We start from the raw sequence: 72,089 nt of genomic DNA on the forward strand, positions 1-72,089 counted from the left end.
CGTTTGTAAGCATAAGTCCCAAAAGGACATGTAAAAGTGGTCTTTTCTTGATCCTCAGGAGCTATATGAATCTGGAAATAACCTGTGTAACCATCTAAGAAGCAATAATGTGATTTACCTGACAGGCGATCCATCATTTGATCAATAAATGAAAGTGGGTAGTGATCCTTACGAGTTGCTTGGTTGAGACGCCTATAATCAATGCAGACTCTCCAAGCATTCTGAACTCTGGTTGCTATGAGCTTTCCATGCTCATTCTTCACTGTAGTGACTCCAGACTTCTTGGGCACCACTTGTACTGGGCTAACCCATTCACTGTCTGAAATGGGATAGATGATGCCTGCTTCCAATAGTCTAGTCACTTCCTTTTTGACAACTTCCAAGATAGTGGGATTCAATCTTCTTTGGGGTTGACGGACAGGTCTTGTTCCCTCTTCTAAAAATATCCTGTGCTCACACACTTGAGGGTCGATGCCTACTATGTCTGCCAAACTCCATCCAATTGCTTTCTTGTGCCTCCTCAGTACATCAAGTAACTGTTCTTCTTGTTGGGAAGTGAGTTCCCTTGCAATGATAACTGGAAGCTTCTGCTCATCTTCAAGATAAGCATATTTGAGATGTGGAGGGAGGGGTTTCAATTCTAACTTTTGATCATGGGCAGGCTCTGGATTGTCTGGAGCTTGTGAAAATGCCGAAGTGCCCTCATTGTCAGTTAAGAGGGTCCCCACACTTGGACCTTGTCCAGTGTGCCTCTCTTCTAACTCTTCCTTGTGAACTTCAGCTACACTTTCATCTATGACATCACACTAGAAGATAGAATGATCTTCTGGAGGGTTGTTTATGACTCCATTCAGAATGAAGCTTACTATTCGGCCATCTATTTCAAAAGAGTATGTTCCTGAAAAAGCATCCAATTTGAATTTTGATGTCTTCAGGAATGGTCTTCCAAGTAGGATTGACGATGGCTTATCTGAGTCATTATAAGGCATCTCCAAGATATAAAAATCAGTGAGAAATGTAAGTCCTTTAATGTTCATTGAAACATCTTCAGCAACTCCAGCCACTGTAATAATGCTTTTATCTGCTAACACAAAACGAGCTGCCGACCTTTTTAAAGGAGGGAGCCTCAAAATATCATATATGGACAAAGGCATTATACTAACACACGCTCCTAAATCACACATGCAATCATAAATTACTACTCCACCAATAGTACAACTAACTATACAAGGACCTGGGTCACTACACTTTTCAGGTAATCCTCCCATTAAAGCAGATATGGAACTACCTAAAGGAATAGTTTCTAATTCATTAATTTTGTCTTTATGTATACATAAATCTTTTAGAAACTTTGCATATTTAGGTACTTCTTGAATAATATAAAAAAGAGGAACGGTTACCTCAACCTTTTTGAATATTTCTACTATTTTGTGATCGGGTTCCAGCTGCTTCCTGGGCTTCCTTGCAAGTTGTGAAAATGGAATAGGAGTATTATTTTCTGCAGTGTCTGCGCCTCTTGGTGCTTCCTCCTGTGGTTGGACTTCTTCTTTTTTAGCTATGTCCTGTATGTCCTCTTCCTCTTCAACATCTTCTATTTCTACTACCTCTTCAGCTGAGGCGTGTTCTGGTGAGCTTGGCTCCTCCTGATTCCTCTCCTGCAGTGTGGTTCCGGACCTCAGGGTGATGGCATTAATGCCTCCCTTTGGATTGGGTAATGGTTGAGAGGGGATTCCAGTGGAGCTTGAAGGTTGGTTACTGGAATTTTGCATTGATCCAATTTGTGAAACAAGAGCTTGCAAAGTAGAGGTCAGACCATTCAGACTGGCATTAATGTTATTCATAATGTTATTTTCTATGGTCTGTTGTCTCCGCTCAAAAGATTGTAGTAACTCTTCATTAGGAGATAAAGAAGAATGAGTAAATTGAGAGGTCTGCTGTTGGGTATTCTGTGGTCCTTGGGATTGCCTCAGGTGAGGTGCTCTGTAAGGTTGGTTCTGCTGCCTGTTGTTATTATTATTCCACCTCTGATTTCCCTGATTATCTCTGCCTCCTCTGTTATTGTTGTCCCTCCAATTCTGGTTAGAATTGTCCTGCCATCCATGGTTATAATTTCCACCTTGATTGTACCCTTGGTTGGGGCGGTCATAGAAGTTATGAGTGGATGCCACCATGTTGTCTTCCTGTTGGAGTTGCGGGCATTCATCAGTATAATGGCTATAATCAGCATAAATTCCGCAAATTCTCTGTGGGACTAACTGTTGGTTTTGCTATGGTGAAGGAGTTTGAGCTTGCTGAACTTGTTGTTGATTCAATTACATTTGCTTCAGTAAGTTGGTCATTTCACAGATACTCTGAGTTAGAGCAGTAGTCTCTCTGCTAGAGGATACCTCTGCAACGGCTTTTGAACGGTCTTGCTTCTGTCTGTGGTTCCTAGTAGATTCAGCTAAGTCGCTGATCAATTGCCATGCCTTATCAGTGGTTTTGTACTTCTTCATGGACCCATTGCTAGCACTTTCCAATGTGGTCTTATCTTGGGGCCTCATGCCCTGTGTGACATAACTGAGTAACACTATCTTGTCAATCATGTGGTGGAGGCATGCTTCCAGAAGATTATTGAAGCGCTTCCAGTATTCAAAGAGAGTCTCGTTGTCATCTTGAACAATCATGGAAATGTCTTTCCTTAGTTTATCAGTAACTTCAGATGGAAAGAATTTCTCTAAAAACTCTTTTCTGAGCGTATCCCAGTTGGATACATTTGCTAGGAGTTGAGTGTAGTACCACTCTCTTGCTTTTTCCTCAAGAGAAAACAGGAAAGCTTTCAGCAGAATTGAAGTTTCATCTGTACCATCTCGCCTGATAGTAGAAGAGGCTGCCTGGAAATCTCTCAGGTGCTTGATAGGCTCTTGAGTAGGTAAGCCATGAAACTTGGGCATCAAATTGAGCAGTGCGGTCTTTATTTCGAAATCTGTAGCCACTGCTGGGTGATGCGCTTGAAACGGTTGCATTGTAAAATTAGGGGCTCCTTCCTCCTGGATGGTAACTCTCCTAGGTTCTACCACATTTTCTGAACGTGAATCAACCGAATCAGTAGAACGGGGGCTGGTTTCTTCCTCAACTGACGTTTCAGATCCGTCCTCAGGGCGGACTAACCGACGCCGAGCTCGCCTTATTCATGAAATAGTTCTTTCAATTTCAGGATCGAATATTAGCAAGCGCAGATCAGGAAGTGAACGCGTCATTTGACGAAAGAAACATGCAGCTCATAGTAGCAAAATAAAATAAAATGCAAATAAATAAATTCTAATTAATAACTTTAGCACTCTATTGCAACTCCCCGGCAACAGCGCCAAAAATTGATGCAGGCAGAAATTGGCGAATTAAAAATTGTTAAAATATATACGTTGCAAGTATAGTTCTTAACTCACCAGAAATCTGCCTATCAATTTAAAAAGGTGTCACAGAAAATTGAAATTTAAAATACTGGGAGTATGAATCCCAAGTCGTCTCCCAACGAGTTGCAGAAAAGTGTGCTATTTTATTAATCAGAGATTTTCAAAAAGGTTTGAGTTGAGTAAGCAGGAAATTAAATTGATGAATTTGAATAATGCAAGTAAAAGCCTTGACTGGGAATTGATTAGTTGGAATCCCTATTATTGTTGGAATACTCTCAGGATTAATTGACAATTGAAGGTTGTCCTATTTAGTTATCCTTTGCTAGGTGAAGGAAAGTCAAACAAGTTGGAATGCTACGTCCGTTCACAAGTTGCAATCCACTTAATTAAAAGGGATTGGTTTTAGTGATTAGGAGGCAATCCAACCATAAACCCAATTACAATTTTTCTTTCAAGCCTTCCAACTCAAGGGTTCCTTTCAATCAATTCCCCATCAAGTTAGGGAACTACTCGCTCAATGTGAATGTAAAATTCATAGCATATAAAAAGGAATTAAAGGAAGACATTGTAAATAAAAATCGAAATAGTCAATTAAAAATAAAGGTGATTCTTGTATTAAATAATCCTAAAAATATTCCAATGGTAAAATTAAACAAAGCAAAGAACATGGAAGAGTAAGACCAAGTAAAGAAAACGAACTAGAATGACGAAGTCTTGATGAGGTAATAACTCTTCTCAATATCCCAATGCCAAAAAGTAAAATAATAATCCTAAAAGCTATGAATGTCTAGAGAGAAAACCTAGGGGAGGAGTAAAACTAGATCTAAAACTAAAACTGTGTAGAATGAATGTTCTCTTTGGTTTCTGCATATTCTTTGGCTCTAGTCTGCTGTTCCGGGCTGAAAACTGGGTCAAAATAGGGCCCGAAATCGCCCCCAGCGAATCTGCAAATTATGCAGATCGCGCACATCACGCGATCGCGTCGCTCATGCGGACGCGTCATTCGCGTTTCTGCTTTGCCACGCGGACACGTCGTCCATGCGGCTGCGTCACTCGTGCTGTTCCATGCCGCGCGGTCGCGTCATCCATGCGGCCGCGTCGCTTCAAATTGCTCTCTTCCGCGCGGTCGCGTTATCCATGCGGCCGCATCGCTTCTCGCTGGTCATCTCTTCAATTTCTTGTGTTCCTTCCATTTTTGCAGGCTTCCCTTCCAATCTCCAACTCATTCATGCCCTATAAAGCCTGAAACACTAAACACACAGATCACGGCATCGAATGGAATAAGGGAGAAATAAAATACATAATTAAAAGTCTCTAGGAAGCAAGTTTTCAACCATAAAACATCTTTAGGAAGGAAATATAAATGCATGCTTATTTAATGAATAAGCGGGCAAAGATCATGATAAAACCACACAATTAAACACAATATAAACCATGAAATAGTGGTTTATCAAGCTCCCGATCAACTAATCCCTCAACAACAAAATGACCCAGAGCACTCTACATCACATGATTCAATTCAATTCACAGGATCCCTGCAATCAATTCCTGCTACTCGTTCACCTCTTCTTCACACAACACAAGTGATTGATTTGACAGAAAATCCTCTGCAGCATTCTCCAGAAGAGACCCATAGACTTGAATCAACTTCACCAAACAATCAAGATGCCCTAATTGAGGAGAACAAAGCGGTCCCAGACTCCGATTCTGCTTCTAAGGCCACTGACACCACTAATTCAGATTCCTTTTGATCCAAGGTTTTTGAGACCCCTCCAGAATTACAACATGATCCTTCACTCCAGACCCCTCCGGGACCAAGACCAGGGACATCGAATGTTCCTACCACTCCAACTAGTGCTACCTTGGATGACCTGATTTCTGTTTTGAATAAAGTTATCCAAGAAAACAAAGTGCCAGTTCCTGTACCAGCAATCTCAAGCCCTGCCACATAAAGGCCTCCAATCGAATTAGAACCTGACACTCGGGAACAACTTCGATCACTTATTAAACTTTTGGATCATCCACCTACCACATGGGTTAATGATCCAATTCTCAATAAAATCTTAGAAGTTTGAATTCTTCTTTTGAATTCCCAACCAACACACCATATTCTGCTTCAATCTAAGAATTCAGATAACTTCTCAATGATAGCGTTGCATCTCAGTTTCAACTTCAAAAAACTGAAAATGAAGAAGCCACAGCCAAATCTAAAATAGAAAATTGTCTTGCAACTGCTCAACCAATCCAATCCTCTCATGAGGAGTTTGATGTGATAATCTCCCATGTTATTTCTATTCAGGCTTTTCATGATAAAGAAGAAGCGAGACTCGAAGCAGAATTGGCTCAACTTCAAAAATAACTTGCCACCATACGCCAAAATCGAGCCACCCTAGCCAAACCTCTGGCTGTAGCCCAACAAGAGCAACATCTCCTTATCCAGAAACTTGTCTCAATTGACACCGAGCAGGGAGAATATGAAAAACAACTCGAAAAAATCCAAGCTGACAAGTTCAAGCAGATTGAAATGCTTACGATTCTGGAAAACAAAAGGACAAAGCTGCGCCCTGATTTGGCAAAACTATTGGCATCTTGAACTCCTTTTTATTTCTTATTTTACTCTTGTACTGATTTCTACCTTTTCTGAACTTATGCCTGCTAAATTTCTATATTTTCCAGCAATAGAAATATTTCAGATATTTCCCATTAATCAAATTAATCACTTTCTCTGACTCGATATCTTTAATCTGATAGGTATTCCCAGAAAATACCCTTATCACTTGAAAGGGACCTTCCCAATTATGGGACCATTTACCAAAAAAATTTCGATTTCTTTTCCATTGGTAAAATAACTTTCAAACTAACTCACCTATCTTGAAGGATTTCTCCTTAATTCGACAATCATAACTTCGAACAATACTTTCTTTTTGTCGAATTACATTATCAAGTACTAGGATTCGCTCTGAATCTAACTCATTTAATTCATCAAACATTGCATTCCAATAATAATCGACTGGCAACTCACTCTATTTCGATACTCTTAGGGTATTCAAATTAATTTTCAATGGTAATACTGCATCATGACCATACACCAACTTATAAGGTGAGGTTCCTGTCGAACCTCTTGGTGAATTCTGATAAGCCCATAATACTTGACTTAAACTCTCATGCCATGTTCGAGGCCTATTCTCGATATGCTTTTTAATCAAGCTTATCAATATCTTATTTGCTACCTCTACTTGCCCATTAGCCTGTGCATAATAAGGAGTTGAAGTAACCATACTAATGTTCCTTGAAGCTACAAAATTTTTAATTCGCTGGCCAGTAAACATAGTTCCTTGGTAAGTACTTAACGTCTGAGGAATTCCAAATCGATGGATAATATTTTCCTCGAAAAAGTCAATTATCTCACTTTGACCAACTTCTACCAAAGGAACTGCTTCAACCCATTTCGTGAAATAATTAATAGCCACTAAAATAAATTTGTGCTGCTTCGATGAAGGGGGTGAATCAATCCAATTAGATCTAAAGCCCAACCTCTAAATGGCCATGGCTTTATTATCGAATGCAGTTTAGCCGCTGGAATCTGTTGTATCGAACCATGTTTCTAACATTCTTGACATGCCTTTGCATAATCGATACAATCTTTTATCATAAATGGCCAAAATACATGATTGCAATATAACACCCATCTCATTTTATTTCCTGCCTGATGAGCACCACATATTCCATTATGAACTTCACCCAAAGCAATATTTTGATCCTCTCGACTCAAACATCTCAACAAACTTCCATCGATCCCTTTTTTATATAACTCATCGACCAATAAAATGAAGTTCATTTCTCGTAACTTTACTTTTCTATCAACTACAATATTGGGATCTTTCAAATATCGAGCAATAGGTTTTTTCTAATCAGAATCCTCCCATTCATCCATGCATAACACTTCTCTCTCATTTGTTGGCACTAAAATTTGATGGATACTAGATAATTTCTTAATAGTTTCCGGACCAATCCGATACCTCAAAGCAATTTGGGCTAACTCATTAGCAATCTCATTATGAATTCTAGGGATATGCACCAAAGAAACTTTTCGAAAAGACGTCAATAACTCCCAAGCAGTTACTAAATATTTTTGTAACGTCTCATTATTACACTTGAACTCCTTTGACAACTGCTTTAAAACTAACTGTGAATCCCCTAGAATTTGAACTTCTAAAGTTCCTTTGTCGATTAAAATTTCTAGACCCAAAATCAAAGCCTCATATTCGGCTACATTATTGGAACAAGGATACTTTAATTCGAACAAGAATTCTGATGGAATACCCTCTGGTGAGATAATGAGGATTCCAACCCCCCGTACCATCTTTATGTTTGGATTCATCAAAATACAATTTCCAATAACTGACTTCTACATCGATTATATTTGCCCCCTGGTCATTCAGATCTTTCGAATTGTCCACAAGAAAATCTGCAATGACATGTCCTTTCACAGCCTTAGCTGGGACATATTGTAAATCAAATTCGGTTAATGCCAGCATCCATTTTCCCAAACGTCCTCTTAACATAGGGAAACTTAGCATATATTTAATAAGGTCGGTTTGTGCTATAACTTTCACCGATTTAGCCACCATGTAACATTTTAACTTCATACAAGCATGATATAATGACAAGCATAATTTTTCGATCGGGAAATACCTTGTCTCGATATTAGTTAGAACTCGACTAAGGTAATAAACTGTCCGTTCATGCCCATTTTCATCGTCTTGGGCTAACATACACCCTATAGTGTTTTCAGATGCTACAATATATAATTTTAAAGGTTCAGATGGACGAACATTCGCCATAATTGGAGCTTTTGATAAATATGACTTAATCGAATCAAACGCCGATTGATGTTCTGTAGTCCATTCGAATTTTGAACCATTTTTTAATTTCACCAAGGGCACGAATACCCTAGTTCGATCTAAAAGATTCGAGATGAATATCCGAAGGTAATTTACTTTTCCCAAAAACGATTGCACTTCTTTCTTCGATTTGGGTGCAGACAATGCTAATATCGCATCTGCTTTATTTTTATCAATAGCTATCCCCTTTTTATGAACAACAAAGCCTAAGAAGTTTCCAGCCGATACCCCAAAAGCACATTTCAAAGGATTCATTTTTAATCATTTCTTCCTCATAGTAAGGAATGCTTTTCTTAAATGGTCTATATGCTGACTCACAGAAATCGATTTTACCATCACATCATCGATATATACCTCCATAAACTTCCCAATAAACTCATGAAAAATGGCATTCATGGCACGTTGATATGTTGCCCCAGCATTCTTCAAACCGAAAGGCATAACCACCCACTCATACGTACCTAACGCCCCAGGACAACGGAAGGCAGTTTTAGCTACGTCATCTTCCGTAATAAAAATTTAGTTATATCTAGAATAACCGTCCATGAAACTAAGAATTTCATTCCCTACCGCAGAATCAATTAACGTATCTGCGATAGGCATAAAATATTCATCTTTTGGAGTAGCATTATTCAAATCTCGAAAATCGATGCATACTCTTAACTTCCCATTCTTCCACATAACAGGGACAATGTTTGATACCCACTCTACATACCGTGCAGTTTGAATAAATTTCGCTTTGATTAAGCGCTCTATTTCTTCTTTAATTTTAATATTGATTTTAGGAGCAAAATGCCTTGGAGTTTGTTTCATAGGTCGAGCATTGGGTTTCAATGCTAATCGATGTTCTACTAACAAACGATCGAGACCAGGCATCTCATGATAATCCCAAACAAAACAATCTTTAAACTCATATAAAAGATTAAAGAGTTTAGTTCGAAAAGGATCAACAAGACCTTTACAAATATATGTAATTCGAACATCATCAAGAGTCCCTAGATTAATTTCTTCCAAGGGATCTTGGAATTCAAACCCTTTATAATAATCATCCTCTTTGGTTGAATATTTTTCAAATCCCAAAGGTTCCAAATCATAAATGCAATCAAAAGTAAAATCAATAGAATCATGAGAAATAGAGGAAACTTGACTTTCGATTAAATCATTACTACTTTTATTTTATACACAATGAGCCTCTGCTATTAAATTGGCAGTCCGACTCACATCATTAGTTCCATTACAAATACTAGGGAAATCAAAACTAAATTCGACTGGAAGCGTCGAATCAAACATATTACAATTAGTAATTTTACTAACCTTATCTGATTCAATTTCATCAGAAGAACCATCTTTATTTTCTAATAATTGCAAATTATTTAAATAATTTTGTAATGCTACCAGGTAGTCAGATACTTCCTCAACCTGACACATGGAGTAATCCCTTCCAAATCTTCAAGAAGAGCAGTCCCAGCCAGTTGGTTCAAAGTCCAACATTGGATAGCGCAACTTTACCGAAAGGCCTTCCGAGGACAAATAGCACCCTTCACAATTATAAGGACTTAGTGATCGATCAACATCCAAGGGCTTTAACTTACGATTATAAATCCTAAAATTGACATGCATTTGTTCGACGTATAAATTCAAATCTGCCTTGACGGTTTCAGGTTTACCCTCACTGGTCCATAGAAGAACACTTTGATGCACTGTAGAAGGTACAGCTCCCATACCATGTATCTAATCTCGCCCCAATAAAGCGTTATAACTCGCTTTCGAGGGGACTGATGCGTTTGCATCTTTGCTATTTTAGCTAGTTAGTTTAAGTAGTTTTAGCTTAGTTTCATTCATTTTCTTTGAAATAAACAAGCATTTTAATGAGTTTCACCTCCATGCATTCATGAACCAAGAACTAGGTGAAATTTGGCATAATCCACGCAAATAATTCTAGGAGTTTATAAACAAGTTGGTGTGAATGATTCCCTTGAAAATTATTGCATAAGATGGCAAAACTTTGAGGAAAATTCTTTGGTTTATGTTAGGTGATGAAGCAAGAAGGCAATGGAGCAAGAATTGAAGCAAGAGAGATTGGGAACATAGCAAGGTGATGGAGCAAGGAGGAACAAGCACGTTGGTAACTTGGAAACCAAGTTGGCAACACCAAAACATGTGTGCAGCAAGGAGGAAGAAGGGGCGTTGTTGGCTGCGTGTTCAGCAACAACTCCAGCAACAACGCCCAACAAATCAAGCTGCCAGGGAGAGGAATGCACGTTGTTCCTGGCGTGTTTTGCCAATAACTTGGGCAACAACGCCAGGAAGCCACCAAAGGAGAAGCCTGCACGTTGTTCCTGGCGTGTTTTGCCAATAACTTGGGCAACAACTCCCATGCAAAATGGAGGAGAAGGCATGCATGTTGTTCCTGGCGTATTTTGCCAATAACTTGCGCAACAACTCCCATGCAAAATGGAGGAGAAGGCATGCACGTTGTTCCTGGCGTGTTTTGCCAATAACTTGGGCAACAACGCCCATGCAAAATGGAGGAGAAGGCATGCACGTTGTTCCTGGCATGTTTTGCCAACAACTTGGGCAACAACGCCAGGCAGCCTGACCTTGCTCTCTTCAAAGGAGCATATCTTGAGCTAGAAAACTCCAAATGACGTGATTTAAATGGTATTGGAAAGAAGACATCAAGAGCTTTCCAACCATATATCATAGCATAGGATTGGAGTTCATTTGAAGACTCAAAAGCTGGCTTTATTTAGAGCCTCAGAGACTAAGGGCGTTGTTGCTGGCGTGTTTTGCCAACAACTTGGGCAACAACGCCAGGCAGCCTGACCATGTCTTCTTCAATGGAACATAACTTGAGCTACAAAGATCCAATTGATGTGCTTCCAGTTGCGTTAGAAAGTAGACATCAAGAGCTTTCCAACCATATATCATAGTGTATAGTGGAGCCCAAAATTGAAGCTCAAACCACAGGCAACATCAAGCATAAAAAGTGAAGTAAGAATGAAGAACAAGCCAAGTGTTTGGCAACAACTTGGGCAACAACGCCCAAGCACCATGTCCCACTCCCAGGAAATTGCCATGCACGTTGTCACTAGCATGTTTTTCCAATAACTTGGGCAACAACGCCAGGCCATTGGGCCAGAGCAATGAGAATGAGCCCTGTTTCCTCTGTTTAACAAGAATTCTTTCATGAAGCAATATTCAACAAGGATAAAGCCCACATTGCTAACCCAATTGAAGATCTCGAAATGAGTCTTAGGACTAGTATAAATAGAGAAGGAGTTTGTACTTTAAAGAGGATTTTTTGGAGGACTTTTTGAAGAATTTTACTTTTTAGACACTTTTACTATTACACTAGCATTTTTACTTTTTTTCTACTTCTCACCAGTCTTCTATTTTGTTTTTCTTGCAACTTGGAATTTCAGTTTTCAAGAACTTTTTCTTCATTCTTCATTACTCTTCTCTATTCAATTGGAATGTTTACTTTTGCACTTGTTGAATTTAGAGCTATGATTCACTAAACCCCATTTTCATTAGGGGGAGGAGCTCTGCTCTTTTGAATGGGTTGATAACTTTTCTTTTCCTTCTCAATTCAAGTGGTTCATCTAAGAGGAAACTCTTATTCTTCACAGATTTAATCACCATCGAGAGAGGGATTGAATCTATATGAATTATGTGGTGAACTTGAGAAAGGAGCTACATAATTCAGTTTAGAGTTCATCCTTTCATGATTTCTTTGATCAATACACTTTGGGTTGGTATGTGAGATGTAACCTCCCTTAGTTGAGATTCTGGAAGTTGTGTGTCTTGGATTAGAAATTGAACTTCATCTCTTCTCATGAACAATTAGATCACGAGAGTGGCAATTGGTTGTGTTGAGAGAAATTGAGTTACCAAGAGATTGGGACTCAATTACCCACAATCTGCCATGGATCTATACCCATGATTGAGAAGGAATTTATCAACATCAATTCATGAGAATTTGCATCTCTAATCCCTAATGATCTTTTCCATCATTAATTCTCATCTATTTTGTTCTTTAGTTCTTTGAATACCCATTACCCAATTCCCTTTTATCTTTTTGCAATTTATCATTCTTGCCATTTACATTCTGTTTATCTATTTCTTGCAATTTACTCTTCTGCTCTTTAAAATTCTGCAACCTTTACTTTCTTGCAATTTATTTTCCATGTCATTTAAGTTTCTTGCAATCTAAGTTTCTGTTATTTACTTTCAGTCATTTAATTTGCCTTCATTATTCTAGTTCTTTAAATTCCTTGCCATTTAAATTTTTGCAATTATGTTCAAAAATCACAAATCTCATGAAATCAAAACCATGTTTGCTTGACTAAATTTGCCATTTAACTAAAGTTGCTTAATCTACCAATCTCCGTGGGATCGACCTCACTCTTAGTGAGTTTTATTACTTGATGTGACCCGGTATACTTGCCGGTGGTTGCGCGTTAATATTTAAATTTTCGCGTATCAAGTTTTTGGCGCCGTTGCTGGGGATTGGAAAAGATTGACTATGATTAAGTGAATGGTAGTTTAGATTAAGCATTTTTCTTTTCTTTGTTAAAGCCCACTAACTGTCTGATATTTTGTTTCGCTAACTTTAACTTTACTCTAGCAATAGAGTGTTTCATTTGTGTTGTTGGTTTGTGTGTTTGTGTATGTCAGGGGCAAGGAGACTTGATCCTGGAGACGAGAGAACCCTCTGAAGGTTAAGAAGAGAAGCAACAGGAAAAGGGATAATTGGTGAAGAGGATTCAGAAGGAGAAAACCAGGTCATGGAGGGCAACTCACATAACCCTACTGAGGGAGTTGCCAACAATAACAACCCACCTCAAAGGAGAGTTCTAGCTTCTTACACTCTCCCAAATCCAAGACACTGTGGGAGCAGTATACTCGCTCCCAATGTTCATGTAAACAACTTTGAATTGAAGCCTCAGCTCATCACTCTCGTGCAAAATAATTGTTCCTATGGAGGAGGCCCCCTTGAGGATCCAAATCAACATCTATCTGTCTTCCTAAGAATATGTGAAACTGTCAAGACAAATAGTGTGCATCCAGATATTTACAAGCTGCTATTATTCCCATTTTCTTTGAGGGACAAGGCATTTTAATGGCTGGAGACATTTCCCAAAGAAAGTATCAACACTTGGGATGATCTGGTGAATAAATTCCTATCAAAGTTCTATCCGCCTCAAAGGATCATCAGGTTGAAAACAGAGGTGCAAACGTTCACTCAAATGGATGGGGAATCATTGTATGAGGCATGGGAAAGAAACAAAGCTCTGATTAGAAAATGTCCACCTGAGATGTTCAGTAAATGGGATAAACTTCAAAATTTCTATGAAGGGTTGACTGAAAAATCTCAAGAGTCCTTGGATTACTCTGCAGGAGGCTCGCTACAATTGATAAATACAGCCGAAGAAGCTCAGAATCTCATAGACATGGTGACAAATAACCAATACTTCTTTGCTCATCAGAGGCAACGCCAACCTATTCAAAAGAAAGGTGTGTTGGAACTAGAAGGAGTGGACACAATCTTGGCACAGAACAAGTTGATGCACTAACAAATCCAGCAACAAATGGAAATGATGGCTAAGAGAATAGATGGCCTCCAACTAGCTTCAGTGAGCACAACAAATCAAGCTTCAATTGAATGGGGCCAAGGGGAAGCGAGCAATGTTGAGCAGCAACAAGAACAGGTTCAATATATGCATAATACCTTAAATTCTTCTCAAAATGATTTTCATGGTGACACATACAACTCATCTTGGAGGAATCACCCCAACCTGAGATGGGGTGACAATCAAAATTCATGGCAGAGAAACCACAATTCCAACAACTCCCGCAATACAAACAACCAAAATCATTCATCCAGTAACACTAACCAATACAAAAACTCACAAAACACATATCATCCACCTCATAACAACTCACAAACTCACCAAAATAACTTTTCCACACTTCCATTCAACTCACAAAATAACCACTTCAATGCTCCAAACAACCTCCACCAGCAACCATCACCTCCCATGCAACCACATCCAGACTCAAGAGATGGCAAGACAAGATCAAGCCCTAATACTCAAAAACCAAGATGCATCTATGAAAAATCTTGAAAGACAAATGGGACAAATGGCTAAACATATCACAGAGATAGGTGAGAAGCGAGCATTCTCTAGTACCACTGAAGACAACCCAAGGAACACAGGAAAAGCCACAAAATGGGAGGAGTGTAAAGCAATCACCCTGAAAAGTGGGAAGAAGGTGGAGACAGAAGCCATCACTCAGGAAGAGCACAACAAAGAATGCCTAAAAGGAGAGGTAAAGGAGCAAAAGCAGGAACAAGAAACTTCCACACAAAGTGAGAAGTCAGCTAAGAAGGAGGCAATGAAAGCATACCAACCAATGATCCCATACCCTCAAAGGCTCAAGGGAGAGAACAAAGAGAAACAATACTCTAAATTCCTGGAGATATTCAAGACACTGCACATCAACATCCCCTTCATAGAAGCACTTGAACAAATACCATTATATGCAAAGTTCATGAAGGAATTGTTGACAAAGAAAAGATCCTTGAAGGAGGGACAAATGGTTGTAATGACCAGGGAGTGTAGCGCCATCATCCAGAAAGGATTGTCAAGAAAGAGGAAGGATCCAGGGAGCTTTCATATCCCCTGCACCATAGGCAACATGATGATTGAGAGAGCATTTTGTGACCTTGGTGCAAGCATGAATCTAATGCCTCTATCTTTGATGAGGAAGCTTCAGATTCATGAATTGAAACCCACAAAAATAGCCCTTCAAATGGCGGACAAATATATTCAGCAAGCACTTAGGGTTGTGGAGAATGTATTGGTAAAGGTGGACAAATTTTTCCTTCCAGCTGACTTCGTCATCTTAGACATAGAGGAAGATGACAACACTCCTATTATCCTAGGGAGACCTTTCTTAGCTACTGCCAGGGCATTGATAGATGTTGAAAAAGGAGAATTGATGCTAAGGGTGCATGAAAAGCATATAGTGTTCCATGTCTTCAAGAATTTGCAAGATTCCACCCAAGAGGAAGAGTGTATGAAGATTGATTCCATAGATCCAAACTTGAAAGAGGCACCTGATGAAACACTTCCAATACACCTAAGCTCATGTTGGAAAAGAAAGGAAGAGATAGAAGTGGTACAACAAGCTCAAAGAATAGAGGAGAAGCTACAACCAAAGCCTGCATTTGAGATTCTCAGCAAGGACATTCCAAAAATTGAGGCTTCAAAACCTGAACTACCTCCTGAAAAAAAAAAGAGTCCCAAGAAGAAAGTGGCAAGAGGATGGAGAAACAAGAAAATTCCCACTGAAAGGCTTCTCACCAGGGGATAAAGTGATGCTAACTTACCAACCAATGGAAACATCTCCACACTTTTCTGGATACTACACAGTGAACAAAATCCTCTCACTTGAACATGTGAAAATCATCAAGAATGATACTGGAAGGAAGCTCACGGTGAGAGCGGAAGGATTAAGGCACTATGATCATCATCCTCCCTAAAGAGGGACAACCGTCAAGCTAATGACGATAAAGAAGCGCTTGTTGGGAGGCAACCCAACCTGAGGTAGTTTTCTTTTCATAGCTAGTTTAAAAAAAAGTTAATTAGCTTTATCCATATTGCAAGAAGCTAGGGTGGTCGTAGATCAGAGGCATGATGGTAGGCGTAATCCAGTAGTCGGCGAACTCGCATTCAAACTAGATATTTGAAAATCTCGGGATTGCTTCAATGGCAAAAGCCAGAAGAGTGAATTCAGCGATTGCTTTGTGACATGGTCAGTGGAATATTCCCTCTTAAAAGTAGGGGAAGCTATCTATATAGGATTTCGTGAATAAAATCATGGAAAAAGAAAAAGACGACTTGCACGACCTTGTATGGATAGGATCTACTATCAGATGGAACCCGCCCATGTGGCATTCAAATCTTCTATTTGAAGTTTGGTGTTGCACACCAAAACAATATAAGGGAGAATGAAGGATTATAAGTTTGGTGTTCCACCAAAATCTCATCATCAAACACATTCTCACCTTCTGCATAATGCTAGCTTCAAGTATTTAGATAAACTAGTTAACTATTTTACTGTTTCCTAGTTTTTAGTTCTAGTACCTTTGGCAAAGAAAAAGAGTTTCACATATGTTTGATTTGATGCATGGGAACCATTGGCAAGGTACTAAGTTTGGTGTTCCCACACCAAAGTAAGTTCAAAAGCCCACAAATAATTCATGCATGCTAACCATTTTTTTAAGTGCTTGGGGACAAGCAACTTTCAAAGTTCATTGTAGGCAGTCATTTCAATCTTGGGAAGGATTAAGCATCATCAATCAAAGAGGCAAAGAAAGATGTAAAGACCAACAATGATGATGATAAGGAGTAAAGCAAGTGAACTCCAAAAGGTTTTATCATTAAGTGATTGTCTTTTAATTAAAACTGTTATGATTGAAAGTGATATTGTACCCCTATTTATCTGCTTAGTATGACTTCTTTGTAGTTCAATAACTAAGATGTTTGATATATCATAACACCATACTCTTGAAATTGCTTACACTCAAGATCCATAAATTGCAAACAGAGAACAGTTCTTTGAAAAGAATGATTGAAGAGTCAAAAATTTGTTTTGAGGCAAGCAAAAGATTAAGAGAAGTGGTGGTTCTAGTTGTATGATTGTGTATTGAGGTTGCATGTTTGTAAAAATCTGCATGGGAACTCATAGGCAGGAAATAGAGTTTAAAGAAGTATTGTGGAGATTTTCAAATATCTTCGAATCCAAGAAGCAGCAAGAGCATCAATTACTAGGAAGAAAAAGAAAGAAATAAGAACTCAAAGAGTTACTATCCTAGTTAAATGCTTGTGGTAGAATTGTGTCAAAGAGAGAGGCTTGAGCAAGTAAATCCTAAGGGGTGCTTCAACACCTAATACCTTAAAACCAACTGGTTTGGGAGTATTGATTGAAAGCTTATCTAAAGAGCCGCTTTGAGACATGACACTTAGAGTCAAGGCCAAAACACAAAAACTATAAGACTGCTTCAAGGTGATTACCTATAGAGAAATTTCCATGATATCATTTGAATGAAAGTCCTAAGATCTAAGACTTCCAAAATGTAGGACTAATAAGCACTGGAATCCTTACATGAGCATATAATTCAGAGTTCAACCCACTATCACTTAATCACTTCACTCGCCAAGGCATTACAAGTTATCCCTCAACTTGTTCCGATTAAAAGAAACATTTGTGCATAGTTCTTTTCTTGCTTGAGGATAAGCAAGGTTTAAGTTTGGTGTTGTGATCCATTTGCATCTTTGCTATTTTAGCTAGTTAGTTTAAGTAGTTTTAGCTTAGTTTCATTCATTTTCTTTGAAATAAACAAGCATTTTAAGGAGTTTCACCTCCATGCATTCATGAACCAAGAACTAGGTGAAATTTGGCATAATCCATGCAAATAATTCAAGGAGTTTATAAACAAGTTGGTGTGAATGATTCCCTTGAAAATTATTGCATAAGATGGCAAAACTTTGAGAAAAATTCTTTGGTTTATGTTAGGTGATGAAGCAAGAAGGCAATGGAGCAAGAATTGGAGCAAGAGAGATTGGGAACATAGCAAGGTGATGGAGCAAGGAGGAACAAGCATGTTGGTAACTTGGAAACCAAGTTGGCAACACCAAAACGTGTGTGCAGCAAGGAGGAAGAAGGGGCGTTGTTGGCTGCATGTTCAGCAACAACTCCAGCAACAACGCCCAACAAATCAAGCTGCCAGGGAGAGGAATGCACGTTGTTCCTGGCGTGTTTTGCCAATAACTTGGGCAACAACGCCAGGAAGCCACCAAATGAGAAGCATGCACGTTGTTCCTGGCGTGTTTTGCCAATAACTTGGGCAACAACTCCCATGCAAAATGGAGGAGAAGGCATGCACATTGTTCCTGGCGTGTTTTACCAATAACTTGGGCAACAACGCCCATGCAAAATGGAGGAGAAGGCATGCACGTTGTTCCTGGCGTGTTTTGCCAACAACTTGGGCAACAACGCCAGGCAGCCTGACCTTGCTCTCTTCAAAGGAGCATATCTTGAGCTAGAAAACTCCAAATGAGGTGATTTCAATGGCATTGGAAAGAACACATCAAGATCTTTCCAACCATATATCATAGCATGGGATTAGAGTTCATTTGAAGACTCAAAAGCAGGCTTTATTTAGAGCTTCAGAGACTAAGGGCGTTGTTGCTGGCGTGTTTTGCCAACAACTTGGGCAACAACGCCAGGCAGCCTGACCATGTCTTCTTCAATGGAACATAACCTGAGCTACAGAGATCCAATTGAGGTGCTTCTAGTTGCGGTGGAAAGTAGACATCAAGAGATTTCCAACCATATATCATAGTCTATAGTGGAGCACAAAATTGAAGCTCAAACCACAGCCAACATCAAGCATAAAAAGTGAAGTAAGAATGAAGAACAAGCCAAGTGTTTGGCAACAACTTGGGCAACAACGCCCAAGCACCATGTCCCACTCCCAAGAAATTGCCATGCACGTTGTCACTGGCGTGTTTTGCCAATAACTTGGGCAACAACACTAGGCCATTGGGCCAGAGCAATGAGAATGAGCCCTGTTTCCTCTATTTGACAAGAATTCTTTCATGAAGCAATATTCAACAAGGATAAAGCCCACATTGCTAACCTAATTGAAGATCTCGAAATGAGTCTTAGGACTAGTATAAATAGAGAAGGAGTTTGTACTTTAAAGAGGATTTTTTGGAGGACTTTTTGAAGAATTTTACTTTTTAGACACTTTTACTATTACACTAGCATTTTTACTTTTTTTCTACTTCTCACCAGTCTTCTATTTTATTTTTCTTGCAACTTGGAATTTCAGTTTTCAAGAACTTTTTCTTCATTCTTCATTACTCTTCTCTATTCAATTGGAATGTTTACTTTTGCACTTGTTGTTGAATTTAGAGCTATGATTCACTAAACCCCATTTTCATTAGGGGGAGGAGCTCTGCTCATTTGAATGGGTTGATAACTTTTCTTTTCCTTTTCAATTCAAGTGGTTCATCTAAGAGGAAACTCTTGTTCTTCACAGATTTAATCACCATCGAGAGAGGGATTGAATCTATATGAATTATGTGGTGAACTTGAGAAAGGAGCTACATAATTCAGTTTAGAGTTCATCCTTTCATGATTTCTTTGATCAATACACTTTAGGTTGGTATGTGAGATGTAACCTCCCTTAGTTGAGATTCTGGAAGTTGTGTGGCTTAGATTAGAAATTGAACTTCATCTCTTCTCATGAACAATTAGATCACGAGAGTGGCAATTGGTTGTGTTGAGAGAAATTGAGTTACCAAGAGATTGGGACTCAATTACCCACAATCTGCCATGGATCTATACCCATGATTGAGAAGGAATTTATCAACATCAATTCATGAGAATTTGCATCTCTAATCCCTAATGATCTTTTCCATCATTAATTCTCATCTATTTTGTTCTTTAGTTCTTTGAATACCCATTACCCAATTCCCTTTTATCTTTTTGCAATTTATCATTCTTGCCATTTACATTCTGTTTATCTATTTCTTGCAATTTACTCTTCTGCTCTTTAAAATTCTGCAACCTTTACTTTCTTGCAATTTATTTTCCATGTCATTTAAGTTTCTTGCAATCTAAGTTTCCGTTATTTACTTTCAGTCATTTAATTTGCCTTCATTATTCTAGTTCTTTAAATTCCTTGCCATTTAAATTTTTGCAATTATGTTCAAAAATCACAAATCTCATGAAATCAAAACCATGTTTTCTTGACTAAATTTACCATTTAACTGAAGTTGCTTAATCTACCAATCTCCGTGGGATCGACCTCACTCTTAGTGAGTTTTATTACTTGATGCGACCCGGTATACTTGCCGGTGGTTGCGCGTTAATATTTAAATTTTCGCGTATCAAGTTTTTGGCGCAACCTTTACAGTCAGAGTCACTAATCCCCTGGCTGGAGTTGAAGTCCCAATGAAATCTGTCACAACAATGTTAGTAGGGACTAAATGATCAGGATGCTTCCCTACTTTAATTAACATCCTTTCTGGTAGCAGACTAATTGCAGCACCACCGTCAATCAGGACCTTATTTACTTTTATCCCACTCAGAGTAGTTGTTATGTAAAGCGAGCGAAGGTGAGACATCTGCTTCTCAGTAGGCCGTAAAAAGTAGCCTGGTTCATCTTCAATCTGAATAAAGGAAAAAGCTTCCTCATCCTCCGAATCATAATCTGCATCAGGATCTCCTTCATATTCCCCCAAATATTCAGTGGGAATGATTGATATTGTCCCAACCATGTCATCATCACCTCCATTGAAATATTCTTCGTCCACTGGTGCACGAATTGTAAATCACACTTTTTACAACTCGTACCACTAACCAGCAAGTGCACTGGGTCGTCCAAGTAATACCTTACGTGAGTAAGGGTCGATCCCACGGAGATTGTTGGCTTGAAGCAATCTATGGTTATCTTGTAACTCTTAGTCAGGAAAACAATAAAATAATTCACTTATCAAATTTGATTGCAAGGAATAAAAGGGCAGAACACAATTTATACTTGTATGCACTGATGGAGAGTATGTTGGAGTTTTGGAGATGCTTTGTCTTCTGAAATTCTGCTTTCCTCTATTTTCTGATTCACGCACGCACATCCTCCTATGGCAAGCTGTGTGTTGGGGGATCACCGTTGTCAATGGCTACCATCCATCCTTCCAGTGAAAAGGGTCCAGGTGCACTGTCACCGCACGGCTAATCATCTGCAGGTTCTCAGTCGTACCGGAATAGGATTTACTATCCTTTTGCGTCTGTCACTACGCCCAGCACTCGCGAGTTTGAAGCTCGTCACAGTCATTCAATCCCTGAATCCTACTCGGAATACCACAGACAAGGTTTAGACTTTCCGGATTCTCTTGAATGCTGCCATCAATCTAGCTTATACCACGAAGATTCTGATTAAGAGATCTAAGAGATATTCATTCATTCTATGGTGGAACGTAAGTGGTTGTCAGGCACGCGTTCGTGGAGGAATGATAATGATTGTCACGTTCATCACATTCATATTGAAGTTCGAATGGATATCTTAGATAGGAACACGCATGTTTGAATGAAAAACAGAAATACTTGCATTAATTCATCGAGACACAGCAGAGCTCCTCACCTCCAACAATGGAGTTTAGAGACTCATGCCATCAAAAGGTATAAAGTTCAGATCTAAAATGTCATGAGATACAAAACAAGTCTCTAAAAGTTGTTTAAATACTAGACTAGTAAACTAGGTTTACAGAAAATGAGTAAACTGAGATGGATGGTGCAGAAATCCACTTCTGGGGCCCACTTGGTGTGTGCTGGGGCTGAGACTTAAGCTAAGCACGTGCATAGGGCTGTTTTGGGCGTTCAACGCCAGCTTTGGATCCTTTTCTGGCGTTGAACTCCAACTTGTAACTTGTTTTTGGCGCTGGACACCAGACAGCAGCATAGAATTGGCGTTGAATGCCAGTTTACGTCATCTATCCTTGAGCAAAGTATGGACTATTATATATTGCTGGAAAGCCCTGAATGTCTACTTTCCAATGCAATTGGAAGCGCGCCATTTGAAGTTCTGTAGCTCCAGAAAATCTACTTTGAGTGCAGGGAGGTCAGAATCCAATAGCATCAGCAGTCCTTTTTCAGCCTGAATCAGATTTTTGCTCAGCTCCCTCAATTTCAGCCAGAAAATACTTGAAATCACAGAAAAACACACAAACTCATAGTAAAGCCCAGAAATATAAATTTTGCCTAAAAACTACTGAAAATAAACTAAAAACTAACTAAAACACACTAAAAACTATATGAAATTAACCCCAAAAAGCGTATAAAATATCCGCTCATCACAACACCAAACTTAAACTGTTGCTAGTCCTCAAGCAACTAGATAAATAAAATAGAATACAAATAATTTTAAGAAGCAACAATATCTCAGAGTTTTTGGAGTGAAGCTCAGATTCTAATTAGATGAGCGGGACTAGTAGCTTTTTGCTTCTGAACAGTTTTGGCACCTCACTTTATCCATTGAAGCTCAGAGTGATTGGCATCTATAGGAACTCAGAATTCAGATAGTGATGTTGATTCTCCTAGTTCAGTATGTTGATTCTTGAACACAGCTACTTTATGAGTCTTGGCCGTAGCCCTAAGCACTTTGTTTTCCAGTATTACCACCGGATACATAAATGCCACAGACACATAATTGGGTGAACCTTTTCAGATTGTGACTCAGCTTTGCTAAAGTCCCCAATTAGAGGTTTCCAGGATTCTTAAGCACACTCTTCTTTTTGCTTTGGACCTTGACTTTAACCGCTCAGTCTTAAATTTTCACTTGACACCTCCACGCCACACGCACATGGTTAGGGACAGCTTGGTTTAGCCGCTTAGGCCAGGATTTTATTCCTTTAGGCCCTCCTATCCACTGATGCTCAAAGTCTTGGGATCCTTTTTATTTACCCTTGCCTTTTGGTTTTAAGGGTTATTGGCTTTTTCTGCTTGCTCTCTCTTTTTTTTTCTGCAAGCTTTGTTCTTTGCTGCTTTTTCTTACTTCAAGAATCATTTTTATGATTTTTCAGATTATCAATAACATGTCTCATGTTCATCATTCTTTCAAGAGCCAACATATTTAACAGTCTTAAACATCAAATTCAAAAGACATATGCAGTGTTCAAGCATTCATTCAGAAGACAGAAAGCATTGCCACCACATATAAATAATTAGAATTTACCTTATTAAAAACTCGAAAAAAATATTGCCTCTTATTCTAAAGAAATTCTTCTATTTTATTCATGTTTAATGATGATGATAAAATTAAATTATAGCTTAATTGGGGGATAAAATCAAAAATATAGATACTAATTACTACTATATGACTCCTAAGGTAAAACTAATAAAAACAGTTATCACAGAATTAAGGCTAAGATTGGAATTTAACAACCTTTGTTCTGGGAAGTGGATGTTCCTCTAATCTGCGGGGTGCTTGGTCCTTCAAGAGATAATTTCTGGCACTTCAATTCCCTTAAATCACGCCCTTGCTCCTCCTGTTCTTTAAGCAAATAGCAATAAATGCTACTTTATTCCTTCTGTTCTTTCTGTATTTGTTCCATAGCTTCTTGCATCTTGGTAATAGATGTTTCAAGATACTCCCAGTATTCAGATTGAGGGATTTCTGGGAGAATTTCATGTGTTCTCTTCTTGATGGGGTCATCTTGTGCTTGTTGTTTCTCCATTGATGCTTTGGTGATTGGCCGCTCAACTGAGATATACTCAGTTATTCCCATCCTTACTCCAGCGTCCTTGCAGAGCATAGAAATCAAGCTTGGATAAGCCAACCTGGCATCTTTGGAATTTTTGTTTGCAATTTTGTAGAATTCAGTTGAAATCAGTTGATGAACTTCCACTTCTTTTCCCATCATGATGCAATGGATCATCACTGCTCTTCTAATAGTGACTTCAGAACGGTTGCTAGTGGGCAGCAGAGAATGCCCAATGAAGTCCAGCCATCCTCTGGCGACTGGTTTGAGATCTTCTCTTTTGAGTTGAATTGGGACACCCTTCGTGCTGGTGGTCCACCTGGCTCCAGGGATACATATATCCTCTAGAATCTTATCCAGGCCCTTGTCTGTTCTCATCATTCTCCTATTGAAGGAGTCTGGATCATCTTTCAGCTGAGGCAGCTTTAAGATCTCCCTGATCTTGTCAGGGTGGGTATGAACAATCTTTCCTCTGACCAAGGTCCGATAGTCATAGATAGCAGATCCAGATAGTCTTTGCCTGTCTGTATGCCACATATTAGCATAGAACTCCTGGACCATATTCCTTCCCACTTTCATTTCAGGATTAGCTAGGATCTCCCAGTTCTTGATTCGAATTTGCTCCTGGATCTCCGGATATTCGTCTTCTTTCAGATCGAATCTAACTTTCGGGATCACTGATCTTAGACCCATTATTTTGTAATAATGGTCTGAATGTTCTTTAGTTTAGAACTTCCCTTGATTCCAAAGTGGTTTTGGAATGCTTTCTTTCTTGCCTCTTGGAGTGGGTTGTTTTCCTTTAGGAGCCATGATCTTAGTAATCACGGATAAGTGATGAGCGGATATTTTATACGCTTTTTGGGGTTAATTTCATATAGTTTTTAGTGTGTTTTAGTTAGTTTTTAGTTTATCTTCAGTAGTTTTTAGGAAAAACTCATATTTCTGGACTTTACTATGAGTTTGTGTGTTTTTCTGTGATTTCAGGTATTTTCTGGCTGAAATTGAGAGAGCTGAGCAAAAATCTGATTCAGGCTGAAAAAGGACTGCTGATGCTGTTGGATTCTGACCTCCCTGCACTCAAAGTGGATTTTCTGGAGCTACAGAACTCCAAATGGCGCGCTTCCAATTGCATTGGAAAGTAGACATCTAGTGCTTTCCAGCAATATATAATAGTCTATACTTTGCTCAAGGATAGATGACGTAAACTGGCGTTCAACGCCTGTTCCATGCTACTGTCTGGCGTCCAGCGCCAGAAACAAGTTACAAGTTAGAGTTCAACGCCAGAAAAGGATCCAAAGCTGGCGTTTGATGCACGGAAAACTTGTCTCTCAACAAATCTCCCTTCGGCAAGTGTACTGAAGTTGTCGTCAAGTAAAAACTCACAATAGAGTGAGGTCAAATCCCACAGGGATTGATTGATCAAGCAACTTTAATTAGAAGAATGTTCTAGTTGAGCGAATCCAGAATTTGGGTTGAGAGTTGCAGAAAATAAAATGGCGGGAATGTAAATAACAGAAAAGTAAATGCTAGAATTAAAGGACTGGTAGTAAATAACTGAAAATAAAATGCAGAATTGTAAATGGGAATGGGAGAATTGCTCATAAAAGTAAATAGCAGAATTTAAAGAGAATGGGTAAGATCAGAGATGGGGAGTTCATTGGGCTTAGGAGATGTTGCAATTCTCCGGATCATGTTCATTTTCATCTCTTCCTCAATCAATGCACTCATTGATCTCCTTGGCAATCTTAAGTGATTGAATTACAATTTCTTGCAATTCAATCTCTCAAATCTTGATCAATAGCCAATTCCTTGGTCAATTGCTCATGAGAAGAGATGAAGTATGGTCACTGATTATACCACATGCATTTCCCAAATCAAGTATTGAGAGGGTTATAGTCACATACCCATCCAAACCCAATTTGGTCCAGCATGAGAAAGCATTTCTAGCTTGATCTCTTCATTCCTCTTTCAAGGTTCAAAAGAGATCCAAGTTTGAATAGCTTCTCTTCCAAGATAACTACTCAATTGGATGAAGATCGAAAGCTTTCAAGTAAAATCAAGAGGAAAGATAGAAGAAGAATAATGAAAATTAGTATTGATCCATCAAATTACAACAGAGCTCCCTAACCCAATGAAAGGGGTTTAGTTGTTCATAGCTCTTGAAAATGAAAACAAAGATGGAGAATACATCATAAAACTAGAAATTGCAAAGAAAGTAAATACAAGGAGTAGTTCTCTTTTTCCCAGCCTTCCAGAGCTTCTTCTCAATTCAAAGCTACTCCTGTATATACTACTCTTCTCAGCTTCTAGTGTGATTCTTCAAGTCTTGGGCCTTTGGATCTTGAGTTTGAAGCAGTTCCTTTCTTTATTTGGGCTTGGCTTTACTTGCAGAGAGAAAGTGCTAAGTGGGCAGAGACTTCAGCTCAGGACGTTAGGGGTGTTAATATTTAGTGAGAGTATAAGTTCGAGAACGTTAGTGACACTTAACATTGTCACTAACGTTCCAATGCACCCCTTTGCCTCACGTTAAAACCCACGTTAACTAGATTAACGTGGCTTTTAACGTTGCCTTGTTAACCTTGGAGAACGTTAGTGACACTCAACATTGTCACTAACGTTCCAGTGTGCCCCCTTCTTGCTTCACGTTAAAGCCCACGTTAACTAGGTTAACGTGGTTTCTAATGATGCCCTTGCCAACCTTCGAGAATGTTAGTGACATTCAACATTGTCACTAACGTTCCAATGTGCCCCTAGGTCTCACGTTAGAGTCCACGTTAACTAGGTTAACGTGGCTTCTAACGTGGCCATCTTTAGCCATCCCAACGTTAGTGACAATGTTGAGTGTCACTAACGTTGGCTCATCCTTCATTACTCATCGTTAGCTTCCACGTTAACCAAGTTAACGTGGAAGTTAACGTGACTCTTGGGGGTTGTGTGGTTGCTTCAACGTTAGTGACAATGTTGAGTGTCACTAACGTTGTCGACAACTCTTCATCTTTTACGTTAGTTCCCATGTTAACCAAGTTAACGTGGGAGTTAACGTGGTACTTTGCACCATAGGCCAACGTTAGTGACAATGTTGAGTGTCACTAACGTTGGCTTCTCTCCCCCCTCCTTAACGTTAGAGGCCACGTTAACGTGGCTTCTAACGTGACCACTTATGAGTAATTGCCAACGTTAGTGACAATGTTAAGTGTCACTAACGTTGGCTCAACTTCTCTTCTTCACGTTAGAGTTCACGTTAACTTAGTTAACGTGACTCTCTAACGTGGGCATTGATGGCTCTTTTTTGAGAGTGTTATTGGCAATCACTTTTCTCATTAACCTTGCAAGTTACCTCCCCTTTTCTTGCTTCCTTTTGGTCCTGAAATCAAGCAATAAAGTGCATCAAAGCTCTAGTCCAAGTCATGAGTAATGCAACATAATATTCGTCACTAAACTTATGCAAAATCCTCATGAAATTATGTAAAATGCACAATGTATGCTTGAATCAAGGCATAAGTGAATATCTACCTAAAACTAGCTTATTTCCTAAAGAAATGCATGAAACTAACCTAAAAACAGTAAAGAAAAGGTCAGTGAAACTGGCCGAGATGCCCTAGCATCACAACACCAAACTTAAAGCTTGCTTGTCCCTAAGCAAGTACTGGAACAAGAGAATGATGAATGGAATATCCAGAGGAGTGAGTCATTCTTGTGGAAGCCATGTTACTGATTTTATGGTGGTTTCATGCATAGCAACTTAGGTTCATTCCATTACTGGTTTTCAGACCTTTATCATGTCTCTAAACACTTACTTTGTTTATATCCCATGAGACTTTTACTCATTGATCTTTTTATTGTTATTTCAAGAGTTATTTGTGTTATTTAGTCTAAGTGCTCTGTAAGGGGGTAACTCTTTAAGATAAGCTTTCAGCCAACACTCCCGAACCAGTTGGTTCAAGGTGCTAGGTGTTGAGACACCCCTAAGGACTTACTCCCTCAAGCCCATCCCCCATACATACACACTACAGGTATTTAGTTTATTTATTTTCTTTTCTTGAGACCTTGGTGTCCAGCACCTCTTTGGGTTACTAAATGTTCTGTAGTGAAGGTTACTCTTGATAGTGGACTTTCAGCTGATAATCCCGAGTTAGTTAACCCAAGTTACCAGGTGATAAGGCACCCCTAAGAGCTTATTCATCCAAGTAGATCCCTCACACAGGAGCACCACATACACTTGCCTCAAGATTAAAACCATTGATGCCTAGCCTTATTGCTTACTCTTTTTCTTTTGTTTTTCACTTCCATTGTTCTTTCCCTTTTCTCTTATTAGGATCTTGTTATTATCTTAGTCTCATGAGTATATCCAAAGTAAAGTACTCAGGATAGATAGTTGTCCTCCTAACCTTGTGGTTGAACTAACTTAGCTAACTTATGACTACCCCAAAGATTCATGAATGCACTTCCACAATATGAACTCCACTCTGGTCTTTTAAAAACATAAACCTTCTCTTCTTCATTTGATTCAAAAGGAACAAGCTTACAAGTAAATAAGGGAATGATGCAGTGACATTTAAACCAGAAATCATGGACCTATTCAGAAGGAAAACTTAAAAGACAGAATTTTAAAAAGTTTAAACATAACATGGAAGCAGGTTCTATTTCATACAAGATCTTCCTTATTTAAAGCATAGAAAACGATGGACTAAAAAGAACTCCACCACCTTTCATTCATGTGGATGTCCATGCTCCCATCCTTGTTTGTCCTCATTGTGTCTCTCTTGAGTGCTTGTACTTCCACTTCCCTTGCCTTTTCCAAGCAGCTTCCTCCAGAAACCACTATCTTCCATCTTCTTCTTGAGTGTCTCCTTTTGCTGTTTCACTTTCCTCTCTTCTTGTTCTACAAATTCTTTTTGGACCTCATCATATGTAGGGATGGCATAGTGTAGCTGATACATATTACTGGTCATGTAGTTCAACTCGGCTTGAGTGTTTACATAGAACTCCTCCCTATGTAGTTGCCTTCCTTCATTGAGTACACTGAACTCATTGAAAGTTTTCATTTGGGCTATCTGCCGCTGGTTGAGTTCTTGCAAGTGCTTCTCTTGAATCTCTTGCCTCTCATTCACTTGGTTGATAGCTTGAGTGAGCTGGGAGTATTGTTCCTGCTGCTGCTCCATTTGTTGTTTTTGCCATGCTTCCTGTTGGCTCAGCCGGTTCAGTATTTGCTCTTGTTCCTCCATATGTCTCTGTCCCAAATCTTCAATGGCTCTTAGAAGGTGAGTCATATTCAAGTTGGCTGGGTCATGATGCTCTTCTTGATGATATTCCTCTTGATGAGCTTCTTCCTGGACCCTTTGCCTTCCTATATGTGGCCTTCTTAGTTGCTGAGCCGGTGTGGTATAGACCATTTGCTCGAGTGTGACTGGCCTCCCTGGGTTCACCCAGTCTGGGCTGCTGTCCTCAAATGTTACCTTGGCCTTGTTGCACAAGCGGAGAATGGTGCTGGGGTACCAAAGTCTGGCACCTGAGTCAGCTTTCTCAGCTGACTCTTGAATCCCTTCGGCAATGAGCTCATGCACTTTGATTTCCCCACCTTGTACTAAGCATTGTACCATAGTGGCTCGATTGATGTTAACCTCTGAATTATTGGCAGCTGGTAGGATGGACCTCCTTACAAGCTCAAACCACTCTTTGGCTTCAGGGTGAAGGTCTCCTCTTTTTATGAATTTTGGTCTCCCATCTGAGTACCTCTCCCAGTCAGCGGCTATGACACAGATATCTGATGCTATCTCTGAGAGCTCATCCTTATCAGGGCTTCTACTTATCCTTGCCTGATAACTCTCTTCATCAAAATGAGGTGATTTCAAGTGAAGAGCTCTTGTTATGGCACTTGGGCTGAAGTCCACCTCCCTTCCTCTCACATAGCTTTTGAAGGTTGGGGCTTTGGTCTTATCCTCTCTAACTGCATTTGCATAGAATTCTTTGATGAGGTTTCCATTGATCTTCCCCTCTGGACTGGTGAGCAATTGCCACCCCCTCTGTTCGATTTTTCTCCAAATCTGTGGTGATTCATTGGCATTGATTTGGAAGATTAACTCTGGCAATATCTTTCTGGCCCTTATCCGCTCAAATTCATGCTCATGAAAGGCAGTCTTAAATCTCTTGTCATCAAAAGGAGCACTCACCATAGGTTCCTTCCTCTTTTGCCTTTTTGAGCTTGATGATGCCATGACTTGAGTTGTTGTTTGAGGGGGTTTGTGGTTTCGGGTAGATGAAGAGTGGGTTGGTTAAAGTAATGTGTGATGAAGGGTTTAGTGTGCCAATAGAAGTGTGGAGAGTGGGGATTTGAATGTGAGGAGTGAGCATGCACTAAGGTTCACTTATATAAGAAAATCATGAGTGAATGAAGGGTGTGGATTGCATGAATGTTTACTAGATGGACGGATGGGGTTGTTTATGAAGGAAAGACAAGGATCATCACTTAATGAGAGTGATTGGTTCGGTCTTCAAGGGTCTTCTTTCTCCAATGTTGCATGGCAACGTTTCCCCATGCGTTCCCTCTTGAGACATGTGTGTAGTGCTCTTCATTAAGTGGCAAAATCTCCCCCATTTAATTGTCCAATCAATCCCTTTTCATGCTTCTTTTCCTTTCCTATAAAGATTTGAAATAAGGAAATTATTATCATAAAAAAAATTAAACTCTACGGCTAGAATAAAATAAAAGAAAGGATTTGATTGTTTATTTATGAATTCCAACTCACTAACTAACTAACTATTGGTGGGTCCTTATATGCATTTTGGTGGCACCATGGGGTGACACCAAACTTAGTTTGAAGCAATGTGATGAAAAGTTTTGTTCAAAGCTCCCAAGACTAGCATGCATCTTGGTTTGCTTTGAACACCAAACTTGTTCTTCACTATATACTGCATGATAAAGATTTCACCAACTGTTTGTCAAGTTTGGGTTGAAATTCATAAACATTGATTTATTCATTATTTTAAAAACATATAAAACATGGGTTGCCTCCCATGAAGCGCTTCTTTAGCGTCACTAGCTTGACGTTTTCCCTTCATCAGGGTGGTTGGTAGTGCTTAAAGTTCTCCCCTCTTGCTGTGGACTTGTATCCATTGGTTGGATCAATGATCTCCACATGTTCCAGGGAAAGAACTCTGTTGATAGTGAAGACCTTAGGTAACTGAGATGGTACAGTAGGGAGATTAGGGGGAATATCTGGGAAGTAAGCTGAGACAACTCTATCCCCTGGAGAGAAATCTTCCGTAGGGATCTTCTTGTTCCTCCATCTCCTTGGTACCTTCTTCTTTGTTTCTTTTGAGGTTGCCTTCCCCTTGGTGACCTCTTTTCTCCAAGGAGTTGTGATGCTGTCTTCACCTGCCTCTAGAGGTTTGGGTTCCTCCAACTTTTCTTTGAGCTGTGGCAATTGCTGTTTTCCTTGTTTATCAATTGAGGGGGTTTCAGAATGAACTGGCTGTGCTTCAGTGCTTGTTTCCTCCTTCAGTGTCTCCTTATCGTTTGTGCTTAGTTCCTTGTCCTCTTGATCTGTTTCTTGTGAGAGTTTGAAGACATTGAAGCTGAGTCGTTCATCATGGATTCTCAATATTAGCTCCCCTTTCTCTACATCGATAAGTGCTCTGGCCGTAGCTAGGAATGGTCTTCCCAATATGATTGGGTGTGTGTGACTCTCTTCCATGTCCAGAATGACAAAGTCTGTTGGGAGAAAGTACTTCCCAACCTTTAGCAACACATTTTCCACCACTCCTATTGCTTGCTTTTGAGTTTTGTCAGCCAGTCTGATGATTATATCTGTGGGCATTATCTCATTAATCTGCAGCCTCTTCACCAGGGATAAAGGCAGTAAGTTGATGCTGGCCCCCAAATCACATAGTGCTCTATCGAACATAGTTTCACCTATGGCACAAGGGATGTGAAAACTCCCTGGGTCTCTTCTTTTCGTAGGCAGCTCAGGTTGAATAAGGGCACTACATTCCTTGTTCATCACTATAGTCTGGCCTCCTTTGAGTGAGCTTTTCCTGGGAAGAAGTTCCTTCATATACTTGATGAATGCAGGCATTTGTTGAATTGCCTTGATGAATGGTATGTTTACATGCAGAGATGCAAACAAGTCTAGGAACCTTGAGTATATTCTCTTTCCCACAGCACCATTGAGCAGTTGAGGGAAGGGAGCATAGAGCTTCAGCAACTCTTGTTGTGAGATTTCTGGTTCTTTGTGCTCTCTATCCTCCTCCTTTGTTGAGTTGTCTTCAGGTTGTTTGCACATTTTTCCTTGCTTGTCTTCAATCTCTTGATCACTTGTAGTGACCATTTTGCAATCTTCCCATCTTACTTTCTTTGCTTCTCCCTTGGGGTTTTTCTCCGTGTCACTTGGGAAGCTATCAGTAGGTTTGGGAATCTTCTCAGCTAAATATCCCACCTGGAATTCCAGCTTCCTAATGGTCTCTCCCTGGTTCTTAATATTGGCTCGCACCTCCTCTTTGAACACCTTATTTTCTTGAATCTCTTGGCATATTCCTTCAAGTAAGGCATCAATCTTAGAGAGCTTGTCATCAATTGATGAGTGATTCGGAGCAGATGTGCTGTTTTGGTTTTGATAAGTGTGTGAAGAAGTGTTGTTGTGGGGGTGTTGAGATGTCCTCTGGGTGAATTGCTGGTGAGCTGCATTGTTGTTGGAGTTGTAACGTCTCTGGTCTTGGTTTTGATCTTGCTCACTTCCCCACCCAAAGTTTGGGTGGTTTCTCCATCCAGGGTTGTAAGTCTTGGAGTATGGATCATAGTTTTTCCTTGGTGAATTCCCAATGTAGTTGGCTTGCTCCTGACTCCCCTTTGCTTCTTCATTCACTCCTTCTTGGATTGTTGATGAAGATGAGATTGCTGCTACTTGGTTCCTCTCCATCTTCTTGGTGAGGTCAGCCAGCTGCTGGGTAATGATCTTGTTTTGGGCCAACAGAGCATCTACATTGTTTAGCTCCATCACTCCTCTTGTGTTCCCTCTTTCGGAAGCATAGAAGTAGTCATTTTCTGCTACTGTTTCAATAACATCTATGGCTTCCTCAATGGTTTTCTTCTTGTTCAAGGATCCTCCAGATGAATGGTCCACGGCCTTCTTTGACTCATAAGAGAGCCCTTCATAGAAAATGTGCAGCTGGACCCATTCGTTGAACATGTCAGGTGGACACCTCCTTGTTAAGTCCTTGAACCTCTCCCATGCTTCATACAGAGTTTCACCATCTTGTTGCCTGAAAGTTTGAACCTCAGCTCTCAGCCTATTGATTCGTTGAGGAGGGTAAAATCTTGCTAAGAATTTGTTCACCACATCCTCCCAAGTTGTCAAGCTCTCCCATGGGAAAGATTCCAGCCACCTAGCTGCTTTGTCCCTGAGTGAGAAAGGAAATAAGAACAGTCTATAGGCGTCAGGATGGACACCATTAGATTTCACTGTGTCACATATTCTCAGGAAGGTGGTTAAATGTTGATTGGGGTCTTCTTGAACACTTCCTCCAAACGAACAGTTGTTCTGAACAAGGGTGATGAGCTGTGGTTTAAGTTCAAAGTTGTTGGCATGGATTGTTGGCTTTTGGATGCTACTTCCACAATTGCCTGGGTTTGGATTGATGTAAGAGCCCAAAACTCTTCTATCCTCCCCAGCATGATTTGCTCCACCTCCTCTGCCATGGTTGTGAGTCTCTTCTTCATGATGATTTTCCATGTTTTCTTCCATGTTAAGTTCAAAGTATTCCTCAAAGTGTTCCTCCTCTTCTTCAGCACCAACTACACGTTTTTCTTTTGCCTCCCTCCTTAGTCTAAGGAAGGTTCTCTCAGGTTCAGAATCAAAGGAAGTTGAAGCCCCGCTTCTTCTCCCTGTCATACAACCAACAAGTACAAGCAAAGAAAATAGGTGCAGACAGTATTTGTGTTAGAATTACTGTTAGTTGTGGGTGATGCAATATATCAAACAGTTAGTGGGTTAGCAAACAGAATTGAAAATAACAAAGAAGAACAAAAGAGTAGAGGAGGAAGGGAAGAAGTTTAACTAAAACAAAAAGTAAATCACTCAAACAGAAAAATGAAATTCACAAAATAAAAATGCTCAATCTAGTGATCTTCCAATTTAATCATTGTTGATGCACAATCAATCTCCGGAAACGGCGCCATAAACTTGATGCACGGAAAACTTGTCTCTCAACAAATCTCCCTTCGGCAAGTGTACCGAAGTTGTCGTCAAGTAAAAACTCACAATAGAGTGAGGTCGAATCCCACAGGGATTGATTGATCAAGCAACTTTAATTAGAAGAATGTTCTAGTTGAGCGAATCCAGAATTTGGGTTGAGAGTTGCAGAAAATAAAATGGCGGGAATGTAAATAACAGAAAAGTAAATGCTAGAATTAAAGGACTGGAAGTAAATGACTGAAAATAAAATGTAGAATTGTAAATGGGAATGGGGAATTGCTCATAAAAGTAAATAGCAGAATTTAAAGAGAATGGGTAAGATCAGAGATGGGGAGTTCATTGGGCTTAGGAGATGTTGCAATTTTCCGGATCAAGTTCATTTTCATCTCTTCCTCAATCAATGCACTCATTGATCTCCTTGGCAATCTTAAGTGATTGAATTACAATTTCTTGCAATTCAATCTCTCAAATCTTGATCAATAGCCAATTCCTTGGTCAATTGCTCATGAGAAAAGATGAAGTATGGTCACTGATTATACCACATGCATTTCCCAAATCAAGTATTGAGAGGGTTATAGTCACATACCCATCCAAATCCAATTTGGTCCAGCATGAGAAAGCATTTCTAGCTTGATCTCTTCATTCCTCTTTCAAGGTTCAAAAGAGATCCAAGTTTGAATAGCTTCTCTTCCAAGATAACTACTCAATTGGATGAAGATCGAAAGCTTTCAAGTAAAATCAAGAGGAAAGATAGAAGAAGAATAATGAAAATTAGTATTAATCAATCAAATTACAACAGAGCTCCCTAACCCAATGAAAGGGGTTTAGTTGTTCATAGCTCTTGAAAATGAAAACAAAGATGGAGAATACATCATAAAACTAGAAATTGCAAAGAAAATAAATACAGGGAGTAGTTCTCTTTTTCCCAGCCTTCCAGAGCTTCTTCTCAATTCAAAGCTACTCCTATATATACTACTCTTCTCAGCTTCTAGTGTGATTCTTCAAGTCTTGGGCCTTTGGATCTTGAGTTTGAAGCAGTTCCTTTCTTTATTTGGGCTTGGCTTTACTTGCAGAGAAAAAGTGCTAAGTGGGCAGAGACTTCAGCTCAGGACGTTAGGGGTGTTAATATTTAGTGAGAGTATAAGTTCGAGAACGTTAGTGACACTTAACATTGTCACTAACGTTCCAATGCACCCCTTTGCCTCACGTTAAAACCCATGTTAACTAGGTTAACGTGGCTTTTAACGTTGCCTTGTTAACCTTCGAGAACGTTAGTGACACTCAACATTGTCACTAACGTTCCAGTGTGCCCCTTCTTGCTTCACATTAAAGCCCACGTTAACTAGGTTAACGTGGCTTCTAACGTGGCCCTTGCCAACCTTCGAGAACGTTAGTGACATTCAACATTGTCACTAACGTTCCAATGTGCCCCTAGGTCTCACGTTAGAGTCCACGTTAACTAGGTTAACGTGGCTTCTAACGTGGCCATCTTTAGCCATCCCAACGTTAGTGACAATGTTGAGTGTCACTAACGTTGGCTCATCCTTCATTCCTCATCGTTAGCTTCCACGTTAACCAAGTTAACGTGGAAGTTAACGTGACTCTTGGGGGTTGTGTGGTTGCTTCAACGTTAGTGACAATGTTGAGTGTCACTAACGTTGTCGACAACTCTTCATCCTTTACGTTAGTTCCCACGTTAACCAAGTTAACGTGGGAGTTAACGTGGTACTTTACACCATAGGCCAACGTTAGTGACAATGTTGAGTGTCACTAACGTTGGCTTCTCTCCCCCCTTAGCGTTAGAGGCCACGTTAACTAGGTTAACGTGGCTTCTAACGTGGCCACTTATGAGTAATTGCCAACGTTAGTGACAATGTTAAGTGTCACTAACGTTGGCTCAACTTCTCTTCTCCACGTTAGAGTTCACGTTAACTTAGTTAACGTGACTCTCTAACGTGGGCATTGATGGCTCTTTTTTGAGAGTGTTATTGGCAATCACTTTTCTCATTAACCTTGCAAGTTATCTCCCCTTTTCTTTCTTCCTTTTGGTCCTGAAATCAAGCAATAAAGTGCATCAAAGCTCTAGTCCAAGTCATGAGTAATGCAACATAATATTCGTCACTAAACTTATGCAAAATCCTCATGAAATTATGTAAAATGCACAATGTATGCTTGAATCAAGGCATAAGTGAATCAGAAAACAGAGGAAAGCAGAATTTCAGAAGACAAAGCATCTCCAAAACTCCAACATACTCTCCATCAGTGCATACAAGTATAATTTGTGTTCTGCCCTTTTATTCCTTGCAATCAAATTTGATAAGTGAATTATTTTATTGTTTTCCTGACTAAGAGTTACAAGATAACCATAGATTGCTTCAAGCCAACAATCTCCGTGGGATCGACCCTTACTCACGTAAGGTATTACTTGGACGACCCAAAGCACTTGCTAGTTAGTGGTACGAGTTGTAAAAAGTGTGATTCCTAGCAACTAGACGAACTCTCATTGATGTCCAACAGGGGGAAATAACCCTGAGAGTCAATGATGATGAGTTTAAGTTGAATGCTGTCAAAGCCATGCAGCATCCAGACACATCAAAAGACTGCATGAAAGTTGATCTTATTGACTCTTTGGTAGAAGAAATCAACATGGCTGTGAGTCTCGAATCAGAGTTGGAAGACATCTTTAAAGATGTTCAGCCTGATTTGGAGGATTCAGAAGAAATGAAAGAGCCTCTGAAATTTCCTCTGGAAGAGGAAAAACCTCCTAAACTCGAGCTCAAACCATTACCACCATCCCTGAAATATGCATTTTTGGGAGAAGGTGACACTTTTCCAGTGATCATAAGCTCTGCTTTAAATCCACAGGAAGAGGAAGCACTTATTCAAGTGCTAAGGACACACAAGACAGCTCTTGGGTGGTCCATTGGTGACCTTAAGGGCATAAGCCCAGCTAGATGCATGCACAAAATCTTATTGGAGGATAATGCTAAACCAGTGGTTCAACCACAGAGGCGGCTAAATCCAGCCATGAAGGAAGTGGTGCAGAAAGAGGTCACCAAATTACTGGAGGCTGGGATCATTTATCCTATTTCTGATAGCCCCTGGGTGAGCCCTGTTCAAGTTGTCTCCAAAAAGGGGGGCATGACAGTGGTTCATTATGAAAGAATGAACTGGTTCCTACAAGAACAGTTACAGGGTGGCGCATGTGTATTGACTACAGAAGGCTCAATACAGCCACCAGAAAGGATCATTTTCCTTTACCGTTCATAGACCAGATGCTAGAAAGACTAGCAGGTCATGATTATTACTGCTTTTTGGATGGCTACTCAGGCTATAACCAGATTGCAGTAGATCCCGAGGATCAAGAGAAAACAGCATTCACATGTCCATCTGGAGTGTTTGCTTATAGAAGGATGCCATTTGGGCTGTGTAATGCGCATGCAACCTTCCAGAGATTCATGCTCTCTATTTTCTCTGATATGGTGGAAAAATTTCTGGAAGTCTTCATGGATGACTTCTCAGTATATGGAGACTCATTCAGCTCTTGTCTTGATCACCTGAAACTAGTTCTGAAAAGATGCCAAGAGACCAACCTAGTTTTAAACTGGGAAAAATGTCACTTTATGGTGACTAAAGGGATTGTCCTTGTGCATAAAATTTCAAACAAGGGAATAGAGGTGGATCAAGCAAAAATAGAGGTGATTGAAAAATTACCACCACCTGCCAATGTTAAGGCAATCAGAAGCTTTCTGGGGCATGCAGGATTCTATAGGAGGTTTATAAAGGATTTTTCAAAAATTGCAAAACCTCTGAGAAATCTGCTAGCTGCTGACACGCCATTTGTGTTTGACACAAAGTGTCTGCAGGCATTTGAAACGCTGAAAGCCAAGCTGGTCACAGCACCAGTTATTTCTGCACCAGACTGGACATTACCATTTGAGCTAATGTGTGATGCCAGTGATCACGCCATTGGTGCAGTACTGGGACAGAGGCATGACAAGCTTCTGCATGTCATTTATTATGCTAGCCGCGTTTTAAATGATGCCCAGAAAAATTACACAACCACAGAAAAAGAATTGCTTGTAGTGGTTTATGCCATTGACAAGTTTAGATCATACTTAGTAGGATCAAAGGTGATTGTGTATACTGACCATGCTGCTCTTAAATATCTACTCACAAAGTAGGATTCAAAACCCAGGCTCATAAGATGGGTGTTGCTTCTGCAAGAGTTTGATATAGAAATAAGAGACAGAAAAGGGACAGAAAACCAAGTGGCTGATCATCTGTCCCGGATAGAGCCAGTAGAAGGGACGTCCCTCCCCTCTCTTGAGATCTCTGAGACCTTTCCGGATGAGCATTTATTTGCCATTCAGGAAGCACCATGGTTTGCAGACATTGCGAACTATAAAGCTGCAAGGTTCATACCCAAAGAGTACAACAGGCAACAAAAGAAAAAACTAATTACTGATGCAAAGTACTACTTGTGGGATGAACCCTATCTCTTTAAGAGATGTGCAGACGAAATAATTCGGAGATGTGTACCTAGAGAAGAAGCACAGAGGATCCTATGGCATTGCCATGGATCACAATATGGAGGCCATTTCGGAGGTGAGCAGACAGCCACCACGGTCCTCCAATATGGTTTCTATTGGCCCACACTCTATAGAGATTCCCAAGAATTTGTACGTAACTGTGACAGTTGCCAAAGAGCTGGTAATCTGCCCCATGGTTATGCCATGCCTCAACAAGGAATCTTGGAGATTAAGTTGTTCGACGTATGGGGAATTGACTTCATGGGACCTTTCCCACCATCATACTCAAACACTTACATTCTGGTGGCAGTTGACTACGTATCAAAATGGGTAGAGGCCATTGCCACACCCACCAATGATACTAAAACAGTGCTGAAGTTCCTCCAGAAATATATCTTCAGCAGGTTTGGGGTCCCTAGAGTACTAATCAGTGATGGGGCACTCACTTCTGCAACAAACAGCTTTACTCTACCATGGTCCGGTATGGGATTCGCCACAAGGTGGCGACTCCATATCATCCACAGATAAATGGGCAAGCTGAAGTCTCTAACAGAGAACTAAAAAGAATCCTGGAACGGACTGTAAGTACCCGTAGAAAGGATTGGGCACGAAGCTTGGATGATGCTCTGTGGGCTTACAGAACAGCATTCAAGACTCCTATAGGGACCTCTCCATACCAACTTGTGTATGGTAAGGCATGCCACCTGCCCGTGGAACTGGAACATAAAGCCTACTGGGCAACCAGATTCCTAAACTTTGATGCCAAATTAGCTGGAGAAAAAAGATTGCTCCAGCTAAATGAGCTAGAGGAATTCAGATTCACTGCTTTCGAAAATGCCAAGCTTTATAAAGAAAAATAAAAAAAGTGGCATGACAGAAAACTGTCATCTAGAATCTTTGAACCAGGACAAAAGGTTCTGTTGTTTAACTCTAGGCTCAGGCTATTCCCCGGGAAACTGAAGTCCCGGTGGAGGGGACCATATGTGATTACAAATGTATCACCATATGGTTATGTGGAGCTTCAAGATATTGATTCTGATAAGAAGTTCATTGTTAATGGACAGAGAATCAAGCACTATCTTGAAGGCAATGTTGAGCAAGAGTGCTCAAGGCTGAAGCTAGATTAAAAGCTCAGCAAGGTCCAGCTAAAGACAATAAAGAAGCGCTTGCTGGGAGGTAACCCAGCCATGGGGCATCACTTCCTCTAAGCATTTTGCCCTATTCTTGATTTTATTTGTTTATATAAAGTTCACTGATACTAAGGTAAAGAGTCAATTGTATAAGTTCACAGGGCTACAGAAGGATTCTGCACACAAAACAGAGAAAAAGAGCTCACTGGCAAGAAAACGCCAGTAAAAGTCTGTTTTGGGCGTTCAACGCCCAAAAGAAGCATCCACTGGGCGTTGAACGCCAATAAGGATAGCCATCTAGGCATTTAACGCCAGATTTACAGCGTCCTGGGCATTCAGAAAAACGCCCAGTGACAAAGGAGTTCCTGGCGTTCAACGCCAGAAAGAAGCAACAACTGGGCGTTGAACGCCCAGGAGATGCAGCGTTTGGGCGTTGAACGCCCAAAACATGCAGCGTTTGGGCGTTCAAACGCCAGGATGGTGGGGAGGAGGTGAATTCGTTTTTACTTCATATTTTTCATTCTAAATTTAATTTTCATGTTTCAATTCATGATTTCTTGCATAAACATGTTAAGAACCCTGATTTCTAAAATCCCTAATTTCTAAAAACCCTATTTTAAAAATATCAAATGTATCTTAATCCATAAGCACAAATCCTTTTTTCAATCCAATTCAACTCTTTTTCAAAATTTTCAAAACAAATCTATCTCTTTTCATTCAAAAATCTTTTCAACTAATCAATATCTTTTTCAAATCTCCATACTACCTTTTTCAAAAATCCAAATCTATCTTTTTCAAATATCTTTCATATCTCTTCAATTTTAAATTATATCTTTTCTTATCATACTTAAATTTTTCTTAAAAATCATATCTTCTATCTTATCTTCCTCCCTATTTTCGAAAACCCACCCCCTCTCCCTTTAAATATGGGTTCGGCCTCCCTCCCCTCCCATCCACCATTGTACCTAGCTCTCCTTCTCTCCCTCTCCTTTCTTTTCTTTTGCTTGAGGACAAGCAAACCTCTAATTTGGTGTGCTTATCCGTGATCACTAAGATCATGGCTTCTAAAGGAAAACAACCCACTCCAAGAGGCAAGAAAGAAAGCGTTCCAAAACCACCTTGGAATCAAGGGAAGTTCTTAACTAAAGAACATTTTCAGACCATTATTACAAAATAATGGGTCTAAGATCAGTGATCCCGGAAGTTAGATTCGATCTGAAAGAAGACGAATATCCGGAGATCCAGGAGCAAATTCGAATCAGGAACTGGGAGATCCTAGCTAATCCTGAAACGAAAGTGGGAAGGAATATGGTCCAGGAGTTCTATGCTAATATGTGGCATACAGACAGGCAAAGACTATCTGGATCTGCTATCTATGACTATCGGACCTTGGTCAGAGGAAAGATTGTTCATACCCACCCTGACAAGATCAGGGAGATCTTAAAGCTGCCTCAGCTGAAAGATGATCTAGACTCCTTCAATAGGAGAATGATGAGAACAGACAAGGGCCTGGATAAGATTCTAGAGGATATATGTATCCCTGGAGCCAGGTGGACCACCAGCACGAAGGGTGTCTGGTGCACGAAATTGTCATGTCCAGGCTCAAACAATCCCTGGCAACGTGAGCAACTTGGTGCACTGATCTCAATACCTAATTGTCACAACTTCGATACAACTAACCAGCAAGTGCACTGGGTCGTCCAAGTAATACCTTACGTGAGTAAGGGTCGAATCCCACGGAGATTGTTGGTATGAAGCAAGCTATGGTCACCTTGTAAATCTCAGTCAGGCGGATATAAAATAATCATGGAGTTTTCGAATAATAAATAATAAAATAGGGATAGAGATACTTATGTAAATCATTGGTAGGAATTTCAGATAAGCGAATGGAGATGCTTTTCGTTCCTCTGAACCTCTGCTTTTCTGCTATCTTCATCCAATCAGTCTTACTCCTTTCCATGGCTGGCTTTATGTGATACATCACCACTATCAATGGCTACTTTCGGTCATCTCTCGGGAAAATGATCCAATGCACTGTCACGGTACGGCTAATCGTCTGGAGGCATCACCCTTGTCAATGGCTTCATTTTATCCTCTCAGTAAATAATATGCTCACGCACCCTGTCACGGCACGGCTATTCATCTGTCGGTTCTCGATCATGTTGGAATAGGATTTACTATCCTTTTGCGTCTGTCACTAACGCCCTGCAATCGCGAGTTAGGAGCTCGTCACAGTCATTCAATCATTGAATCCTACTCGGAATACCACAGACAAGGTTTAGACCTTTCGGATTCTCTTGAATGCCGCCATCATTCTAGCTTACGCCACGAAGATTCTGGTTAGGAGATCTAAGAGATACTCATTCTAGCTTATTTCATGTAGAACAGAAGTGTTTGTCAGGCACGCGTTCATAAGGGAGAAGGATGATGAGCGTCACACATAATCATCACCTTCATCACGTTCTTGGGTGCGAATAGATATCTTAGAAGCGAAATAAGAAGAATTGAATAGAAAACAGTAGTACTTTGCATTAATCTTTGAGGAACAGCAGAGCTCCACACCTTAATCTATGGAGTGTAGAAACTCTACCGTTGAAAATACATAAGTGAAAGGTCCAGGCATGGCCGAGATGGCCAGCCCCCTAAAACGTGATCAAAGGATCATGAGGTAATCCCCCGATGCCTAATACAGTAGTAAAAGGTCCTATTTATAATAAACTAGTCACTAGGGTTTACATGAGTAAGTAATTGATGCATAAATCCACTTCCGGGGCCCACTTGGTGTGTGTTTGGGCTGAGCTTAAGTGTTCCACGTGCAGAGGCTATTTGTGGAGTTGAACGCCAGTTTCTGTGCCAGTTTGGGCGTTCAACTCTGGTTTTGGATCCTTTTCTGGCGTTGGACGCCAGATTTGGGCAGAAGGCTGGCGTTGAATGCCAGTTTACGTCATCAATTCTCGGCCAAAGTATGGACTATTATCTATTGCTGGAAAGCCCTGGATGTCTACTTTCCAACGCAATTGGAAGCGCGCCATTTCGAGTTCTGTAGCTCCAGAAAATCTATTTTGAGTGCAGGGAGGTCAGAATCCAACAGCATCAGCAGTCCTTCTTCAACCTCTGAATCTGATTTCTGCTCAAGTCCCTCAATTTCAGCCAGAAAATACCTGAAATTACAGAAAAACACACAAACTCATAGTAAAGTCCAGAAATGTGAATTTAACATAAAAACTAATGAAAACATCCCTAAAAGTAACTAGATCCTACTAAAAACATACTAAAAACAATGCCAAAAAGCGTATAAATTATCCGCTCATCACAACACCAAACTTAAATTGTTGCTTGTCCCCAAGCAACTGAAAATCAAAATAGGATAAAAAGAATAGAATATACTATAAATTCCAAACTATCAATGAAACAGAGCTTCAATCATATGAGCGGGACTTATAGCTTTTTGCCTCTTGAATAGTTTTGGCATCTCACTTTATCCATTGAGGTTCAGAATGATTGGCATCTATAGGAACTTCAGATTTCGAATAGTGTTATTGACTCTCTTAGTTCAGTATGATGATTCTTGAACACAGCTTCTTTATGAGTCCTGGCCGTGGCCCTAAGCATTTTGTTTTCCAGTATTACCACCGGATACATAAATGCCACAGACGCATAATTGGGTGAACCTTTTCAGATTGTGACTCAGATTTGCTAAAGTCCCCAATTAGAGGTGTCCAGGGTTCTTAAGCACACTCTTTTTTTTTTTTTGCTTTGGACCTTGACTTTAACCGCTCAGTCTCAAGTTTTCACTTGACACCTACACGCCACAAGCACATGGTTAGGGACAGCTTGGTTTAGCCGCTTAGACCAGGATTTTATTCCTTTAGGCCCTCCTATCCACTGATGCTCAAAGCCTTGGGGTCCTTTTTAATTGCCCTTGCCTTTTGGGTTTAAGGGTTATTGGCTTTTTGCTCTTGCCTCTTGGTTTTAAGAGCTTTGGCTTTTTCTGCTTGCTTTTTCTTTTTCTTTCTATTTTTTTTCGCCTATTTTTTTTTTCTGCAAGCTTTGTTCTTTGCTGCTTTTTCTTGCTACAAGAATCATTTTTATGATTTTTCAGATTATCAAATAACATGTCTCCTAGTCATCATTCTTTCAAGAGCCAACATATTTAACATTCTTAAACAACAACCTCAAAAGACATATGCACTGTTCAAGCATACATTCAGAAAACAAGAAGCATTGTCACCACATCAATATAATTAAACTAAGTTCAAGGATAAATTCGAAACTCATGTACTTCTTGTTCTTTTGAATTAAAACATTTTTCATTTAAGAGAGGTGATGGATTCATAGGACATTTATAACTTTAAGACAAAGTTACTAACTACTAATGATCATGTAATGAAGACACAAACATAGATAAGCACATAACATAGAAAACGAAAAACAGAGAAAGTAAGAACAAGGAATGAGTCCACCTTAGTGATGTCCTTGAGCTCTTCTATGTCTCTTCCTTGTCTTTGCTGCTCCTCCTTCATTGCTTTTAGATCTTCTCTGATTTCATGAAGGATGATGGAGTGCTCTTGATGGTATCCCCTGAGGTATCTCAGGGATCTCTTGATTTGCAGTCAAATGTTTTACCACTGAGCTATAGACCCTTGATGGAAGCTTTTGTCTTCCCTTTCCTCTTTCTAGAGGTTTCTCTGGCCTTAGGTGCCATCAATGGTTATGGAAAAAAACAAAAAGGCTATGCTTTTACCACACCAAACTTAGAATGTTGCTCGCCCTCGAGCAAAAGAAGAAAGAATAGAAGAATAAGAAGAAGATATGGAGGAGATGGATGGAAGTGTGTATTCGGCCATATGGGTGGGATTGGGTGGGAGAGAGATGTTGAATTTTTGAAGGTAGTGGGTGTATGGATGTGAGTGGTAAATGGAAAAAAAGAAGGGATGATCATGAATGGAAAGAGAGATGATGAGGTAGGTGGGGATCCTGTGGGGTCCACAGATCCTGAGGTGTCAAGGCATTTACATCCTTGCACCAATTTAGGCATGTAAAATGCCCTTGCACACAACTCTGGGCGTTCAGCGCCAGGTTGGTGCCCATTTTGGGCGTTCAACGCCCCCTTGCTGCCATTTCTGGCGTTGAACGCCAGAACCATGCTTGTTCTGGGCGTTCAGCGCCAGGATGCTCCCATTCTGGGCGTTCAGCGCCAGAACTATGCTCTGTTCTGGCGTTTGAACGCCAGACAGATGCTCCTCCAGGGTGTGATTTTTCTTCTGCTGTTTTTGATTCCGTTTTCAATTTTTATATTTATTTTGTGACTCCTCATGATCATGAACCTATAAAGACACATAACTAAGAAAAATATAGTTAGATAAATAAACATTGGGTTGCCTCCCAACAAGCGCTTCTTTAATGTCAATAGCTTGACAGTGGGCTCTCATGGAGCCTCACAGATGTGCAGAGCTTTGTTGAGACTCTCCAACACCAAACTTAGAGTTTGGATATGGGAGTTCAACACCAAACTTAGAGTTTGGTTGTGGCCTCCCAACACCAAACTTAAAGTTTGACTGTGGGGGCTCTGGTTGACTCTGCTTGGAGAGAAGCTTTTTCTGCTTCCTCTCCATGGTTGCAGAGGGAGATCCTTGAGTTTTAAACACAAGAGAGTCCTCATTCCATTGAAGGAATATTTCACCTCTGTCAACATCAATCACAGCTCTTGCTGTGGCCAGGAAAGGTCTTCCTAGGATGATGGATTCATCCTCTTCCTTTCCAGTATCCAGGACTATGAAATCAGCAGGGATGTAAAGGCCTTCAACCTTTACTAATACATCTTCTACTTGTCCATAAGCCTATTTTCTTGAGCTGTCTGCCATCTCTAGTGAGATTTTAGCAGCTTGCACCCCATAGATTCCCAGTTTCTCTATTACAGAGAGAGGCATGAGGTTTATTCCTGAACCAAGGTCACACAGAGCCTTAAAGATCATGGTGCCTATGGTACAGGGTATTATGAACTTTCCAGGATCCTGTCTCTTCTGAGGCAATGTCAGTTGATACAGATCACTTAGTTCATTGATGAACAAGGGAGGTTCAACTTCCTAAGTATCAATGCCAAATAATTTGGCATTCAGCTTCATGATTGCACCAAGAAACTTGGCAGTTTGCTCTTCAGTAACATCCTCATTCTCTTCTGAAGAGGAATACTCATCAGGGCTCATGAAGGGTATAAGGAGGTTCAATGGAATCTCTATGGTCTCTAGATGAGCCTCAGAGTCCTTTGGTTCCTCAGAGGGAAGCTCCTTATTGACCACTGGACGTCCCTGAAGGTCTTCCTCCTTGGGATTCACGTCCTCTCCTCTCCTCACAGGTTCGGCCATGGCGCTTATGTCAATGGCCTTGCACTCTCCTTTTGGATTCTCTTCTGTATTGCTTGGGAGAGTACTAGGAGGGATTTCAGTGATCCTTTTACTCAGCTGGCCCACTTGTGCTTCCAGATTTCTAATGGAAGATCTTGTTTCATTCATGAAACTTACAGTGGCCTTAGATAGATCAGAGACTAGATTTGCTAAATTAGAAGCATTTTGTTCAGAGTTCTCTGTCTGTTGCTGAGTTGATGATGGAAAAGGCTTGCTATTGCTAAACCTGTTTCTTCCACCATTATTAAAGCCTTGTTGGGGCTTTTGATCCTTCCATGAGAAATTTGGATGATTTCTCCATGTTGAGTTATAGGTGTTTCCATAAGGTTCACCTAAGTAATTCACCTCTGCTATTGCAGGGTTCTCAGGATCATAGGCTTCTTCTTCAGAAGATGCCTCTTGAGTACTGTTGGATGCAGCTTGCATTCCATTCAGACTCTGAGAGATCATATTGACTTGCTGAGTCAATATTTTGTTCTGAGCCAATATGGCATTCAGAGTATCAACTTCAAGAACTCCCTTCTTCATAGGCGTCCCATTACTCACAGGATTCCTTTCAGAAGTGTACATGAACTGGTTATTAGCAACCATGTCAATGAGTTCTTGAGCTTCTGCAGGCGTTTTCTTTAGGTGAATGGATCCACCTGCAGAAGTGTCCAGTGACATCTTTGATAGCTCAGATAAACCATCATAGAATAAATCCAGGATGGTCCATTCTGAAAGCATGTCAGAAGGACATTTTTTGGTCAACTGTTTGTATCTTTCCCAAGCTTCATAGAGGGATTCACCTTCTTTCTGTCTGAAGGTCTGAACATCAGCTCTAAGCTTGCTCAGCTTTTGAGGAGGAAAGTACTTGGCTAAGAAAGCCGTGACCAGCTTATCCCAAGAGTTCAGGCTGTCTTTGGGTTGAGAATCCAACCATAATCTAGCTCTGTCTCTTACAGCAAAAGGGAAAAGCATGAGCCTGTAGACTTCAGGATCTACTCCATTAGTCTTAACAGTATCACATATCTGCAAGAATTCAGTTAAGAACTGAAAAGGATCTTCAGATGGAAGTCCATGAAACTTGCAGTTCTGCTGCATCAGAGAAACTAATTGAGGTTTCAACTCAAAGTTGTTTGCTCCAATGGCAGGAATGGAGATGCTTCTTCCATGTAAATTGGAATTAGGTGCAGTAAAGTCACCAAGCATCTTCCTTACATTATTATTATTATTTTCGGCTGCCATCTCCTCTGCCTGTTCGAAAATTTCTGAAAGGTTATCTTTGGATTGTTGTATTTTAGCTTCTCTTAATTTTCTCTTCAGAGTCCTTTCAGGTTCTGGATCTGCTTCCACAAGAATGTTCTTATCCTTGCTCCTGCTCATATGACAAAGAAGAAGGCACAGAAAAATAATAATAATAATAGAGATCCTTTATACCACAGTATAGGGATCCCTTTGTGAGTGGAAGAAAAGAGGGGGAGACAAAGAATGTGATGTAAAGGAAGAAACACAACTGTACGGATGGAAGAGATGTGAGATGAGATGTTAGGATATGAATGAATAAATAGAATAGGATGGGGGAGGGATAATTTTCGAAAATTATTTTGAAAAAGAGTTAGTGATTTTTGAAAAATGGTTTTTGAAAAATGTTAGAAATTTTCGAAAAATTTTTTAAAATTTAAAAAATAAAAATAATTAGTTAATAAAAAAGAAATTTTTGAAAAAGAGGGAAGATATTTTCGAAAATTAGAGAGAGAGAGAGTTAGTTAGGTAGTTTTGAAAAAGTTAAGAAACAACCAAAAAGTTAGTTAGTTAGTTGAAACAAATTTGAAAAGATAAGAAGTTAGGAAGTTAGAAAAGATATTTTGAAAAGATATTTTTGAAAAAGATAAGATAAGAAGATATTTTAGAAACTAATTTTGAAAAAGATTTGATTTTTAAAATCTCAATTAATGACTTGATTTATAAGAAATCACAAGATATGATTCTAGAACTTAAAGTTTGAATCTTTCTTAACAAGCAAGTAACAAACTTCAAATTTTTGAATCAAAACATTAATTGTTATGTTATTTTCGAAAATTTGGTCTAAAAATAAGAAAAAGATTTTTGAAAAATATTTTTGGAATTTTCGAAAATAACTAAGAATTTTGAAAAAGATTTGATTTTTGAAAAAGATTTTGAAAAAGATAAGATTTTCAAATTGAAAATTTGATTTGATTCATAAGAAACAACTTGATTTTAAAAATTTTTGAAAAAGTCAATCCAAATTTTCGAATTTGATGAGAGAAAAAGGGAAAGATATATTTTTTTTTATTTTTGAATTTTTATGATGTAAGAGAAAAACACTAAAAAGATGCAATGCATGAAATTTTTAGATCAAAACATGTGATGCATGCAAGAATGCTATGAATGTCAAGATGAACACGAAGAACACTTTGAATGTCAAGATGAACATCATAGACACAATTTTGAAAAATTTTTAATGCAAAGAAAACATGCAAGACACTAAACTTAGAGTTCTTTAATGCTTAGACACTAAGAATTCAAGAATGCATATGATAAACATGAAAAGACACAAAACAAAAAATCATCAAGATCAAACAAGAAGACTTACCAAGAATAACTTGAAGATCATGAAGAACACTATGAATGCATGATATTTTCGAAAAATGCAAGATGCATATGCAAGTGACACCAAACTTATGATATGACTCAAGACTCAAACAAGAAACAGAAAATATTTTTGATTTTTATGGTTTTCTGATTTTTTTGGATTTTTATTTTATATTTTTCGCATATTAAAAGGAAAAATAAGGATTCCAAAATTTTTAATATGAATTCCAGGAATCTTGCCATGTTAGTCTAAAGCTTCAGTCTAGGAATTAGACATGGCTCACTAGCCAGCCAAGCTTTCAAAGAAAGCTCCAGTCCAAAACACTAGACATGGCCAATGGCCAGCCAAGCTTCAGCATTTAACACCAAAGTATATTGATCTTGATAACAAATTGCTGCTCATCATTTATCAAGTATGTAACTTACCTCTGATGGTTTGGAAGCCTCAGTCCAAAAGAATTTAGACATGGCTTTACAGCCAGCCAGGCTTCACATGCTTCATGAAACACTAGAATTCATTCTTAAAAATCTTGAATAAAATTTTTGAAAACATTTTTATTTTTTTTTTCGAAAACAGATGAGAGATTTTTGAAAATATTTTTGAAAGATTTTTTTGAAAACAAAACGAAAAGAAAATTACCTAATCTGAGCAACAAGATGAGCCGTCAGTTGTCCAAACTCGAACAATCCCCGGCAACGGCGCCAAAAACTTGGTGCACGAAATTGTGATGTCCAGGCTCAAACAATCCCTGGCAACGTGAGCAACTTGGTGCGCTGATCTCAATACCTAATTGTCACAACTTCGATACAACTAACCAGCAAGTGCACTGGGTCGTCCAAGTAATACCTTACGTGAGTAAGGGTCGAATCCCACGGAGATTGTTGGTATGAAGCAAGCTATGGTCACCTTGTAAATCTCAATCAGGCGGATATAAAATAATCATGGAATTTTCGAATAATAAATAATAAAATAGGGATAGAGATACTTATGTAAATCATTGGTAGGAATTTCAGATAAGCGAATGGAGATGCTTTTCGTTCCTCTGAACCTCTGCTTTCCTGCTATCTTCATCCAATCAGTCTTACTCCTTTCCATGGCTGGCTTTATGTGATACATCACCACTGTCAATGGCTACTTTCGGTCATCTCTCGGGAAAATGATTCAATGCCCTGTCACGGTACGGCTAATCGTCTGGAGGCATCACCCTTGTCAATGGCTTCATCTTATCCTCTCAGTGAATAATATGCTCACGCACCATGTCACGGCACGGCTATTCATCTGTCGGTTCTTGATCATGCTGGAATAGGATTTACTATCCTTTTGCGTCTGTCACTAACGCCCTGCAATCGCGAGTTAGGAGCTCGTCACAGTCATTCAATCATTGAATCCTACTCGGAATACCACAGACAAGGTTTAGACCTTCCGGATTCTCTTGAATGCCGCCATCATTCTAGCTTACGCCACGAAGATTCTGGTTAGGAGATCTAAGAGATACTCATTCTAGCTTATTTCATGTAGAACAGAAGTGTTTGTCAGGCACGCGTTCATAAGGGAGAAGGATGATGAGCGTCACACATAATCATCACCTTCATCACGTTCTTGGGTGCGAATAGATATCTTAGAAGCGAAATAAGAAGAATTGAATAGAAAACAGTAGTACTTTGCATTAATCTTTGAGGAACAGCAGAGCTCCACACCTTAATCTATGGAGTGTAGAAACTCTACCGTTGAAAATACATAAGTGAAAGGTCCAGGCATGGCCGAGATGGCCAGCCCCCTAAAACATGATCAAAGGATCATGAGGTAATCCCCCGATGCCTAATACAGTAGTAAAAGGTCCTATTTATAATAAACTAGTCACTAGGGTTTACATGAGTAAGTAATTGATGCATAAATCCACTTCCGGGGCCCACTTGGTGTGTGTTTGGGCTGAGCTTAAGTGTTCCACGTGCAGAGGCCATTTGTAGAGTTGAACGCCAGTTTCTGTGCCAGTTTGGGCGTTCAACTCTGGTTTTGGATTCTTTTCTGGCGCTGGACGCCAGATTTGGGCAGAAGGCTGGCGTTGAACGCCAGTTTACGTCGTCAATTCTTGGCCAAAGTATGGACTATTATATATTGCTGGAAAGCCATGGATGTCTACTTTCCAACGCAATTGGAAGCGCGCCATTTCGAGTTCTGTAGCTCCAGAAAATCTATTTTGAGTGCAGGGAGGTCAGAATCCAACAGCATCAGCAGTCCTTCTTCAACCTCTGAATCTGATTTCTGCTCAAGTCCCTCAATTTCAGCCAGAAAATACCTAAAATTACAGAAAAACACACAAACTCATAGTAAAGTCCAGAAATGTGAATTTAACATAAAAACTAACGAAAACATCCCTAAAAGTAACTAGATCCTACTAAAAACATACTAAAAACAATGCCAAAAAGTGTATAAATTATCCGCTCATCAGTGTCCCAATTCAACTCAAAAGAGAAGATCTCAAACCAGTCGCCAGAGGATGGCTGGACTTCATTGGGCATTCTCTGCTGCCCACTAGAAACCGTTCTGAAGTCACTATTAGAAGAGCAGTGATGATCCATTGCATCATGATGGGAAAAGAAGTGGAAGTTCATCAACTGATTTCAACTGAATTCTACAAAATTGCAAACAAAAATTCCAAAGATGCCAGGTTGGCTTATCTAAGCTTGATTTCTATGCTCTGCAAGGACGCTGGAGTAAGGATGGGAATAACTGAGTATATCTCAGTTGAGCGGCCAATCACCAAAGCATCAATGGAAAAACAACAAGCACAGGATGACCCCATCAAGAAGAGAACACAGGAAATTCTCCTAGAAATCCCTCAATTTGAATACTGGGAGTATCTTGAAACATCTATTACCAAGATACAAGAAGCTATGGAACAAATACAGAAAGAAAAGAAGGAACAAAGTAGCATTCTTTGCTATTTGCTTAAAGAACAGGGGGAGCAAGGGCGTGATTTAAGGGAATTGAAGCGCCAGAAATTATCTCTTGAAGGACCAAGCACCCCGCAGATTAGAGGAACATCCACTTCCCAGAACAAAGGTTGTTAAATTCCAATCTTAGCCTTAACTCTGTGATAAGTGTTTTTATTAGTTTTACCTTAGGAGTCATGTAGTAGTAATTAGTACCTATATTTTTTATTTTATCCCCCAATTAAGCTATAATTTAATTTTATCATCATCATTAAACATGAATAAAATAGAAGAATTTCTTTAGAATAAGAGGCAATATTTTTTCGAGTTTTTAATAAGGTAAATTCTAATTATTTATATGTGGTGGCAATGCTTTCTGTCTTCTGAATGAATGCTTGAACAGTGCATATGTCTTTTGAATTTGGCGTTTAAGACTGTTAAATATGTTGGCTCTTGAAAGAATGATGAACATGAGACATGTTATTGATAATCTGAAAAATCATAAAAATGATTCTTGAAGCAAGAAAAAGCAGCAAAGAACAAAGCTTGCAGAAAAAAAAAAGAGCAAGCAGAAAAAGCCAATAACCCTTAAAACCAAAAGGCAAGGGTAAATAAAAAGGATCCCAAGGCTTTGAGCATCAGTGGATAGGAGGGCCTAAAGGAATAAAATCCTGGCCTAAGCGGCTAAACCAAGCTGTCCCTAACCATGTGCTTGTGGCGTGAAGGTGTCAAGTGAAAACTTGAGACTGAGCGGTTAAAGTCAAGGTCCAAAGCAAAAAGAAGAGTGTGCTTAAGAACCCTGGACACCTCTAATTGGGGACTTTATCAAAGCTGGGTCACAATCTGAAAAGGTTCACCCAATTATGTGTCTGTGGCATTTATGTATCCGGTGGTAATACTGGAAAACAAAGTGCTTAGGGCCACGGCCAAGACTCATAAAGTAGCTGTGTTTAAGAATCAACATACTGAACTAGGAGAATCAACATCACTATCTGAATTCTGAGTTCCTATAGATGCCAATCACTCTGAGCTTCAATGGATAAAGTGAGGTGCCAAAACTGTTCAGAAGCAAAAAGCTACTAGTCCCGCTCATCTAATTAGAATCTGAGCTTCACTCCAAAAACTCTGAGATATTGTTGCTTCTTAAAATTATTTTTATTCTATTTTATTTATCTAGTTGCTTGAGGACAAGCAACAGTTTAAGTTTGGTGTTGTGATGAGCGGATATTTTATACGCTTTTTGGGGTTAATTTCATATAGTTTTTAGTGTGTTTTAGTTAGTTTTTAGTTTATCTTCAGTAGTTTTTAGGCAAAATTCATATTTCTGGACTTTACTATGAGTTTGTGTGTTTTTTTGTGATTTCAGGTATTTTCTGGCTGAAATTGAGGGAGCTGAGCAAAAATCTGATTCAGGCTGAAAAAGGACTGCTGCTGCTGTTGGATTCTGACCTCTCTTCAATCAAAGTGGATTTTCTCGAGCTACAGAACTCCAAATGGCGCGCTTTCAATTGCGTTGGAAAGTAGACATCCAGGGTTTCCATCAATATATAATAGTCTATACTTTGCTCAAGGATAGACGACGTAAACTGGCGTTCAACGCCAGTTCCATGCTACTGTCTGGCGTCCAGCGCCAGAAACAAGTTACAAGTTGGAGTTCAACGCCAGAAAAGGATCCAAAGCTGGCGTTCAACGCCCAAAACAGCCCTATGCACGTGATTAGCTTAAGTCTCAGCCCCAGCACACACCAAGTGGGCCCCAGAAGTGGATTTCTGCACCATCCATCTTAGTTTACTCATTTTTTGTAAACCTAGTTTACTAGTCTAGTATTTAAACAACTTTTAGAGACTTGTTTTGTATCTCATGACATTTTAGATCTGAACTTTGTACCTTTTGACGGCATGAGTCTCTAAACTCCATTGTTGGGGGTGAGGAGCTCTGCTGTGTCTCGATGAATTAATGCAAGTATTTCTGTTTTCCATTCAAACATGCATGTTCCTATCTAAGATATCCATTCGAACTTCAATATGAATGTGATGAACGTGACAATCATCATCATTTCTCCACAAACGCGTGCCTGACAACCACTTACGTTCCACCATAGAATGAATGAATATCTCTTAGATCTCTTAATCGGAATCTTCGTGGTATAAGCTAGATTGATGGCAGCATTCAAGAGAATCCGGAAAGTCTAAACCTTGTCTGTGGTATTCCGAGTAGGATTCAGGGATTGAATGACTGTGACGAGCTTCAAACTCGCGAGTGCTGGGCGTAGTGACAGACGCAAAAGGATAGTAAATCCTATTCCGGTACGACTGAGAACCTGCAGATGATTAGCCGTGCGGTGACAGCATACCTGGACCCTTTTCACTGGAAGGATGGATGGTAGCCATTGGCAACGGTGATCCCCCAACACACAGCTTGCCATAGGAGGACGTGCATGCGTGAATCAGAAAACAGAGGAAAGCAGAATTTCAGAAGACAAAGCATCTCCAAAACTCCAACATACTCTCCATCAGTGCATACAAGTATAATTTGTGTTCTGCCCTTTTATTCCTTGCAATCAAATTTGATAAGTGAATTATTTTATTGTTTTCCTGACTAAGAGTTACAAGATAACCATAGATTGCTTCAGGCCAACAATCTCCGTGGGATTGACCCTTACTCACGTAAGGTATTACTTGGACGACCCAGTGCACTTGCTGGTTAGTGGTACGAGTTGTAAAAAGTGTGATTTATAATTCGTGCACGGGGGTGGGTTTTCGAAAATAGGGAGGAAGATAAGATAGAAGATATGATTTTTAAGAAAATTTTAAGTATAATAAGAAAAGATATAATTTAAAATTGAAGAGATATGAAAGATATTTGAAAAAGATAGATTTGGATTTTTGAAAAAGATAGTATGGAGATTTGAAAAAGATATTGATTAGTTGAAAAGATTTTTGAATGAAAGGAGATAGATTTGTTTTGAAAATTTTTGAAAAAGAGTTGAATTGGATTGAAAAAAAGGATTTGTGCTTATGGATTAAGATACATTTGATATTTTTAAAATATGGTTTTTAGAAATTAGGGATTTTAGAAATCAGGGTTCTTAACATGTTTATGCAAGAAATCATGAATTGAAACATGAAAATTAAATTTAGAATGAAAAATATGAAGTAAAAACGAATTCACCTCCTCCCCACCATCCTGGCATTTGAACGCCCAAACGCTGCATGTTTTGGGCGTTCAACGCCCAAATGTTGCCTCTCCTGGGCGTTCAACGCCCAGCTGTTGCTTCTTTCTGGCGTTGAACGCCAGGAATTCCTTTGTCATTGGGCATTTTTCTAAACGCCCAGGATGCTGTAAATCTGGCGTTAAACGCCCAGAAGGAGCTTCTTTCTGGCGTTCAACGCCCAGAAGATGCTTCTTTCTGTCGTTTAACGCCCAGATGGCTATCCTTACAGGCGTTTTCTTGCCAGTGAGTTCTTTTTCTCTGTTTTGTGTGCAGAATCCTTCTGTAGCCCTGTGAACTTATACAATTGACTCTTTACCTTAGTATCAGTGAACTTTATATAAACAAATAAAATCAAGAATAGGGCAAAATGCTTAGAGGAAGTGATGCCCCATGGCTGGGTTGCCTCCCAGCAAGTGCTTCTTTATTGTCTTTAGCTGGACCTTGCTGAGCTTTTAATCTAGCGTCAGCCTTGAGCACTCTTGCTCAACATTGCCTTCAAGATAGTGCTTGATTCTCTGTCCATTAACAATGAACTTCTTATCAGAATCAATATCTTGAAGCTCCACATAACCATATGGTGATACACTTGTAATCACATATGGTCCCCTCCACCGGGACTTCAGTTTCTCGGGGAATAGCCTGAGCCTAGAGTTAAACAACAGGACCTTTTGTCCTGGTTCAAAGATTCTAGATGACAGCTTTCTGTCATGCCACTTTTTTTATTTTTCTTTATAAAGCTTGGCATTTTCGAAAGCAATGAATCTGAATTCCTCTAGCTCATTTAGCTGGAGCAATCTTTTTTCTCCAGCTAACTTGGCATCAAAGTTTAGGAATCTGGTTGCCCAGTAGGCATTATGTTCCAGTTCCACGGGCAGGTGACATGCCTTACCATACACAAGTTGGTATGGAGAGGTCCCTATAGGAGTCTTGAATGCTGTTCTGTATGCCCAGAGAGCATCATCCAAGCTTCTTGCCCAATCTTTTCAACGGGTACTTACAGTCCATTCTAGGATTCTTTTTAGCTCTCTGTTAGAGACTTCAGCTTGCCCATTAGTCTGTGGATGATATGGAGTCGCCACCTTGTGGCGAATCCCATACCGGACCATGGCAGAGTAAAGCTGTTTGTTGCAGAAGTGAGTGCCCCCATCACTGATTAGTACTCTAGGGACCCCAAACCTGCTGAAGATATATTTCTGGAGGAACTTCAGCACTGTTTTAGTATCATTGGTGGGTGTGGCAACGGCCTCTACCCATTTTGATACGTAGTCAACTGCCACCAGAATGTAAGTGTTTGAGTATGATGGTGGGAAAGGTCCCATGAAGTCAATTTCCCATACGTCGAACAACTCAATCTCCAAGATTCCTTGTTGAGGCATGGCGTAACCATGGGGCAGATTACCAGCTCTTTGGCAACTGTCACAGTTACGTACAAACTCTCGGGAATCTCTATAGAGAGTGGGCCAATAGAAACCACATTGGAGGACCTTGGTGGCTGTCCGCTCACCTCCGAAATGGCCTCCATATTGTGATCCATGACAATGCCATAGGATCCTCTGTGCTTCTTCTCTAGGCACACATCTCCGAATTATTCCGTCTACACATCTCTTAAAGAGATAAGGTTCATCCCACAAGTAGTATTTTGCATCAGTAATTAGTTTTTTCTTTTGTTGCCTGTTATACTCTTTGGGTATGAACCTTGCAGCTTTATAGTTCGCAATGTCTGCAAACCATGGTGCTTCCTGAATGGCAAATAAATGCTCATCCGAAAAGGTCTCAGAGATCTCAAGAGAGGGGAGGGACGTCCCTTCTACTGGCTCTATCCGGGACAGATGATCAGCCACTTGGTTTTCTGTCCCTTTTCTGTCTCTTATTTCTATATCAAACTCTTGCAGAAGCAACACCCATCTTATGAGCCTGGGTTTTGAATCCTGCTTCGTGAGTAGATATTTAAGAGCAGCATGGTCAGTATACATAATCACCTTTGATCCTACTAAGTATGATCTAAACTTGTCAATGGCATAAACCACTGCAAGCAATTTTTTTCTGTGGTTGTGTAATTTTTCTGGGCATCATTTAAAACGCGGCTAGCATAATAAATGACATGCAGAAGCTTGTCATGCCTCTGTCCCAGTACTACACCAATGGCGTGATCACTGGCATCACACATTAGCTCAAATGGTAATGTCCAGTCTGGTGCAGAAATAACTGGTGCTGTGACCAGCTTGGCTTTCAGCATTTCAAACGCCTGTAGACACTCTGTGTCAAACACAAATGGCGTGTCAGCAGCTAGCAGGTTGCTCAGAGGTTTTGCGATTTTTGAAAAATCCTTTATAAACCTCCTATAGAATCCTGCATGCCCCCAGAAAGCTTCTGATTGCCTTAACATTGGCAGGTGGTGGTAATTTTTCAATCACCTCTATTTTTGCTTGATCCACCTCTATTCCCTTGTTTGAAATTTTATGCCCAAGGACAATCCCTTCAGTCACCATAAAGTGACATTTTTTCCAGTTTAAAACCAGGTTGGTCTCTTGGCATCTTTTCAGAACTAGTTTCAGGTGATCAAGACAGGAGCTGAATGAGTCTCCATATACTGAGAAGTCATCCATGAAAACTTCCAGAAATTTTTCCACCATATCAGAGAAAATAGAGAGCATGCATCTCTGGAAGGTTGCAGGCACATTACACAGCCCAAATGGCATCCTTCTATAAGCAAACACTCCAGATGGACATGTGAATGCTGTTTTCTCTTGATCCTGGGGATCTACTGCAATCTGGTTATAGCCTGAGTAGCCATCCAAAAAGCAGTAATAATCATGACCTGCCAGTCTTTCTAGCATCTGGTCTATTAACGGTAAAGGAAAATGATCCTTTCTGGTGACTGTATTGAGCCTTCTGTAGTCAATACACATGCGCCACCCTGTAACTGTTCTTGTAGGAACCAGTTCATTCTTTTCATTATGAACCACTGTCATTTCCCCCTTTTTGGGGACAACTTGAACAGGGCTCACCCAGGGGCTATCAGAAATAGGATAAATGATCCCAGCCTCCAGTAATTTGGTGACCTCTTTCTGCACCACTTCCTTCATGGCTGGATTTAGCCGCCTCTGTGGTTGAACCACTGGTTTAGCATTATCCTCCAATAAGATTTTGTGCATGCATCTAGCTGGGCTTATGCCCTTAAGGTCACCAATGGACCACCCAAGAGCTGTCTTGTGTGTCCTTAGCACTTGAATAAGTGCTTCCTCTTCCTGTGGATTTAAAGCAGAGCTTATGATCACTGGAAAAGTGTCACCTTCTCCCAGAAATGCATATTTCAGGGATGGTGGTAGTGGTTTGAGCTCGGGTTTAGGAGGTTTTTCCTCTTCCAGAGGAAATTTCAGAGGCTCTTTCATTTCCTCTGAATCCTCCAAATCAGGCTGAACATCTTTAAAGATGTCTTCCAACTCTGATTCGAGACTCACAGCCATGTTGATCTCTTCTACCAAAGAGTCAATAAGATCAACTTTCATGCAGTCTTTTGATGTGTTTGGATGCTGCATGGCTTTGACAGCATTCAACTTAAACTCATCATCATTGACTCTCAGGGCTATTTCCCCCTGTTGGACATCAATGAGAGTTCGTCCAGTTGCTAGGAAGGGTCTTCCTAGAATGAGAGTGGCACTCTTGTGCTCCTCCATTTCCAGCACTACAAAGTCAGTGAAAAAGGCGAATGGCCCAACTCTGACAATCATGTCTTCAATCACGCCTGATGGGTATTTAATGGAGCCATCAGTAAGTTGGAGACATATCCGGGTTGGTTTAACTTCTTCAGTTAAACCAAGCTTTCTGATAGTGGATGCATGTATTAGGTTGATGCTTGCCCCAAGATCACATAAAGCTGTCTTGGTGTAATTACCTTCTAATGTGCATGGTATCAGAAAACTCCCAGGGTCTTTAAGCTTTTCAGAAAAGCTTTTCAGAATGACTGCACTGCATTCTTTAGTGAGGAGAACTCTTTCAGTTTCTCTCCAATCCTTCTTATGACTCAAGATCTCTTTCATGAACTTGGCATAAGAAGGTATTTGCTCAAGTGCCTCTGCAAATGGAATCTTTATTTCAAAAGTCCTGAGATAATCTGCAAAGTGAGCAAATTGCTTATCCAGCTCCTCTTGGCGGAGTTTTTGAGGATAAGGTATCTTGGCTTTATATTCCTCAACCTTAGTTGCTGTAAGTTTATTTCCTACAGAAGTGGTTGAAGAAGCCTTTTTAGATGGGTTGTTATCAGCACTTGTGTGTGTCTGATCCCTCACTGGCAATTGAGTGCCAGAGTTAGAAGCTGGAGTGACGTTAGACGCCAGCTCCTCATCTGTTCCTGGCGTTTGAACGCCAGAACTGTGCTTCTTTTGGGCGTTCAACGCCAGATCCTTGCTTGTTTCTGGCGTTGAAGGCCAGTCCTGAGCATGGTCTGGGCGTTCAGCGCCAGCCTTCCACCCAACTTCTGGCGTTTTAATGCCAGAATTATTTTTCCCTGGGCTCTTACTGTCCTCAGATGGATTTTGGGTGGTTTGCTCATTTCTTGGTTTCCTGCTACTTTGAAGTGGGGCATTTAGTGCTTTCCCACTTCTTAATTGAACTGCTTGGCATTCTTCTGTTATTTGTTTTGACAGCTGCTGCTTTGTTTGCTTTAATTGTACTTCCATGTTTATATTAGCCATCCTTGTCTCTTGTAGTTTATCCTTGAATTCAGCCAACTGCTTTGTTAGAAAATCCAATTACTGATTGAATTCAGCAGCTTACTCTGCAGGACTGAGTTCAGCAGTTACTGTTTTAGCCTCTTCTTTCATGGAAGAGTCGCTGCTTAGGTACAGATGCTGATTTCTAGCAACTGTATCAATGAGCTCTTGAGCTTCTTCAATTGTCTTTCTCATGTGGATAGATCCACCAGCTGAGCAATCTAAAGAGATCTGAGCTCTTTCTGTAAGCCCAAAATAGAAGATGTCTAACTGAACCCACTCTGAAAACATTTCAGAGGGGCATTTTCGTAGCATCTCTCTGTATCTCTCCCAGGCATCATAAAGGGATTCATTATCTCCTTGTTTAAAGCCTTGGATGTCCAGCCTTAGCTGTGTCATCCGTTTTGGAGGAAAGTATTGATTCAGGAATTTTTCTGTCAGCTGTTTCCATGTCCTTATGCTAGCCTTAGGTTGGTTATTTAACCACCTCTTGGCTTGGTCTTTTACAGCAAATGGAAACAGTAATAATCTGTAGACATCCTGATCTACTTTCTTATCATGTACTGTGTCAGCAATTTGTAAAAACTGTGCCAGAAACTCTGTAGGTTCTTCCTGTGGAAGACCGGAATACTGGCAACTTTGCTGCACCATGATAATGAGCTGAGGATTCAACTCAAAGCTACTGACTCCAATGGAGGGTATGTAGATACTACTCCCATATGAAGCAGTAGAGGGGTTAGCATATGACCCCAGAGTCCACCTGGACTGTTCATTTCCACTTAGATCCATGATGGAGAAAGGGAGATGATGTAAAATAAAAAAAATTATTTTTATTTATTTATTTATTTATTTAATTATTTTGAAGATAAAATAAATTAAAATAAAATAAATAAAAATCGGTGAAGATTTTCGAAAAAATGAGGAGGGAGAAAGTGGTCAGGAAGTTTTGAAAAAGATTTTAAATTTTGAAAAAAAATCTGAATTTTAAAAATAATTTTCGAAAATTTGTTTTTAAAAATAGAGAGAAAAGATATTTTTGAATTTAAAGAGGAAAGAGAGAAACAATAAGATAGCCCAAGATTTAAAAATTTTTATTTCTAATGCTCCTTGTTTTCGAAAATTCTGGAGGAAAAACACCAAGGAACACCAAACTTAAAAAAATTTAAGATCAAGACGCAAGGAAAACTCAAGAACACTTTGAAGACTCGCAAGAACACAAGAACATGAAGAAAGAACACCAAACTTAAAATTTTTAGAAAATCAAAATAAAATTTTTGAAAAACAAAGGAAAACCAACCAGAAAATACCAAACTTAAAGTTTGGCACGAGATTTAATAGAAAAATTATTTTTGAAAAATTTTTGAAAAGAAAATAAAAGACTCTGACCCAAAAGACAAAAATTTCCTAATCTAAGCAACAAGATTCACCGTCAGTTGTTCAAACTCAAACAATCCCCGGCAACGGCGCCAAAAACTTGGTGCACGAATTGTAAATCACACTTTTTACAACTCGTACCACTAACCAGCAAGTGCACTGGGTCGTCCAAGTAATACCTTACGTGAGTAAGGGTCGATCCCACGGAGATTGTTGGCTTGAAGCAATCTATGGTTATCTTGTAACTCTTAGTCAGGAAAACAATAAAATAATTCACTTATCAAATTTGATTGCAAGGAATAAAAGGGCAAAACACAATTTATACTTGTATGCACTGATGGAGAGTATGTTGGAGTTTTGGAGATGCTTTGTCTTCTGAAATTCTGCTTTCCTTTGTCTTCTGATTCACGCACGCACATCCTCCTATGGCAAGCTGTGTGTTGGGGGATCACCGTTGTCAATGGCTACCATCCATCCTTCCAGTGAAAAGGGTCCAGGTGCGCTGTCACCGCACGGCTAATCATCTGCAGGTTCTCAGTTGTACCGGAATAGGATTTACAATCCTTTTGCTTCTGTCACTACGCCCAGCACTCGCGAGTTTGAAGCTTGTCACAGTCATTCAATCCCTGAATCCTACTCGGAATACCACAGACAAGGTTTAGACTTTCCGGATTCTCTTGAATGCTGCCATCAATCTAGCTTATACCACGAAGATTCCGATTAAGAGATCTAAGAGATATTCATTCATTCTATGGTGGAACGTAAGTGGTTGTCAGGCACGCGTTCGTGGAGGAATGATGATGATTGTCACGTTCATCACATTCATATTAAAGTTCGAATGGATATCTTAGATAGGAACACGCATGTTTGAATGGAAAACAGAAATACTTGCATTAATTCATCGAGACACAGAAGAGCTCCTCACCCCCAACAATGGAGTTTAGAGACTCATGTCGTCAAAAGGTACAAAGTTCAGATCTAAAATGTCATGAGATACAAAACAAGTCTCTAAAAGTTGTTTAAATACTAGACTAGTAAACTATGTTTACAGAAAATGAGTAAACTGAGATGGATGGTGTAGAAATCCACTTATGGGGCCTACTTGGTGTGTGCTGGGGCTAAGACTTAAGCTAATCACGTGCATAGGGCTGTTTTGGGCATTCAACACCAGCTTTGGATCCTTTTCTGGCGTTGAACTCCAACTTGTAACTTGTTTCTGGCGCTGGACGCCAGACACCAGCATGGAACTGGCGTTGTCGTCTATCCTTGAGCAAAGTATGGACTATTATATATTTCTGAAAATCCCTGAATTTCTACTTTCCAATGCAATTGGAAGCGCACCATTTGGAATTCTGTAGCTCCAGAAAATCCACTTTGAGTGTAGGGAGGTCAGAATCCAACAGCATCAGCAGTCCTTTTTCAGCCTGAATAAGATTTTTGCTCAGCTCCCTCAATTTCAGCCAGAAAATACCTGAAATCACAGAAAAACACACAAACTCGTAGTAAAGCCCAGAAATATAAAATTTGCCTAAAAACTACTGAAAATAAACTAAAAACTAACTAAAACACACTAAAAACTATATGAAATTAACCCCAAAAAGCGTATAAAATATCCGCTCATCATCCACCTCAACATCTTTATGTTTATCTATTCCAGAAGATTGGGCTACTACCTTGCCCTTTTCTATCTTAGCAGGTGATGGAATCTCTTTAGGATAAGTTTTCCCATTGGAAGGAAAAACTATTCTTAAATGCACAGAAGGCGTTGCCCCCTTGCTTAGTTCCTTGCCAGTCTCAATCGAAAGTTTCTTATTCTAATTGAAACTTCTCATTCCCCCTCTTCCTCGGGGATAACCACTGGCACGACCTTGATAATAAGAATACTGATTTCGAGAAGGTGCTCGATGCCCCCGTTGTGGATTACATCAATACAAATGATCACGTCTCTGGAATTCCTGACAATTCCTGATCCACTGAACACCTATAGCCTGGGAACGGCTTAAAGGTGTGCTTACATTCTCTTGAGGGGTCTTCGAACAAGAGCCCTCTATACGCCTGAGTGGCTGCCTCTGACGTGCTTGCTCTTCCCTATGAGCCAGTTCCTTCTTCATTCTTTCTTTTTCGAAGATTTCTGCTGCTTCAGCATCGAAAATAGCATTGCACCATAGACACAGAGATACCTCCCGGTTTTTTATCTTTTGTTGAACCAAAAAGTCTAGCAAACCGTCCCCTGTTCTAGGGTATACTGATCTGACTTGTGACTCAAAATCATCAAGAGCCATGTCAAAATCGTAGGACATGCCCACCGTGTTCACTCCAAAGCAAGGTTCAACATAACTGGCATCAACTTCGAAAGGATCTACATCAACCTTCATTTCCTTCTTACCATCATCAAATTTAAACCGTCCCTCCATTATTGCCTCTTGAATTAAGTCCCTGAAACAGACACAACTATTAGTTGAATGACTTGTTGCTTGATGAAACTTATAATATGGCTTTCCTTTTAAATCTTTCACAGAAAGCAAAGTTCTTCTCTTAGGTAAAATTAACTGTTTATCTTTAAGCAACACATCAAATATTTGATCAGATTTTGAAATATCAAAACTATATTTCTTTCCACTTTTCAGTTTCAAATCATTCGACTTTTCACTACTTGGTAATTTTTTCAACAAAGGGAAAACATAAGGATGGCCTTTCTTAAGTTCAGCCAAATCAATTTCTGTTTCAAAATCGAATTCCTCTCAGAAGAATCCATTGTTACATAAGCCACTTTTTCTTTTCGAGTAAAAGGTTTACTCTTCGATCTCTGTTCACTCCTATATTTCTTTTTCTTTTCTCATAAGTTTGGTCTGTCGAACCTTTTCAGCCAGATGGGCCAAATCGGGAATATGCACATTAAGCAATTTTCTGCGTATATAGAATCCCAATCCCATAGTTACTATTTTCACTATCTCGTTCTCAGGTAATGACACATAACATCTACTTCTAGCATTTTTAAAACGTATTAAGTAATCATCAATGGTCTCACCATCTTCACGTTTCAAAGCCACTAAATCAGTAACTGCTACGTTCATTTCACCATGATAGAACTGAGCGTGAAAGGCAGTTTCTAATTGATTCCATGTTGTAATCGAATTTGGTCTAAGATTCGAGAACCAAGTAAATGCATTTTTTGTCAATGATGAAGGAAAAAATTTTATTTTTAAATTTTCATCATTAGCTAGATTTCTGATCTCGACCAAATAACGAGCAACATGTTCAGTAGTTGATTCTCCAACTTCACCGGCAAATTTTGTGGTTATTTTTGGATTTTTCACCCCTCTTGACACTTCTGCCATTTGAACCACTTGGGGAAAAGCAAACAAAAAATGTGGTTGGTTCATAAAACCAACATTCAATCCAACTCGATTCAGTACTTCTTCTACAATTCTGGTGACTTGATAACGTTCACCACCACGTAATCTGGCTAAAAAGTCATCAGCATTTTGACCTCGGGGAACCACGTGAGGATTTTCTCGATTCGGAATCTGGTTTTCATTTTGAAAAATATTTTCCATTCCTTCGTTATTTCTCCTAGCATTATGCCTTTCACCTTCATCATAATCAACGATTCGAGCAATCCTCTCGACTTGTCTAGCAAGACGCTCGAATCTTGATTCATGATCAGCCAACATGGGATTCAGAATCGTAGTCATTTGCTGAGTCAATAAATTGACCAAGTCATGGTGACTCTCCTCCACTTGTTGTCGATATACTGCCATCGAATTCGCAGCATTTGAAGTGCAGCCCACATGGTAATCACGAGAATACTCGGTAGGTTGTGGGTTTTGAACATTATTCACTCCATTTATGTTCCCATAATGGACAGGTGGCATCAAACCACCCTCCGGTGGGGTATAACCAGGAGGAAGACCATAAGGGGGCCAACCAGCAATTAATAGAGGTTGATATGGTGGCACAGGGCCATGTGGACGAGTATTACGTCCAACATATCCAGTTTAAATAGTCGTAATGACTATACTTTCAGTCCCAATTGCACCTTCCGAACGTGAAGACACGTCAGCTTGTTGCACGGAAATCGGTATGCTATCATTGGTGGATGAACCACCATTCACATTTGATAATTTATCAGCCATGTGAATGATCTTCCCACTTCGTAATCGCATACACTAACAATTACTGGAAAAAGATTTATTTGACACACTTCGATTTAAAACTGTCCCACCGGGCGTGCCAATTTATTTTGTCGATTTTCAGCAAATCGATGGTGGTTCGATATCTAGTGATCTGGGAGCGAAACCTACTCCTCTGTGCGAGTACCAGTTTTCTAGAAGTGCATCAAAAGCACCTTCGATTAGACCAGATTTGAAAATAAAATAAAGTAAATCTATAAATTAATAAAAAGGACTTAGAAATTAAAGTTTTGAAATCCAAAAAGATAATAAAATGGAAAGGTTTGCAATGAAATTAAAGAAAAACAAAAAAATGCCTTCGATTGGATCAAAGGACTTCAACATGAAAGACTTAAAGGCAGAAGGATAAATTGAACCACGAAAGTAAAGAACACTTGATAAGTAAAATTGATCGAAATGTTAAGTTTACAGGAAAAATAAAGTGAAAGAAAGAAGATGATGGAAGGAACCCTACAGAAAATGTAACTCGATTGCAAACTTAGGGATTCGCTGGGATGTGAGAGTGCTAGAGTGTTTTTTCTGTGTAAAAGTTCCAACCCTTATTCACTAAGATTTTCTAGTATTTATAGACTAATCTTACATAATTGCCCATTAATTTATAATTAATTACAATTAAATATGGCATTTCAAATTTGACGTGCAGTCTCTCTTGGTAACCGTTTCCGTCGCATGATTGTAGATATTCTCCATGATCTCCTCGTGCAATAAAAGCCATTAAATTCCCACTTTCACAACTAATTGATCAGCTCTTTTGAAGTCCTTACTCAATTCTTCGAATCGTATCTTCTACTCGATTTGGCTTACTCGATTAACCAAAACAATCGAAATCCACATCAGCACTGATTACCTCCAACTTCAAGCTCGCGCGCGCGCGTCTTCCCGAGAAACCACACTTAACTCATTTCGATTCAACTCACTTTTATCGAAAATACTTTTTCGATCAACAATCATATTTGGTTACTACTATTTAGAATTTGACTACTAATTGTGCAAAAAACAAAAAACAAAAAAAAATTCACTAGTAATTGTGCATAAATTCTTTTTAAAAAAATGAGTTTACCGTTAGATTTACGGAAAAATATCCGACAGTAATTAGGCGGGAATAAAGTAATGGAGCGCCAAAATTACTGGCGAAAAATTTTTGTCGGTAATTAAATAGCTTTTAGGTAAAGAATCCATCATAGAATCCAACAATAACTACCGGCGATTTGAAAAATCCAACGATAATTTGTTACCGGCGAGGGTATACCGTTGGATTGGTTTCGACGGAAAATCCGCCAGTAAATTTGATGATACTTAATATTTTTCTTGAAGTGTTGTACCACATTCTTTGGAAGTTCTATCTGCACTTCGCTTCGGCAATTCCATCTCGATCCCATTCCAGCAATTCGGCCTCGTTCTGTCTGTGCCTTGTTCTAACAATTTCGTCTACATCCCAAGTTTCAACAATTTTTTCACCTGAATTCCCATAATTTTTAATCCAACTATTTTCTTTTTTTTTTTAATAAGTTGCAAATTCATATTGCGACTTGTGTTTAAAAGAGTTAAAATATTAGAAAATATTAGAGTATTTAAATATTAATTGGATTGATCTCAAATTAATACTTTTCTTAATAATAAGATATTAGATATTTATTATTTGATTGTTCTTTTATTTATTCATCACTTATAAAAAGTGATATTTTATTTTATATCTTAAGCACATTTATCTAATTATTAAATTTATTATTCTTTAAGTTATTATCATGAATTCTAACTTTTAAAAGAATTGAACCAAGTAAATTTGTTTTATTTTTTGTCAAAAATCGTTTCAGCGTGTTTATTAATAATAATAATAATAATAAAGTTTATATAACAAATCTTAAATGAAATAATTCGAATAATATTAATATTTAATCTGTCTGGACACAATAAAAAAAAAAAAACAATGGAGTACTTCGAGTCCATCTATTGCTAGGTCGTCGCAGTAGGTCTTGCTTTGAACTTGTGTATTATTTTTTGAGTCATATAATCAACTTGATAGGAATTGGAAAATCTGACATAAAAGACAAATGAGAAAGTATAATTGGGGAAAGGAAAAGGAGCTCTAATAAGTTCTATAATTGTTTTGATTAGTCAATGCATTTCATTAGTTTATTTCTATGGATATAATATGATAACCTACAAAATGATTCAGTGTGCTTCCTTTTATGTAGCACGATGAACTTAATATTATTCTCCAATTCTGTGCGCGCGATTCTATGTCGCATAGAATGAAACATATTACTTTTTTCGATTTTTTATCTTTATTTTTTGAGATTAATTAATCTTTTTATCAATATTTTTTTATTAATAGAATAAACTTATATGATATATTAAACTATTTATTTATCTATTAAAAGCTAAGTAAGATTAATAAATTTTGTTATTGAAAGTCTCATTGTGTTTTGAATAATTGGTAGAATCGTTTAATTTTTTATTTTTTTGTTTTCTTTTTTAAATATATTAGCTAAATTTATTATGTAAAATTAAAAAATATTAATAATTTTAAATTATTTTTATTTATAAAAATTAAACAGAAGATATATTAGTAATTAATATGTCATATAAATATATTTTAAAGAGAGATTATTATTAACATGGGGATTAATTAGTCTCACATTATTAAAACTAAGGATTGAAATCGATATTTTTTTTTTATTGAAGACCTTGAGATCTTTCGAAAAAATTATAAGAAACCACAATGAATATTCAACCAAATTTTTTTTATATAATAAGTGATTTTTCGTGTAATATTTTTTTAAAAAAATATTATTCTTATTTTGTATATAATCCTATTTCTATTTTCTAACTTTCATTATTCAACTTGTATAATTTAGCTTCGTATAACTAAAAGCTATTATTATCTTCAAAGAGACGATTTTAAATAAAACGTTTGGGATTATTTTAAATAAAAAATTACGTGAGGAACGATTTTGATTCTGACCTTAAACGTTAAAAATTGAAACAATATTTACCCCTTTTGACTATTAGTTAACCTAATTACATTTAGTTTTTGTGTCATCACTCCTTTATTCTCTTAAACCTTTTTCTTAGTTTCATATTTTCAATCTTTTTTTTTTCTATTCCTTGTTTAGTGGTCATCTTCTCTTCATCAAAAGATAAATTTTAAATTTTTTTTATATAGCTCTTTATGACTCTATGTATTTTTCAATTTTATTGTTTCTCTTTTTAATATTTACAATTGTAAATTTTAATTCAAACAATTATAGTTTATATATTAATTTAATTTTTATTCTCTTTATGACTTTATATATTTTATTTTATTCTCAATTTATTCATTCTTATTATATTTTTTATCTTGTGTTCTATTATTATGTACTTATATTGCATATAAATTTTTAAAGTGAATTGATCAATTTATTAATTTAGAATATATTTTTTATTTTAAAAATAATAATAAAAAATATTTTAATTAGAATTCATAATTAAACATATGCATAAATTCTTTCATCTGAGATTATATTAAAATTAAATTAAAAAATATATAACAAATTTAATTATTTAAAAAAATTATAAATTAAATTTTTATTATTTTATATAAACATAATTTTCATCTACAGGTTTAATTTTTTATTATTTATAATATAATTCTAGTTTCAAATTATAAATACTATAGTCTAATGTCATTAGGCACTAATATGCCAATTAATTTAGTCTTTTATTATTAAATATATATAAAAATAAATAAAAAAATTAACTAGGATAACAAATTATCTATAATTTAACCAAAATATTTGAAGTTCAAGTTTTAGAAATAAAAATTATTTTTTATAAATTATATATAATGAATAGTATTTTAAGAATAAAAATGTTCATTAACTCTTTTTAATTTTTAGAGAAAAGGACAAATAGGTCCCTGACCTTTTGTCCTGCGAACATTTTTGTCTTTGACTATTGAAAAATATTTTTAAGTCCCTGACCTTCACAAAACTTGGACAGATCAGTCCCTCCGTCCAAATGCCTCCGTCAGGGACTGATCTATCCAAATGCCTCAGTTAGGGATTGATCCGTCCAAGTTTTGTGAAGGTCAGAGACTTAAAAGTATTTTTCAATGGTCAAGAACGAAAATGTCCGCGGGGCAAAAGATCAAGGACCTATTTGTCATTTTCTCTAATTTTTATATTTCTATAATATTTTTAGTATAATTAATAATATTTCACCAAAATTTATTTTTGTATATATATATTTTTGTCCCAACCCCATTCTTACAATTTTTTGGGTCCATTACTGGGCGAGGATTATACCGTCGAATTATTTTTTATCGTAAATTTGACGATAATATATTTATTAATGAATGGAAAAATAGACAAAAGTACACCTGAATTTTCACACGGTGGACAGATGTACTCCTCAATTTTTTAATGAGTCATTTGCACACACGAATATAAAACTCCGTTGTCAATTCTACCCTTCCGTGGCCTGAGTAAATTTTCCAGCGATGGTGGAGGCCAGGTAGCACGGTATTGTGTGATGTGGCCAATTTGAGATGACACAGTGAAAAATAGAAATATTACATTATAAAATTTGTTTAATTTTTTTTAAAAAAAGAGAAAAAGTTTTACAAGTCTCTTCATTATCTTCGTTTTCATATTTCAAGGTTGAATGAAAACATGCCCTAGCAGAGAGTAAGTATAGTGAATTTCTGAGCACTTCGCAGTTACGTTTGTTGCAGTTCATCGTTTGCGTTACATACTGAAGGCAAAAGTGGTAGGGCAAGTAGCGTGGAAGTCCACATGCAGGCTTGTACGAAGGAGGAGGGTTTAGAATTAGACGCAATCAAAAGGTAATGCTTCCTTCCTTCAGATATATCTGTGTTATGATATGAAAATGCATCAATTTGGTTATTCTATAGTTTGATAGAGGGTTTTTCAATAAACAGATGGCAAATCATATCTTCTTTGTGTATCATCACAAGGAAAGATTTGAGAGAAACATGAATGGGGTTCTGAAATATGTTGGAGGGGAGGTTGCTGTGATTCCTAGAGTGAATGTGGAAACCCTGAATACATTTTTTATGATGGAGTTATTTAAGAATTTGGGGTATGTCTCGTTCAAAGATTTTTACTGGGCTGAGAATGAGGTATCGAATGGTTTGCATTTAATTAGGCTTGACAGTGATGTAGTCCGAATGTATGAATTTGGTATTGAAAATCGAAGAATATGTCATGTTTATTGGGATCATATTGTTGATTTACCTGAGGAAGTTGAAGTGGTAGACGTTGTAGATGATGAGCCATGCCCAACTCCAAATACCATTGAACAACCTACACCACAAGAAACCCCAAGAAGAAGAAGTAAGATGGCAATCCACAAAAAACCTACCCCAAAAAAGAAGTTGTATGTTAAGAAGGCCAATAAGGAAAACAAAACCAACCAAAGTTGCAATGAAACTCAGAACCCAGCATCTCCCAATCCTTCTCCTACAACCCAACCAATGTCACAATCCGAAATCCCAAACGTCAATCGAAACACGACCCAGCAACAAAGTGAAGCAGAAGTCCCACCTTCTAATGGTTCACAGTAAGAAGGTCAGAATGAAGTGCCCACTCAGTAATCTAAGAACAATCAGAAGAACAGAAGTGCATCATATAAGAGGCCAGCACCAACTGGTCAAAGGTTTGTTCAAGAAGGAAGGAATGAGGCACCAAAGATCTTTGTTCCTCATGTGGAGCCTGATTCTTCTGATTCAGATGATGATAGTGACTCCGACCCTCACTACTATCAGTACGAATATGAAGATTTACACAGTCCAATGTCATTTGATTGTGAGGATGATTATGATAGTGAACAGGGTGTGTGGCCTCAAGGAAATCCAACAGCACCATTTGGCCAAGTTCATCTGGAACTTAGGATGGAGTTTGCTACCATGGATAAGTTTAAAAGATCTGTGAGGAAGTACAATATTCAAACAGGAAGAAGCATCAAGTGCAGCAGGATTAAGCCCACCAAATGCAAGGTGATTTGTTGGGATGAGAATTTTGGAACATTTACTGCTCTATGTCAAACGAGCTGAGGAGTTATCAGGTGAAGACGTTTGTGGATCAGCACGTCTATGCTAGAAGACATAATAACAAGTCTACGGATAGGGTTTGGGTTACTGAGATGCTAGAAGAAAAGATTAGAGATCAAAGAAAAATCACTTGTGCAGAGGCTGAAACTTGGTTTAAGAATGAGTTTAATGTAGCAAATTAATTATAAGAAGATCCAGAGAGCCATTAAAAAAGCAAGGGAAAATATAAAAGGATCAGAGAGAGAACAATATGCTAAGTTGAGGGACTATCTTAACCAAATACTACTGTCAAATCCAGGCTCAACAGTGCACTTGGATACCACTCCAATGCCTGAGACAATGAATGCTGCAAGTCCTTCTTTGAGAGAAAGGTTCCAGCAATTTATGCCCACACCAGGCCTGACCCGACAACCCATGAGTGGCCCAAGACCCTCACCATTAGCCCCTAGTATGAGTGGCCCAAAAAAGGTGGTCCACCAGCTGCTAAAAGTGGTCCTAAGCCAAAAAGTGATCCTAAGCCAAAAAATGACCCTAAACAAAAAAATATTCCAAGTGCAAAAGTGGTAAAGGTGGCTCAGGTGCAAAGGGTGTGACCAGTACACAACCAATAGGTGGAAGAAAATCAGCAAGTGGAACTAAAACAATGGCTGCAACTCAAAAATAGTTGCTTTAGTCAAAGGAGTTTTTTGGCTTTGGTGTTCTCATTTGGACCTGCAGATTTCTTATTGGAGTTTAGAAAATTGTTGTTATCATTTAGGGATATATTTATGGTATTGTAATTTTGACATGTACTTCTGTGGTTTGGATTTAGCCAATTAATATTTTGATGTAAACCTCTGTTTTGATGCATATAGGCATAGACATGTTTACTATTTTGCAAGTTGGAATTGTAGTTTGTTGTTTAAGCCTCTGGTTTCATGACTTGTGTTTCAGTTTGTTGTTAATGACAGATTATCATAGTTATGCTTACTTATTGTTCATAATGAATTAGATCTTCAATTTATTTTGTTGCACAGGAATTGTACTAGAAATAAAATTAAACCAACCATTTGTATTAATAACCTTGAAACAACCATTTGTATTCAAATACTGATGGAAATGAAAGTGACAACACAGCCATCTACT

General features: G+C 38.9%; 2 non-coding genes across 2 annotated transcripts; both read left to right on the forward strand.

Annotated features, from left to right (window-relative positions):
• Positions 1-32,817: 32,817 nt before the first annotated feature.
• LOC112739823 (small nucleolar RNA R71) lies at positions 32,818-32,921 on the forward strand. The gene has a single exon (XR_003170760.1). It is a non-coding gene; the product is annotated as a small nucleolar RNA R71 (small nucleolar RNA).
• Positions 32,922-46,610: 13,689 nt separating this feature from the next.
• LOC112738527 (small nucleolar RNA R71) lies at positions 46,611-46,718 on the forward strand. Its single transcript, XR_003169484.1, has one exon. It is a non-coding gene; the product is annotated as a small nucleolar RNA R71 (small nucleolar RNA).
• The last annotated feature ends 25,371 nt before the right edge of the window (positions 46,719-72,089 follow it).

Source organism: Arachis hypogaea, chromosome 13 (genome assembly GCF_003086295.3).
Source record: "Arachis hypogaea cultivar Tifrunner chromosome 13, arahy.Tifrunner.gnm2.J5K5, whole genome shotgun sequence".
NCBI lineage: Eukaryota > Viridiplantae > Streptophyta > Magnoliopsida > Fabales > Fabaceae > Arachis > Arachis hypogaea.